Source organism: Chiloscyllium punctatum, chromosome 31, assembly GCF_047496795.1.
Source record: "Chiloscyllium punctatum isolate Juve2018m chromosome 31, sChiPun1.3, whole genome shotgun sequence".
NCBI lineage: Eukaryota > Metazoa > Chordata > Chondrichthyes > Orectolobiformes > Hemiscylliidae > Chiloscyllium > Chiloscyllium punctatum.
Genome location: NC_092769.1, coordinates 3,281,885 through 3,352,319, shown reverse-complemented (window position 1 = coordinate 3,352,319; position 70,435 = coordinate 3,281,885). Strand labels below are relative to the sequence as shown.

The 70,435-nt window shown below is 51.7% G+C and overlaps 1 protein-coding gene across 1 annotated transcript; it reads left to right on the top strand.

Annotated features, from left to right (window-relative positions):
* The first annotated feature begins 41,099 nt into the window (after window positions 1-41,099).
* LOC140456853 (uncharacterized) lies at window positions 41,100-45,839 on the top strand. The gene is made up of 2 exons (XM_072550785.1): window positions 41,100-41,769; window positions 45,037-45,839. The coding sequence occupies exons 1-2, from the start codon at window positions 41,100-41,102 to the stop codon at window positions 45,108-45,110; spliced, it is 744 nt and encodes a 247-aa protein (XP_072406886.1). The 3' UTR covers window positions 45,111-45,839.
* The last annotated feature ends 24,596 nt before the right edge of the window (window positions 45,840-70,435 follow it).

Genomic DNA, 70,435 nt, shown 5'->3' with positions numbered 1-70,435 from the left:
GGGAGAAATGGGTGGGAGAGCCAGGTTGAGATAGTGAGAGGGTGAGAGAGACAGAGGGTGAGAGAGAGAGAGCGGGTGAGAGAAAGAGAGAGAGTGAGAGAGGGGGTGAGAGAGAGAGGGCTTTGTGCGTGAGAGAGAGGGTCAGAAAGAGAGTGGTCAGAGAGTGAGAGGTGTGAGAAAGAATGAGGGATGAGAGGGAGAGACAGATGTGCGAGAGAGGGCTCAGAGAGAGAGGGGTGGGACAGGGAAACGTTAAAAAAGGGAGCTTCGAGAGAGAGAGTGTGAGAGAGGAGGGTGATAGAGAGGGGTGAGATAAAGAAAGAGAGGGTTAGAAAGAGGGGGTGAGAGTGAGAGGGGGAGTTGAGAGAGAGAGAGATGTTTGAGCGAGAGAGGGTGAGAGAGAGGAGTGTGTGAAAGAGAGAATATGGTGAGAGAGTGGGGGAGAGAGACAGAGGGTGTGAGAGAGAGAGAACATGAGAGAGAGGGGATGAGAAACAGAGAGAGGGCTGGGGGAGAGATGGTGAGATAGAGAGACAGTGGTGACAGAGAGGGGCTCAGAGAAAGAGAGAGAGGGTGAGAGAGAGAAAGGGGTGTGAGAGAGGGGTGAGAGATAGAGAGAGAGTGCGAGAGGGGTGAGAAAGAGAGGGCTTTGTGTGTGAGAGAGAGGGGGTGATAGAGAACGGTGTCAGAAAGAGAGGGATCAGAGAGTGAGAGGTGTGAGAGAGAATGAGGGATGAGAGGGAGAGACAGATGTGCGAGAGAGGGCTTCGAGAGAGAGGGGTGGGACAGGGAAACGTTAAAAAAGGGAGCTGCGAGAGAAAGAGTGTGAGAGAGGGGTGAGAGAGGGTTGAGATAAAGAAAGAGAGGGTTAGAAAGAGGGGGTGAGAGTGAGAGTGAGAGTTGAGAGAGAGGTTTGAGAGAGAGGGTGAGAGAGGGGAGTGTGTGAGAGAGAGAATGTGGTGGGAGAGTTGGGGTGAGAGACAGAGAGAGGGCTGGGGGAGAGATGGTGAGATAGAGAGACCGGTCAGATAGAGAGGGGTCAGAGAGTGAGAGGGGTGAGAAAGAATGAGGGGAGAGAGGGAGAGAGAGGTGTGTGAGAGAGAGGTTAGAGAGAAAGAGGGTGTGTGAGAGAGAGTAGGTGAGAGAGATCTGGGCTACCAGAGAGAGCGGGCTGCGAGAGAGAGTGTGTGAAAGAGAGGGAGAGAGAGGTGAGAGCAAAAGATAGAGATGAGAGTGTGAGAGCGGTGAGAGAGAGGGAAGGTGCGAGAGAGACAAGGGGGTGAGAGAGAGGGGTCAGAAAGAGGGGGGTCAGAGAGTGAGAGGTGTGAGAGAAAATGAGGGATGAGAGGGAGAGACAGGTGTGAATGAGAGGGCTTAGAGAGAGAGGGGTGGTACAGGGAAAACGTTAAAAAAAGGGAGCAGAGAGAGAGAGAGAGTGAGAGAGAGCGGTGAGAGAGAGGGGTGAGATAAAGAAAGAGAGGGTTAGAAAGAGAGGGTGAGAGAGAGAGGGGGAGTTGAGAGAGAGAGAGGTTTGAGAGAGGAGAGTGTGTGAGAGAAAGAATGGGGTGAGAGAGTGGGGGTGAGAGACAGAGGGTGTGAGAGAGAGAAAATGAGAGAGAGGGGGTGAGAGACAGAGAGAGGGCTGGGAGAGAGATGGTGAGATAGAGAGAGAGGGTGTGAGTGAGAGAGGGGGTGAGAGAAAGAGAGAGAGGGTGAGAGAGAGAAAGGGGTGTGAGAGAGGGGAGAGAGATAGAGAGGGGGTGAGAGAAAGTGGGTGAGAGAGAGCAGGGCTGCCAGAGAGAGAGGGGCTGTGAGAGAGAGAGGGTGAGAGAGAGAGTAGTGAGAGAGAGAGGGATGAGAGGGTGAGAGGGGTGAGAGAGAATGAGGGTGTGAGAGAGGTGGCTGTGAGAGAAAGTGGTTGTGAGAAAGAGTGGGCGAGAGAGAGCAGGGCTGCCAGACAGCGAGGGTCTATGAGAGAGAGTGGCAGAGAGAGGGGTCAGAGGCAGATAGGGATGAGAGAGAGGGATTGAGAGAGAGAAGAAAATGAGAAAGGGGGTGAGAGACAGAGAGAAATCGGTGGGAGAGAGAGTGTGAGATAGAGAGAGGGTGAGAGCGAAGGGGTGAGAGACAGAGGGTGACAGAGAGAGGGGATGAGCGAAAGAGAGAGAGAGTGAGAGACGGGTGAGAGAGACGGGGTGTGTGTGTGTGAGAGAGAGAGGTCAGAGAGACAGGAGTCAAAGAGTGAGAGGGGTGAGACAGAATGAGGGGTGAGAGGGAGAGAGAGGTGTGTGAGAGACGGGTTAGAGAGTAAGATGGTGCGTAAGAGAGAGTGGGTGAGAGAGATCTGAGCTATCAGAAAGAGAGGGCTGCGAGAGAGAGAGTGTGAAAGAGAGAGAGATAGATGTGAGAGCAAAAGATAGAGATGAGAGTGTGAGAGGTGTGTGAGAGAGAGAGGGTGTGAGAGAGGGAGAGGGGGTGTGAGAGAGAGGGATGAGAGACAGTTGGGGTGAGAGACAGAGGGGGGTGAGAGACAGAAGGTTTGAGAGAGAAAAATATATGAGAGAGGGGTGTTGAGAGACAGAGAAAGAGGTGGGAGAGAGAGGGTAAGAGAGATAGGTGGGGTGAGAGAGGGGTTAGAGAGAGAGGGTTGTGCGTCAGAGAGAGGGGGTTGAGAGAGAGGGGGATGAGAGAGAGAGTTTGTCAGAGAGAGGTGGGTGAGAGAGAGAGGGGTTCCGTGAGGGGCCTGGGGCGGGGGGGGGGGGTTGGTGGAGAGCAAGGTGTTTTTCAGAGCGAGAATGTTGTTAGAGACAGAGGGTGGGAGAGACAGAGAGAGAAAATGAGAGAGAGGGGGTGAGAGACAGAGAGAGGGCTGGGAGAGAGATGGTGAGATAGAGAGAGAGGGTGTGAGTGAGAGAGGGGGTCAGAGAAAGAGAGAGAGGGTGAGAGAGAGAAAGGGGTGTGAGAGAGGGGAGAGAGATAGAGAGGGGGTGAGAGAAAGTGGGTGAGAGAGAGCAGGGCTGCCAGAGAGAGAGGGGCTGTGAGAGAGAGAGGGTGAGAGAGAGAGTAGTGAGAGAGAGAGGGATGAGAGGGTGAGAGGGGTGAGAGAGAATGAGGGTGTGAGAGAGGTGGCTGTGAGAGAAAGTGGTTGTGAGAAAGAGTGGGCGAGAGAGAGCAGGGCTGCCAGACAGCGAGGGTCTATGAGAGAGAGTGGCAGAGAGAGGGGTCAGAGGCAGATAGGGATGAGAGAGAGGGATTGAGAGAGAGAAGAAAATGAGAAAGGGGGTGAGAGACAGAGAGAAATCGGTGGGAGAGAGAGTGTGAGATAGAGAGAGGGTGAGAGCGAAGGGGTGAGAGACAGAGGGTGACAGAGAGAGGGGATGAGCGAAAGAGAGAGAGAGTGAGAGACGGGTGAGAGAGACGGGGTGTGTGTGTGTGAGAGAGAGAGGTCAGAGAGACAGGAGTCAAAGAGTGAGAGGGGTGAGACAGAATGAGGGGTGAGAGGGAGAGAGAGGTGTGTGAGAGACGGGTTAGAGAGAAAGATGGTGCGTAAGAGAGAGTGGGTGAGAGAGATCTGAGCTATCAGAAAGAGAGGGCTGCGAGAGAGAGAGTGTGAAAGAGAGAGAGATAGATGTGAGAGCAAAAGATAGAGATGAGAGTGTGAGAGGTGTGTGAGAGAGAGAGGGTGTGAGAGAGGGAGAGGGGGTGTGAGAGAGAGGGATGAGAGACAGTTGGGGTGAGAGACAGAGGGGGGTGAGAGACAGAAGGTTTGAGAGAGAAAAATATATGAGAGAGGGGTGTTGAGAGACAGAGAAAGAGGTGGGAGAGAGAGGGTAAGAGAGATAGGTGGGGTGAGAGAGGGGTTAGAGAGAGAGGGTTGTGCGTCAGAGAGAGGGGGTTGAGAGAGAGGGGGATGAGAGAGTGAGTTTGTCAGAGAGAGGTGGGTGAGAGAGAGAGGGGTTCCGTGAGGGGCCTGGGGCGGGGGGGGGGGGTTGGTGGAGAGCAAGGTGTTTTTAAGAGCGAGAATGTTGTTAGAGACAGAGGGTGGGAGAGACAGAGAGAGAAAATGAGAGAGGGGGGTTGAGAGACAGAGAGCGAGAGGGGTGGGAGAGTGAGGGTGAGAGAGAGGGGGTAAGAGAGAGAGAGAGGATGAGAGAAAGAGATAGGAAATGTGAGAGAGAGGGTGAGAGAGGGAGGGGTGTGTGAGAGAGAGGGTTGAGAGAGAAGGAGAGGGGTGAGAGAGAGGTGTCAGAGTGAGATGAGTGAGAGAAGAGAAGAATGAGGAGAGGGGCTGAGAGAGAAGGGAGTGAGAGAGGGTGAGAGATGGATGAGAGAGAGTTCGGATGAGAGAGGGGGCCGTGAGAGAGAGGGGTGTGAGAGAGGAGTGAGGGAGAGATGGGGTGAGGGAGAACGAGTGAGAAAGAGGTTTGAAAGAGAGAGAGGGTGAGAGCGGGAGAGGGGGTGAGAAAGGGAGAGCATGGTGAGAATGAGGGGTGGTGAGAGAGGGGGTGTGCAAGAGAGAGAGGGTTATTTGAGAAAGTGGGGTGTGAGAGAAAGGGGGTGTGAGAGACGGGGAGAGAGAGGTTAGTGAGAGAGGCGAGTGAGAGAGAGGAGTGTGAGAGAGAGAAGGGGTTAAAGAGAGAGGGTGAGAGAGAGGGGGTGAGAGCGAGAGTGGGGTGAGGGACAGAGGGACGAGAGAGATGGTTGAGAGAGGGTGTGAGAGAGGGGGTGTGTGGGGGCTGTGAGAGAGAGGTGATTGAGTAGTTAAGGGGTTAAAGAGAGAGGGTGAGAGAGAGTGGTGAGAAAGAGATATGAGTGAGAGAGAGAAGGGGTATAAAAAGAGAGAGAGTGGGAGAGAGGGGGAGAGGGAGAGGGGTTGAGAGACAGAGGGATGAGGGAGAGACGGTTGAGAGAGTGAGGGTGCGAGAGAGGGAGAGGGGGTGAGAATGAGGGCTGTGAGAGATAGGGGTGAGAGAGAGGGTGTGTGAGAGAGAGAGAGGGTGGTGAGAGAGAAAGGGCAGTGAGAGGCAGACGGTTTGAGAGAGAAAAAAATGAGAGAGAGAGGGTGAGAGACAGAGAGAGGGGTGAGAGAGAGGGTGATTCGAGATAGAGGGAGAGAGTTAGAGAGAGAGGGGTGTGTGTGAGAGAGAAGGGTGAGAGAGAGGGAGAGTGGTGAGAGAGAGAGGGATGAGAGGGTGAGAGCGGTGAGAGAGAGAATGAGGGTGTGAGAGAGGTGGCTGTGAGAGAAAGTGGTTGTGAGAAAGCGTGGGTGAGAGAGAGCAGTGCTGCCAGAGAGAGAGGGGCTATGAGAGATAGTGGCAGATAGAGGGGTCAGAGGCAGTTAGGGATGAGAGAGAGGGATTGAGAGAGAGAAAAAAATGAGAAAGGGGGTGAGAGACAGAGAGAAATGGGTGGGAGCGAGAGGGTGAGATAGAGAGAGGGTGAGAGCGAGGGGGTGAGAGACAGAGGGTGAGAGAGAGAGGGGATGAGAGAAAGAGAGAGTGAGTGAGAGACGGGTGAGAGAGACATGGGTGTGTGTGAGAGAGAGAGGGGTCAGAGAGAGAGGAGTCAAAGAGTGAGAGGGGTGAGACAGAATGAGGGGTGAGAGGGAGAGAGAGGTGTATGAGAGAGGGATTAGATTGAAAGAACGTGTGTGAGAGAGAGAGTGGGTGAGAGAGATCGGGGCTGCCAGAGAGAGAGGGGCTGCGAGAGAGAGAGGGTGTGAGAGAGTGTGGGTGAGAGAGATCTGGGCTACCAGAGAGAGAGGGCTGCGAGAGAGAGAGTGCAAAAGAGAGGGAGAGAGAGGTGAGAGCAAAAATCGAGATGAGAGTGTGAGAGGTGTGAGAGAGAGAGAGAAGGTGCGAGAGAGGGTGAGGGGGTGTGAGAGAGAGGGGTTGAGAGAGAGTTGGGGTGAGAGACAGGGGGGGTGAGAGACAGACGGTTTGAGAGAGAGAAAATATATGAGAGAGGGTAGTTGAGGGACAGATAAAGAGGTGGGAGAGAGAGGGTAAGAGAGAGAGGTGGGGTGAGAGAGAGAGCGGTTAGAGAGAGAGGGGGTGCGTCAGAGAGAGGGGTGAGTGAGTGGGGGATGAGAGGGTGGGTTTGTAAGAGAAAGGTGGGTGAGCGAGAGAGGGGTTCCGTGAGGGACCTAGAGAGGTGGGGGGGGGGGGGGGTAGAGCGCGGTGTGTGAGAGCGAGAATGTGGTTAGAGACAGAGGGTGTGAGAGACAGAGAGAGAAAATGGGAGAGAGGGGTTGAGAGACAGAGAGCGAGAGGGGTGGGAGAGTGAGGGTGAGAGAAAGAGATAGAGAGTGTGAGAGAGAGGGTGAGAGAGGGAGGGGTGTGTGAGAGAGAGGTTTGAGAGTGAAGGAGAGGGGTGAGAGAGAGGTGAGAGGGAGAGGTGTCAGAGAGTGAGATGAGTGAGAGAAGAGAAGGATGAGGAGAGGGGCTGAGAGAGCGGGGAGTGAGAGAGGGTGAGAGAGATGGATGAGAGAGAGAGGGTGAGAGAGAGGGTGGTGAGAGAGGGGTGTGAGAGATGGGTGAGGGAGAATGAGTGAGAGAGGGGTAGAAAGAGTTAGAGGGTGAGAGCGGGAGAGGGGTGAGAGAGGGAGAGCATGGTGAGAGTGAGGGGTGGTGAGAGAGGGGGTGTGCAAGAGAGAGTGAGATGTGTGAGAAAGTGGGGTGTGAGAGAAAGGGTGTGAGAGAGAGGTTGTGAGAAGGGTTAGTGAGAGAGGGGTGTGAGGGAGAGGGGTGGGATAGAGAGAAGGGGTTAAAGAGAGAGGGTGAGAGAGAGGGGGTGAGAGCGAGAGTGGGGTGAGAGACAGAGGGATGAGAGAGAGATGGTTGAGAGAGGGGGTGAGGGAGAGGGGGTGTGGGGGCAGTGAGAGCTGTGAGAGAGAGGTGATTGAGTTGAGGAGGGGTTAAAGAGAGAGGGTGAGAGAGAGGGGTGAGAGAGAGGGGGAGAGGGAGAAGGGTTGCGAGACAGAGGGATGAGGGAGAGACAGTTGAGAGAGTTAGGGTGGGAGAGAGGGAGAGGGGGTGAGAGAGAGAGGGGTTGAGAGATAAGGGGTGAGAGAGAGGTTGTGAGAGAGAGATAGGGCAATGAGAGGCAGACGGTTTGAGAGAGAAAAAAAATGAGAGAGAGGGGGTGAGAGACAGAGAGAGGGGTGAGAGAGAGAGAGGGTGAGCGAGAGAGAGGGAGAGAGTTAGAGAGAGAGGGGTGTGTGTGAGAGAGAAGGGTGAGAGAGAGGGAGAGTGGTGAAAGAGAGAGGGTGAGAGAGTGAAGGATGAGAGAGGGGGTCAGAGAGAGAGAGGGTCTGAGGAAGAGAGGGGTGAGAGAGAGAGGCAGTGAGAGAGAGATAGCGAGAAAATGAGAGAGAGGGCGTGAGAGACAGAGAGTGGGGGTTGGAGAATGAGGGTGAGATAGAGCGAGGGTGTGTGTGGGAGAGCGACGGTTGAGAGTCGGAGGGTGAGAGAGAGAGGGGGTGAGAGAAAGAGAGAGAGAGAGAGGTGAGAGAGAGAGGGGTGTGTGTGAGAGAGAGGTGTGAGAGATAGAGAGTGGGGTGAGAGAGAAGGGTGAGAGGGAGAGGGGTCAGAGAGTGAAAGGGGTGAGAGAGAGAGGGGTTAGAGAGAGAGAGAGAGGTGAGCCAGAACTTGTCATGCCCTAGCTAAACTGTTCCAGTATCGTTACAACAACATTTCCCTGATTACATGGAAAATTACCCAAGTATCCCCTACACATAAAAAGCAGAGCAAATCCAATCCAGCCAATTACCACCCATCAGTCTACTCTCGAACGTCAGTAAAGTGATGGAAGGTGTCAGTGCTTTCAAGCAGCACCTGCTCAGCCATACCCTGATCAATTATGGCCAGCTTGGGCTCCACCAGGGCCACTCAGCTCCTGACCTCATCACCTTGGTTCAAACATGGATAAAAGAGCTGAATTCCATAGGTGGGGAGAGAGTGACAGCCCTTTAAATCAAGGCTGCATTCGACCAAGTGTGGCCTCGAGGGGCCTTAGCAACACTGGAATCAATGCGTATCAGGGGCAAACTCCCCGCTGGTTAGAATCATACCTGACACGTAGGAAGATGGTCATGGTTGATAAAGGTCAGTCAACTCAGCTCCAGAACAAGTCTGTAGGAGTTCCTCAGGCAGTAGCCTCAGCCCAAACATCTTCAGGGCTGTTTCATCAATGACCTTCCCTCTATTATAATGTCAGAAGTGGGGATGTTCGCCAATGATTGCACTATGTTCAGCAACATTTGTGGCTCCTCAGATACTGAAGCAGTCCATGTCCAATTGTGACAAGATCTGGACAGTATCCAGGCTGACAAGTGGTAAGTAATATTCACGCCACACAATTGCCAGGCCGTGACCATCATCACTAAAATACAATCTAACAACTGCCCCTTGGCATTCAATGGTGTTACCATCACTAAATCCACAGTGGACTGCAGTGGTTCAACAAGGCAGCTCACCCACCACCTTCTCGAGGGGCAACCAGGGACAGGCAATAAATGCTGGCCCAGCCAGTCACACCCAGATTCAGGAAATAAATAAAAAGAAAAACAACATTTCTTTTAACAGAGGAAGGTTGCTGAGGTATCACAGGGATCGGTGCTCAGGCCCCAGCTGTTCACAATATCCATTAAACATGGGTGGAGATCTCAGTGAGATATATAAAACTCTGACAGGGTGAGCGAGATTGGAAACAGGGATGAGAATTCCCCAGGCTGTAGTGTCTAAAACAAGGGGCCACAGTATTAGGGACAGACAGGCCATTCTGCATGAGATAAGGATAATTATCTGCACTCAGACACTGGTGACCCTGGGGAATTCGCTCACACCTGGTAGCCAAGACACTGAATATAAATAAGGATTTAGAGAGAGTAAAGGGATGGTGGGAGAGCAGGAGAACGGTGTGGAAATAAAGGGCCAGGTATCATTATATTGAATTGGGTAGCAAACTTGACAGACCAAAGGGACGACTGCATTTTCTATTTTATAGCTTCCCACGGTTAATCACATTAGGGGATGTGGACAGCGTGTGGAAAAAAGTGCCTTGTGGAGATATTTGAGCATGAACTGGAATGGGGAAGGCTCAATGTGTTGTATGGCCTACTCCATTCCCAATGTTTCTGTGCAGTCTGTAAATGTTGTCATTTACAGCTGTTCGGAAGGAGGTCTCAACTGTTCGGAAGGAGGTCTCTGCAGGGTCAACAGGACTGTGTTTCTCATTCACTTTTCCAATACTGAGGCTGGGGCCGAGTGTTCTGTCTGGTTTTATCCTTTAGACCTCGGAACAGTTTGATACAATAGATTGTCTTGGTTGGCGGATTCAAAGATCATTAAAAGTTTATCACATGTCTGTGTGTCTGGAGTCACGTTTAGGCCAGACCAGGAAAGCACGGGAGATTCAATTCCTGAAAGTACATTTGTGAAGCAAATTGGTGTTTACAATCAACATTGGCTTGAAGGTAACTATTACGGACACCAGATTTTGCATCTTAATATTTTGCCAGTTGTTTTAAACTTCCACCAGTTGCCAGATTATTTGCCTGGTCTGGATTAGTAATCCAGTGTCATTTCCACAGAAGCACCATCTCCACATGGGGACCTGTCAGAAATCATACTGAGCAGGTTATTTCCGTGCTGCTTGACAGATCTGTCAAAAATACCTCCCACCAATTTGACTGTCGCGGTGGGACTGAGGGGTGGTAATTGTTCAGATGGTAATTATACTCCGCTTAGGAACTGGACATAGTTGAGTAATTTTCCTCATTGCCAGGGAGATGTCAGAGTTGGAGCTGGAATGAAACAGCTTCCCCAGGGACACAGCTTGTTGTGCAGCACAAGTCTTCAGTCCTATTGCAGGAATGGGGTCAGGGACCATTGCCTTTGTCGTATCTCCTGTGTTCAGCTGTTTCTCCATATCACGTGCAGCAAATCGAATTGGTTGAAGACTGGCATCTGTGATTCTGTGGGTATCATGGCGAGGGTGAGGTGGATCATCAAATCAACACATCTGGCTGAGGATAGTGCAGTTACCACATTCTGGTCTTTTACACTGATTAGATTAGATTAGATTAGATTAGATATGCAGAGCAGTTCGATGAATTAGGATTGGGATATTTGTGGATCCCTTTGCTTCAGTCATTTGTTTAATCGTCCATCACCATTTACGTCAGAATGTGGCAGGACTGCGGAGCTTTGATCAGACCTGCTGGTCAAGTGTGGTAGTTTTAATGTGTTCGCGTCAGGTTTAGGTTGACGTGGTTCTGACCCTAACATATTCACCCACAGTCATTACTGAAACATATTGATGGCAATGGCAGACTGAGGAGATTATCCGAGCGAAAATGTTACAGGTTGTGATTGAAAGCTGTTCTGCTTCTCCTGCTGCTGTGGTCTACAGCACTACATGAATACGCAGTTTCGAGCTGCAATATCTGCAATGCAATTCTGCTGTCTGTTCCCCAATTCTCACTGAGACCCATTCACCCATCAGCCCTGTACTCAGTGTCCTAAACTGGTTTCTGGTGTGGTAATACTTCCATTTTCATACTCTCATTCTGCTGATGGTCTAGCCCTGTGTCATGCTTCCACTCTGACACATTCTGCAAAACAAATTAACTGATTTTAATTCAATTGTTTAATTCATCTGAATCTTTTTTTTCCTTCAGTAATACCATCTTCTGTGTTTAAAGTGAATGCCTTTCCCTCTGTTTCTCTCCCTGACCACGATTAAGAGCTCTGTAGTGTCAGTGATACCAGCCTTATGTAGTTTTAGAACCGATGAATTCTCTGGATTCCCAATCATTTTCACCACATTCGATGTTTCCTCTTTTGGTTTGATGCCTTATCGCTCATGGCTGCCTTGTCCTCCCATGAGTATGATTCATCTTCTTTGGGATGATTTTCTGATATTCTCCAAATTATCCACAGAAATTCCTGATTTTGTTGCTCCATTATCTGTTCTGCTCGGCTCCCCTTCCGATTAACTCTGGCCAGCTCCTCACACATTTATTTGTACTTACGTTACTCAATTATAATCACATTGCATCAAGAAGAGAGCAATGGATATAAACTGAAAGAAGGAGTTTTGAGAAGAGATACAAAGAATAATTGGTAAGTTTCTTAACTAGATACAAAGAGTGAAAGAGAGAGACAACATAGATGAGGAAATGTGAAAAATGAGAAAACTAGATAATCGAAAGAAGTAGATATACACCCCTCAATGTTTTGGCAATTCCTGTGTGCTGTGGTGCTTTGTAGAGTGCATGTATAACAGAGTAATGTGTTCAAATGCTGGGTCTGATGCAAGAATTTTTATCTCCCATAATATTGACAGGCACTAGCTTTGAAAAGAACCCAACAGGCCAATATATTTAATTCTGGTAGAAAGGGGATTAACTGAAATAAGTTGGGACACCAGAAGCAAGAATTTATAACACACATCCTGATACGAATGAGAGATTGGAGGAGAGAATTCCAGAAAAGGAGGGAATGTTGAGAGAAGGGGAACATTTCATTTTAGATGAGAATCAAAAGACATTTTAATGTTTTATAAATTTTATACATCATATGAATCAGTTTTCGTTAACTGTCTCCGTTGTTCATTTAGAAAGCGTTGTGTATATATGAAAAATGTTAGATATCTGCACACACACATTCATTAAACAGTGTATATAAAATCATTTTTCCACCATTGAAATGGTCCTGTTGTCGTGTTACCAGGATACATGAACACTAACTGGCCACCAAAAGACATGAAAAAATTATCACTATGTTCTATACATACAGATAAAGAAGGGCACCAATTTGATTGGGACAACGCACACACATACTAAGACACGCAAGGATGTTCTTAAAGGAATGGCATTTTGACCAGACGTCCACCAATAAACACAGCGATTTAAATCCTTAATACCTTCTCTTGTAAAACAAAGGAACCGGAAATGACATCACCCCTCTTAAGAAACCAAGACGTATAAATAGAGAGGCACGACATACAACCAGCACTTCAGCAGAGACTGATAATGTTACCTGGTTATCGTGCCGAAACATCTGAAAACACACCTTCAAGCACAGCGAGATAACTTGCATATATACAAACTGTTATTTTTATTTTCTTCGTGGAATTTGGGAGTTCATTGTTACTCACGTTTTAACAGATTACGAGGGAGGTGAGCTTTTCTGGGTTTGTGGTTTTAATTAACAGAAGGGCTCGACATTGTGGTCTTAAAAGTTTGGGGCCTTGCCATATGGGGCCTTGTACATATGGGATTTGAACAGAGTTCGGGTTCAAAATATCCCAGCAAATTCCAACACGTTGCAATTAGTGATCTAGATCTTCAAATAAAACCGGTGGGAAAAATTGCTAAATTTTGATTACTTGTGGTTGGTCGAATTAAAAGTGAGAGAAATGGTTTTTAACATTAATAAAGAGGTTTTCAAATTTGCCAAGAAAGTTTAGAAAGACAGAATCAGGACATATTTTAGAATTAGGAAATAGTTTGGAATTGGGTTTAAACTCTCTTTACACAGAGAGTAGTGAGAGCATGGAATGCACTGTCAGCAGCAGTTGTGGAAGCAAGGTCACTGGGGACATTTAAGAGACTACTGGACATACATATGGTCACAGAAATTTGAGGGTGCTTACACGAGGATCAATGGTCGGCAGAACATCGTGGGCTGAAGGGCCTGTTCTGTGCTGTACTGTTCCATGTTCTATGTTCAGGGACAAGAGGAAAGATGAAGTTATTATGGAGTTGGTAAATCACTTTGATGTATCAGAGAAACAGACAAGTGCAGTTGAGTTATAAAAAACTTAAACTGCAAATATGGCAACTAAAGTTAGAGGATAAAGAAAGAGATGGAAACAGAAAGAGAAGACAGAGAAAGAGAGGAAAAAAAGAGAGAGAATTTGAAATTCAGAATTTGGAAATTAGACAAGAAAGTTAAATTAACAGGATGGAGATGAAGGGAGAACGTAGGGATGTATACAACAATGTTAATACCTTGCCATATTTCGGTGAGAAAAATGTCAAAACCTATTTTATTTCATTTGAAAACATGGCTAGGCAGATGACGTGTCCAGTGAACTTGTGGGTAATGCTAGTTCAGACTAAGCTGGTGTGCACAGCTGGTGAGGCATGCGAAGCGCTATCAGATGAGGGATCAAGAGATTATCAAGATGTCAAATTGGCTATTTTGATTGGTTATGAATTGGTACTAGAAGCATATAGACAGAGGTTCACAAAAATAGAGACAGCACCAGGTCAGACTTATGTTGAGATTGAAAGAATTAACCACAGTCATTTTGACAGGTTGGTGCTGGCCTTAAAAATGGATAATACCTGTGAGGCTTGAAGAAAGATTATTTTGCTGGAGAATTTGAAACACTCACTTCCAGAGAGGGTAAGAATTCGTGTGAATGAACAGAAAGTTCAAGAAGCGAGAAACGAGGCAGAAATGGCAGGTAAATACGCATTGGTGCATTAGCTGAAAAATGGATACCTGAGTTTGGGTGCTGTTTTGAGAGCTATTCAAATGCAACCAAAGAGTTTAAATAACGCTCAGGATACCAGAAGCAAACGGAATTTGAATATTATTGTCTGGACACCTGGAAAGCAATCAAATTATGAGAATTATTATATCATGGGGAGTATATAAACCCAGCATTTTGGACACTGGAGGGAGAGCTACTGCCATCCTAAAGCAGAGCGACTGCTATAGAGCAGGAGTGCTAACTGGCCATCTCAAACACACTCTATCAAAGACACATGTTCATCTAAACCTACGTACAATAAAAAAAAGACCCAGGGAGATCAGCAGATGAAAGAGTGAACACAGCGGCGAAGATAGAGACTGTATGGTCTTGAGATTGTAATGTTTAATATGTGGGTTGTTGGAACAGCATATGTTTTACAGAGTTGGTGTCAGATAGTAAGTAGTTAAGAAAAGAGGGGCTTGTATTTGCGAATAGCTTTTGTTTAGTGTCCACTATTAAAGTTAAGAAATTAACTTGTTAATTATTGTTAAATTGTGGAATTTAGCAGATCTGTGTCCCTCATATTTTAACAGATTACGAGGTGAGGCGAGCTTTTCTGGGTGTTTGGTTTTAATTAACAGAGAGGTTCGACTCCACCTTGTAAACGTCCATACATGCTAACACTATTTCCCTGCAGTTGGCCCATATCCTTCTATTCCTTTCCTATCCACATTGTTATCCAAATGCTTTTGAAATGTTGTTAATGTACCCCCTCTACCACATCTGCTGACAGCTCATCCACGTAACATCCTCTGTGAAAAGAAGTAATCCCTCAGGTTCCCTTTTATTCCTTCCCCTCTAACCTTAAACGGATCTCCACTAATCCTCGATTCTCTACACTTTGGAAAATGACTGAGAGAATTAACCCTATCCATACCCCTCGTGATTTTATACAGCTCTATAAGAAATCCCTCAGCCTCCTACACTCTAAAGAAAATGTCCTAGCTTTTCCAACCTTTCCCTATAACTCAGTCCATTGGGCCCTGGCAACGTCCTTGTAAATTGCTTCTGTACTCTTTTTAATTTAATAACATCCTCCCTATACCAAACTGAAAACACTACTCCAAGTGCGGCCTTACCAAAGTCCTGTGTAACTGCAACATCAGGTGCCAACTTCTATACTCAATATCCTACCTGATCAAGGCCAGTGTGCCAAAAGCCTTCTTCACTGCCCTGTCTATCTGTGACTCCACTCTTAGAGAACCGTGTACCTGAACACCAGGTGCACATCACGAAACTCCTACCTTGACTTGAGTTTCCAAAATGCAAGACCTCACGCTTCTATATTAAATTCCATTTGCCATTTCTCGGCCCACTTCCCCACCTGATTAAGGTCCTGCTGCAAATTCTGATAATCTTCCTCACTGATCATGCTCCCAATTACTTTAGTGTCATCTGCAAACTTACTAATCATACCTTGTACATTCTCAACCAAATCATAGATAACAAACAGCTATGGACCAAGCATCCGGTCTGACAAAAATCCTTCCACTAAACCCTCTGCTTCCTACCATCAATCCAACTGTGTATCCAATTGGCTAGTTCCCCCAGCGTTTCAAGTGATGAAACCTTCCTGAGCAGCCTGCCATGTGGAAACTTATCAAAGGCCTTACTGAAATCCATAGAGACTACGTCTATCACTCTGCCCTAATCAAACTTCCTGGTCACTTCATCAAAGGACTCTAAGAAATTTGGGAAGCATGATCTCCCACTCACAAGTCTATGCTGACTGCTCCGAATCAAACCCTGTGTAATTAATGGGTGCAGTCAATGGTATGCTGTCCTTCATTGTAAGATGATTCGAGTACATAAGTAAAGCCATCTTCCTGCTGTTGTAGAGCCTTGCTGAGAGAGGATTTGGGGCACTCTGTACAGATTTGATCTCCTTTCTAAGGAATGATCTCCTTACCACAGACATGGTAACATGAGGATAGAGTAAAGAAGCTGAGTGTTTAATCTGTAGAGCTGTGAGAGACGAAGAAATGGTGACGCTGAAACACGAGGAGTGGCAGCGATCACTTATTTCCAAAAGAGACATTGATAGGCAGAGAAATTCCATACTTTACCCAGGATTGATTGGTTTGATTTACTACCACGTGTACCTCAGTACAGGGAAACACTTTGTTTATGAGCACTGGAAGAAGATCATAGTAAAGATGGCCGGACAGATTAGAGGGTGTAAATGGACTTGGACATGCACTAGACAAGATCAACATGAATAATATCATCATTATTTGAACTTAAAGAGTCCATTCATTAGTCTAACGTGACTTTCCTAATAGTTTACTTGCCTAAATTAACTCTCCCCATGTTATTGTGCAGTTGGCGAGTGAACCCGTACTGAATTTCAGGTTATTCACAATCCCCAACAGCAGACACAATACGTTCCGTCTGAAACAGGAAATAATTCCCACCCACTTTCTCCCTTCATAGAAACACCAGGCTGTCTTTTTGGAGATGAAAGGTGCCTTCTTGAGACTTCACATAAGACATATGGCTTCCCTCCTCACCATGTTAAAGTCCCACGTGTGTATCATAAGCAACGGAGTCACCTGGAACAACGTGGAGCAGTCTGTCTGTGCAGCTTCTGCTCCACTTGTTCATCATGTTAGAGCATCAATCTGGAGACCCTTAAGACAGCCGAAGCTGGAGATCAGAGTAGAGCGTCGATTGCTGGAAAAGCACAGCAGGTCAGGCAGCATCCGAGAAGCAGGAGAATAGATGTTTCTGGCATAAGACATTCATCAGGAATCAGCATCAATTACCTCAATCTGCCCCTGTGTAAGTGGATTGAGGTGGGAATGGCCTCCTACTGTTCCTGTATAAGTGCCTCAAGGGACTGACTGGCTTCTTCCTCATCCGATTGGACAGAGCCAAGGGCCTGATTGGGTTACCCGTGGTTCCTGTTTGGCAGCTCGATGTACTGACAAGTGTGATGATGCTGCAGCTTTAAGAGATTATTTTTGTCCTAGTTCCTTTTAAGAGAGAGATTGAACGATTGAAACAAAGCTGGCTAGTTAAGACCACTAGAGTAACAGCTAGGGAGGCCTTTGGTTAATTTAAATGCAGCCTGAATGGGTGTGGCCAGCTCTCACAAATTAGGATCACTGGATTTTGGTTTCTCAGTAACATCAAAAACAATAGTGGTCTCCACAGAGTTGGAAGCTTCAGGGAATGTCTTCTGGCTGCTACTCTCTCGGAATTTTCTCTTGATGCTGTTTTCTATTCCTGAATGTTCCTTTTTGCCAAGGGCTGTATTTATGGGAATTTCCTATGTTGGACTAATTCATTAGTAATAGTTCCTAGATCTATAATTCTGTTTAGTTGCCCAATAGCATTACATTATTCTAATTTCCTCTTTCTTTGGTTTTATTTCATCTTTCGAGTTTAAATAAATGGTATTTTGCTTACCACCGATTAGTTTGACCAGTCACATTGCATCTGGAATAGACACTTTACATTTCCTTTAAAATAAGAAAACATTAGAATTCAAAGTTTGTGAGAAAACATTAGAGTCTAGGCTACTGCATTCAGATACTTTCGAGGGGCTCTGGCGGGGTCCATCACACTAGACTCCTTCTCTTCCTGAGTAATATGCTGGAGGCACTGAATGGGGCTGTCCCTGTTCTTCTCCAACAGTGTCAATGGTCTGAATGACTTCCTCATATTCCTGAGAAACCAGCGTGAGGTGCTGAATGAACTCTTGTTTAACTGTGGCAATGTGCAGTGTCAGGAATTGCTGTTACATGAATGTTATGGACACTTTAACAGCACATGCCTCAATGGAGTTTGGGGCTTGGTACTCATGGACACAGACCAGTTCAGGAACTGACGGGGGATAAAATGTTCTGAACATTGTGGAATCTTCAGTGACAATCCCCATTTCTGATCTTATGCTGGGGAGGGTGGGGGTGGGGTGGTGGCGGGCGGGGAGACATTGGCGAAGCAGCTGAAGATGTTTGTGAAGAGAAAGCTACCCTGAGGTTCTCCCACAGAGCTGACACAGGACTGAGATAATGGACATTTTCCTTTGTGCCATGTTTGATTCCAAATACTGGAGAGTTTTACTCTCATTCCCAATAAGTCCAGTTCTGTTAAGCTTCTTGATGTCAATAAAAGTCAACCACTGCTTTGCTATCAGGGCCATTCATTTTTACCTGAACCCTTGAGTAAACCTCTTTTGTTCATATCAATAGGCCATGATATAGGAGCAGCAAGTGTTTTCTTCAAACAGATGGGATTGAATGTCAGGATTTCTCTTCTCAAGAATGTTGGGGAGTTAGATGACTGAAAGTATTTGAAGAGGATGGAGATGGAAATTGACCTGTCAGAGAGGTGAGGGCTATGAGGAATTGGGCATCAAAGAGGATTTCAGACCGAGAACAGATCAGCCATGATCTTAGTGAAGGGCAAGGCAGGCTTGGGAGTGAATGACCTGCCCCTGATTCTGATCTTCTGTGTTCTGTTACTGAATGTTGCAGTCAGGGAGACCAAAGGATTTTGTGAGCCATCCCTGGTTGAGGTATGGTAGCTGTATTCTCATTGAGTTTGGGTCTACAACATGACCAACAAATGAAGCGCAAGTTGCAGAGAGGGGAAGTTCTGTAACAAGAGATGAGGGGCCTCTTTCATTCCCGTGCCTGGATTTTCCAATTACATTTCCCAAATTACCTCAAAGCATGTGGGACAGTCTTGAAGGGCGTAATGGTCTCCTTTGTTTTTGGGCAACAGATTATAGGAGTAAGTAGCCTCCGACTACTCCTGTCTAGCAGGTTTGAGGGGCTGGATGGAACACAGGAACGTGGGACTGAGGAGGAGGAGTGGGTAATTAGACACTTTGAGCCTTCTCCACCACACACTAAGATTGTGGCTGATCAGTTTGGGGTCTCAGCCTCACTTTCCTGTCGGTATCCCATTGTGCATGACTCACTTCCGTGTCAAATATTTACCGAACGCAGCTTTCAATCAATATGAACATAGAGGCATGATAAACTTCCAGTGAAGAGAATTCTGACTTGAAAGGTCCTTTCAGAATTTTTTCTCATCCCTCAATCAGAGAGTCATACAGAACGGAAAAAGACCCGTTAGTCCAATCTGTTCACTCCGATCAGATATCAAATCTGATTTAATCCCATTTGCCAGCATTTGGCAAATATCCCTCCTCTTTCAGATACTTTTTAAATGTGCGATTGTAACAGCCTTCACCACTTCCTCTGACACATTTTCTGTACACACACCACACTCTGTGTGAAACATTTATCATCGGGTCCTTTCTAAATTAATCGCCCTCTCCCCTTCAACCTATGCCCTCTTGTTCTGGACTCCTCAATCCTCGGGAGCAGAACGTGGCTGTTCAGAACATCCATGCCCCTGATGGTTTAATAAACCTCTATAATGTCACCCCTCAACCTCTTACACTCCAGGAGAAAGCACCTCAAACTAATCAACCTCTCCCTAAAGCTCAAACTTCCAGTCATGGAACATCCGTGTAAGTCATTTCTGCAGAAAACTCAGTTGCACGCAGTATTCTTAAAGTGGCCTCACCAACATCCTGTACAGATACCACATACCACTCCAACTTCTATACTCAATGCTCTGATTGATTAAGGCGAATGTGCCAAATGTGTTCTGCACCACTCTGTCGACCTGTGACTCCACTTTTAAGGAATAATGTACCTGCAGCCCTAGGTCCCTTTGTTCCACAACACTCCCCAGGACCTGACCATCAAGTGTATAATTTCTACCCTGATTTGCCTTCACAAACTGCAATATCTCGCATTTATCTAAATTAGACTTCATCTGTCACTCCTTGCCCCTTTGTCCCATCTATTTGTGGTCTCGTTGTATTCTGAGATAATCTGCTACACAACCTTGTTGATGTTATCTGTAAACTTACTAACTATTGCCCCAATATTCACATCTTAATCCTTTACATAAATGATGAAATGCAGTGAACTGATTCTTGCAACACACTGCTGCTCACAAGCCTCCAGTCTGAAAAATATCCCTCTTCCTTCAAGCCAATTGTGACGAGCTTCTTCTGTATCCCATGTGACCGGAATTTACCAATCTGTCTACCAATCGGAATGAAATACTAGCTATGAAGAGAGGCTGAGTAGGTTATGTTTATTTTCACTAGAAAAAAGGAGAATGAGGGGGAGCTGATTGAGGTTTGCAAAATGATGAAGGGTATAGACAGGGTGGATAGAGACAAGCTTTTTCCCAGGATGAAGGATTCAAAAACGAGAGGCCATGCTTCCAAAGTGAGAGGTGGGATGTTTAAGGGGGATACACGCGGTAAGTACTTCACACAGAGGGTGGTGGGCGTTTGGAACGCGTTGCCAGCTGAGGTTGTAGAGGCAGGCTCGGTAGATTCATTTAAGATGCGTCTGGACAGATGTATGAGTAGGTGGGGAGCAGAGGGATACAGATACTTAGGAATTGGGCGACAGATTTAGACAGTACATTTGGATCGGCTCAGGCTTGGAGGGAGAAGGGCTTGTTCTGGGCTGTAAATTTTATTTGTTCTTTAAATGAACACCTTGCTGAAGTCCACATAGACAATGTCTACCAAACTGCTTTCACCAGTCTTCTTTGTCACCTCTTCAAAAAACTCAACCAACTTAATGAGACATGATTTCCCATGCAGAAAGACACGATGTCGACCCCGATCAGCCCTTGCCTTCCCAAATGTATGTAAATGCTATCCCTCAGAATCCCCTCCAACAACTTACCCACCACTGACATCAGGCTCACCGGTTTATAGTTCCCCGGCTTTTTGGTCAATGTTTCCTTTTCTAGTCCCACTCCTCCACTGCTCACAACAAATGTTAAATGCAACAAAGTTGGTGATATGGCCCACGATATCTGTCTCAGATTGGGTCAGGGTCAGTCTTAGGAACAAGTCAGGCTAGTTTCTTTAATCTGCTAAAACAACATGTTTATGATCCAGAGCAATGTTACTCAAACTATGATGGAAAGATGAATGCCAAACTGTTTGGGTATTGCAAATAATATAATTAATATTTCGGTTTTTAAAAGCGATCACACACACACGCACACACACAGATAAACGAAATCTCTGCAATTTTAACTTGAAATAACGTTGTCCAGATATTATTGGAACCCATGACAAAATGAAAAATTGAGTTATTCTGCTTCTGAGGATATTGGACTCACACAGCTGCTAGCAATGGGTTTTCATCCCGGGAGAACTGGATTTGGCTGAATCCCCTTTGTTTTAGGCAGTGAGTAGATTCCAATGAATTCTGGTCAGGGATCACCCAAAGGGTAGCACAGTGCTTAGCACTGCTGCCTCACAGCACCAGGGACTTGGGGTCGATTCCAGCCTTCGGTGACTGTCTGTGTGGAGTTTGCACATTCTCCCCTTGTCTGTGTGAGCTTCTAATGGGTGATCCAGTTTCCTACCACAAACTGTGTAGGTTCGGTGGATTGGTTATGCTAAATTGTCTGTCGTGTTCAGGGATTTCTAGGTTAGGAGCATTAGTCAGGTGTATAACTAGGTGAATGGTTTGGGAAGGTTGGTATTGATGTGTTGGGCCGAAGGCCTGTTTCAACACTGTAGGGATTTCTATCAGAATGGTAACGATGACTATAGAGATTTTTTTTTAGCTCGAACACATAGTTGTGATGAGGAACAATAAAGGAGTGAGAGTGCAATAGGCCATTCCTTTACGGGCAGATTACACTTTCTCCCTCTCTGAGTTGAATCACACAATAATATCATCCTCTCCCAAACTGGATCATGTGAGGTCTCCTTGTGCATTGTCCAAACTGTGTCTCCATCACATTCCCTGTTCCATGTCGGTGCATCATTGCTGCTGTCGTACACAGAGCTATACCCTGAGCAGCAAATGGTCTCGGTCGATTTTAAATATGTTTACTTGGTCCTGCGTCATTAAAAATAAAATGTTTAATGTATTCAGAATACCTTTGTTAAAATGTATGCATTTTTAAAAGAAATACAGAAATTGCTGGAAGAGCTCAGCAGGTCTGTCAGCTACCAGGTGCATTTTACATGCTGTAGTTCTACGATCTTCCAACACTTCCTCTGGCAGCTCATTCCATACGCACACCACCCTCTGTGTGAAAAGGTGACTTTTAGGTCTCATCAAAATCTTTCCACTCTCACTTTCAAACAATGCCGTCTAGTTTTGGACGCCCCTAACCTGGGAAAAAACCCTGACTATTCATCCTATCCATGACCATTTTGATTTTATAAACTTTTATTGCTGCGAAATGTGACTCCAATCAACACTAATGGCTGTAGTATCAGTCATCCTGGGACTATATTCTGAAATTCAATACTGACATCTCTTCTTTCTCCATCAAGTCACAATTCTGAATCCATTTTAATCAGTGTGTTCAGATGTAGCATGAGACACTTCTGTGGGATTTACACCTAGACCTTTGTGCCCGGAGGTAGGGATACTAGCAGCACTCGGCAATACCCATACGCTGTAACAGTATTCTCCTATGTGTTTGTTCATCAGCCTGTTCCGACACGCTATGACATACTACCACAACAGGCAGGACTTGAATCCAGGCCTTCTAGTCCAGAGCTAGGAAAACTACCACACAAGTTCAGGAATTGGAGTCAAATCCAGAGCTTTGGCTCAGAGACTGGGACACTACCCACTACACAACCATACCCAGATTTTGTGTCATATTTTAGTGCCCGCTTTCAGCTCAGTGTGGATTTATTATAATCAGGTTCCCATTACTTAATTACACAAAACACTTTGTATTGTTAAACAAATGCAAGGTATTTGTCTCAACTGTAGGATGTTGATTGTACATGCTATGCTATCGAAATTAACTATGAACGTATTTAATCGCTATTGTCTGCAGTTTGCAATATTTGGGAAAGAAATCCTCCAGACACACTCTGCCCAATGAATGGTCTCAAATGGATATTTATTACTGAACACCAGAGACGAAGGAAGAGCTTAATTTCTGGTCCCAAAACACTGATCACTCTTACCCACCTCTAACGTGCGACTGCCCTCTTCCTAAAACCATGAAATGTAACCAAGCCGCTGATTAAGGTCCAATCGCTCCTCCCCACTGACTGTGTCTGCAATCCGTCCCTCTTCCCCCGAACCACACAAGGCAACCCAAGCTCAGGGTCTTTGTGAAAATTAATGCCGGAGTGTGTAGGAATCCTGGAGAGGGATTGGCATTTTAAAAATGAAGGTGGAGGGTGAGGTGACGGTAATATCACTCACTGGGCTGAGGGGTGGCTGATGGAGTTTAGTTTGGATTAATGCGAGGTATTGGATTTGGTAAATTAAACAACATCAGGACTATACAATTAAAAGTAGGGTCTCTGGCAGTGTTGTAGTACAGAAACCTAGGCCGTCGGGTATAATTCTTTAAAATTTGCATTTCATATAGATAGTGCGGTTAAGAAGGTGTTTAACACATTTGTCTGCAATGGTCAGAACGTTGAGAATCGGAATTGGGACGTCATTTAGTGGTTGTGCAGGATATTGGTGGGACCTCTTCTCGAATACTGTGTCCTGTCTGGTCACCCTGCTCGCTTATTCCATAGGCACACCACCCTCTAGGTAAAACGGCTGCCCCTTAGGTCAGTTTTAAATGTTTCCCCTCTCACCTTAAGCCTATGTCCTCTAGTTTGGGATTCTCCGTACCCTTAGAAAATACCTTGACTATTCACCCAGATATTACTGACCTTGATATTATAAAGCTGGAGAGGGTTCAGAAGAGATTAACCTGGATGTTGCTGGGAAAGGAGGGAATGAGCTATAAGGAGAGGCTGGGTAGGCTGGGACTTTTTTCACTGGAGAGTATGAGATGGAGGGGTAACTTTACAGAGGCTTATAAAATAATGAGGGTTTACAGATAAGCTGAAGGGCTGATGTCTTTTCTCTAGAATTGTGGATTCAAAACTGAGGAATATTATAACTGCGAGGAAAAAGTTTTACAAAAGTCATGAGAGGTAAATATTTTAATCTGGCTTCTGTGTGGAATGAACTTCCAGAGGAAGTGGTGAAAGCAGAGGCCGTTACAACGTTTAAAGGGCATTTAGATCAGTCCATGGATAAGACATCAGTTTGGATGGTGCGTTGAGCAGCTGCCCTCTCTCTCCCCTTCTCTGAATGAATGGTTTTCACCCTCTGCCAATGCCTGTGCAGTGGCGTGTGGAGGCCAGCCGAGGGTGGACTTGCATCACTTTAATCACCACAGAGACTGCCAGATCTGCCCCACAAAGAGACACACAGATACACACACGGGCATGATTAGGGCACGGCGTGAAGCTCATCTGGTAATTTAAACTAAACATAAAGAAATGCTCAATTCGCCTCGTAAACTATTAAAATATGAGGAAAGATCTGCCAAATTCCACTGTTTAAATATAAAACATCAATTTATTTTTTGACTCTGAAAGTGAACATTTTACATCAACTATTCACAACTCTGGGATCCTCTTTCTCTTAACTGCTTATTACCCGACTCCAGCTCTGTAGCAATATACTGTTTCTGGGTCTGCCATCCTCTCGTTTCACAGGTGCTTGTAAGCTCTCAGTTCAGAACAGCATTCCCTCTCTCTTAATGGTACAGTACACACTTTCAACTTCACCACATTATACCCTGATGAATATCGATAAGTGGGACCTATCCGGATTTCTTTTGCTCTGTGGTTTGTCAATATTTCATCTACTCTGTCTGGTATGTGTCAGGACTTTTGTTACTCCATTGACAGCACGTCATTATTTGACTCTGTCCGTGGGAATATATCAGTATTTCACTTGCTCACACTCGTGAGTGTGGCAGGATTTCAATTGTTTCATGGGGACTTTGACACTACAACAATCTCAATGTTTGTAGATGGCACCGAACCTGGAAGAACTCTGAAGTCTATGGAGAAGAGTGTAGAACTCTAACAGGTCAATCACGCATGGGTACAGTGTTCAGGCTTATGGCAGATGGGGATCACTGCAGAGCAGTGTGAGGTAATGCACTTTGGTAGGAAAGAAAATGAAAGAAGTTTAAAACAGGCTGTACCATTTTAAAGGGGCTGCAGGAGCAGAGGGCTTTGGGTGTATATGAGCACAGATTGTTGAAGATATCAGGACAAGTGGGGAGAGCAGTAACTATCACAGATTAGTTTCAGTGTCTGAGCTGTTTACAGGCGGAAGTATAGGAGGGAGTCTCTGTGCTCCCTTCCTGGGAGGTGGTGGTGATGATGTGTTGTGACCCCACCCTCCTGCCCACTGAGACCGTGGGGATTCCATTTGTACGAGCTCGACACAAAAGGGAAATGGCATCAGGGCCACGGCTTCTAAGTTGTGCCGGGGGGAAACGAAGCTGCCAGTGGGTTTAAAGTGAGAATTGCCCTTCACTGAACATTACTCCTTATTCGGTCGGTGGGATGTGGATGTAACAGAATCTCCAAACGAGGCGTCCCGGTCCTCTCCGGCTCATACCACATGGCGGGGGAGGGAGGGGTGAGGGAACGGATATCGGGCACTCCACCACCCGAGTTGGCCATTTCTGTCCTATTCCAGGCTGTTTCTCTGGTAATGGGACAAAGGGAGGGAGAGAGTGAGGGTGGGAGTTGGTGGCCCTGCTGTTAGTGTTAGTATAGGTGGGGAGAGGGTCATGGTGAGGGGCCGGAGGGATTCAGTCCACAGTGTTGTATCCATGCAGTGTTATTAGTGTGGGGATGAAGTGGAGGGGGGGAGAGAGAGGGAGAGACAGAGACAGAGACAGAGACAGAAAGAGAAGGTTAAGCATGCGGCAGTGAGAGTGGTGGACCATGAGCCTTGTTTGGGGGTTGGTGCTATAACAGATATACAGTGAGTGTGAGGGAGCAGAGAGAATACGGTGACCCTTATCCTGACAGAGCAGGGAAAGTTATTGATGCTTGTCCTGTATTGCTGGACATTTCTTCAGACCTCAAATACTGCACTGAGCTCAGACCAAGCTCGGAGGTTTTGCCCCATCTGGGAAGAGAATGGTCCCCCTCTGTACTAGCCCATTCACCAGGACCACCGTGCCCCTGTCGACAAACCGTGATGCAATTCACCCTTATCTGCCATGCTCAGGGTAAACTGTGCAGGGCAGCTCCTAACAGAGAAAGCTCAAACATGTGCACAATGGCCTTTGAAAGATGGCACCACTGCCAGGGATCAGAGAATATCCAGGGGCACCCGGACGATGGTGAGTTACTCCAGCAATGATGGGTGGAAGAATAGGGCTGGTATTGAATGAGGGGGACACCATGGTGTGGGCTGGGTAGTTAATTAGCTGAGTTCTATAGCACCAGGAAACTATCTCAGCCTCGTGAGGACAATCCCTCTGTCACACTCAAGGAAAATCAAACAAAGATAAATTATTGTTGGAATCTGTCCAATGCGACGTAGATTCTGTTGAAACTAATTCCAGTTACAATGATGCACAACAAATGATCATCTGACTTCACACCAATATCCCTTTTTCCCGTCTTTCCTGGGAAAACAGGTTCATGTTACAGGATGCTATTGAAGTGTCTACATTTCAGCATTCTGCAACCTTGGGAACACATCCTTCCATGACACTGTCTCTCAGTCCCCCCTCTCTGTCTATTTCCCAAACCCCTCCCATGTGGTGATATTTAAACTGATTCCCCCGCCTGGTCTCTCTGGCAGTGATGTTCACACCCACCGCACCACCTTGTCAGGGCATAATGGAGATTATGGAGCTGTAAATGAATGTGAGCTGCACATCCAGTCACTTCCAGCATGGGCTGCAAGTTTCCCCATGCTGTGCAGGGATCTAACACAGTGTTACTGACCAATGCACTAGGGTGGAGTACACAGTCCTACATGCTGGGAGGGTGACTGTTCCTGGTTTACAGATCAATGCACTGGGGTGGTGTACACAGTCTTACATACAGGGAGGTAACTGCTCCTGGTTTACACATCAATGCATTGGGTGGGGTACACAGCGGGGAGGGTAACTGCCCCTGGTTTACAGATCAAGGCACTGGGGTGGTGTACACAGGTCTACATGCTGGGAGGGTAACTGCTCTTGGTTTACAGATCAATGCACTGGGGTGGTGTACACAGTCCTACATGCTGTGAGGGTATCTGCTCCTTGATTACAAATAAATCCTCTGGGGTGTTGTACACACTCCTACATGCTGGGAGGGTAACTGTTCCTGGGTTACAGATCAATGCACTGGGGTGGTGTGCACAGTCCTACATGCTGGGACGGTAACTGCTCCTGGTTTACAGATTAATTCATGGGTGATCACTGCACGTTTCGCTCTGCTGGTCAGACTATCTGGTTGCGGTTTATAGATAATGCAATATTGTTCGTGTAGCTCCTTATGCTGGATGGATATTTGTTTCAGGTTGACACATTAGTGCCCTGCTGTGGTCTGCACGGCTCCCAGTGCTGGACAGATATCTAGTCTGGGTTTATAGATCAATGTCCTGCTGTGGTCTGCACATCTCCTGGTGCTGTAAAGATATCTAGTCTGGGTTTATCGGTCAATGCACTGCTGTGGTGAGCACAGCTCCCATGCTGAACAAATATATATGGTCTGGGTTTATAGATCAATGCCCTGATCTGATCTGTGCAATGGATGAATCTGGACAGATTGCTGGGTTGTACTGAGTAGGACACTGGCCTGGGCTACACAGTGTTCCATGGTGAACAGATATCTCCTCTGGGTGTATGGTGTCAATTTTTCTCACCACTCAGGGGCCAGTGAGAAAAGGCACCATCCCACTGACTGAATCCATCACTTCCATTTGTAAACAATAAAAATGTTGATTAAAGCGTGCCGAGCAGCAGAATGACCGATGCTGGTTCTGTGAGGTGGATTGAGAATGTGGTAAATCCAACCATTTTAGCTGATCTGGCAATGCCTTTCGTTCACATTCCTGTTATTGGACCCTCCGTCTCTCACCCCATTAATGTTACAGTGTGGCCAGGTACAGTACATCATGTTGGTGGGGTGGGTAGGGGGGAAAGGTGATGGACAGGTCAAGGGGTTCCCCGGAACGTTCTGTCCCCAACATTCTATAACTGACATTCCCCGGAACGTTCCGTCCCCAACATTCTATAATTGACATTCCCCGGAACGTTCTGTCCCTGACATTCTATAACTGACATTCCCTGGAACGTTCTGTCCCTGACATTCTATAACTGACATTCCCCGGAACGTTCTGTCCCTGACATTGCTTGTGAACGGCCGGACGTCAGTGAATTAACAAATGATAAGATCCCGAGGGAAGAGATCCCGTTCCAGGGAGAAGGAGACACTGTTCCGAAGGCCCCTCTGCCAGTTAAAGGGGTGAATAGGTTTTCCCTGCGGTTACATTTCTTCACGACACAGGATCGGCCACAGTTTAGACCAAAATACAGGAATTCCCAAACTCCCTTTGTCTTCAGGAAACTGGGAGAGAATCCTTCAGGACAGCAACGTTTCCACCCTCCGTATTAGGAACTGGGAAGGGGTGACCTGTGTCTGCTCTCGAGTGATCGAGTGCGTGGCAATGTTCTGGAAACAAACTGTCCTTACGCATGTATCTCTTTGTGTTTGAGGAGGGAGGGTTTCTTGTGGTTTATGTCACATTTTTGTCAGTAATTCCGACCTTCCCATTTGTTATTCCAGCTCCAATTATTTTAATAAATCCATGAATGCAGGGACACATTTGAAAATCTCACTGTGTCCCCAATCAAACGGGTCACTTTGCCTCCAGGCTGATGGATAATGGATTTATTTTCCTTCCTCACAGTTAACGCAGTGACCATCTACGTACTGCTCTATAAAGATTGTGGATTGTCTCCATGTGTCAGACGTTACCTGGGGGCCATGGCAGCGGCGGATCTCCTGGTCATTATGCTCGACCTGATCCTGAGACACATTCCCATTGTTTATCGGGAACAGTTTTATTTCCTGATGGACTCCGTCCCCGTGTGTAATATCCACGCCGTCCTGCTTTATGCAGCCACTGACTGCTCTGTCTGGTTCACCGTTACTTTCACCTTTGATCGGTTTGTGGCCATTTGTTGCCAGAAGCTGAAAAGTAAATATTGCAGTGAGATAACGGCGGCTACGGTTCTGGGAGCAGTGACTGTACTGAGCTGTTTAAAGAACATTTCCTGGTATTTTATGCTCACGGCTCGGTATTTTCTGGTGAACCTCCCCTGGTTTTGTGAGGTAACAGCCGCTGTTTATTTCTCCAGTGTCTGGGTCACAATCGAGTTCCTCCACCACATTCTAACCCCGTGTGTCCCATTTCTCCTGATTCTGCTGCTCAATGTTCTCACTGTCAGACACATTTTAGTGACGAGCAGAGTTCGCAGGAGACTCCGCACTCACACCAATGGGGACGCTCAGTCTGACACTGAAATGAGAAACCGAAAAAAATCCATCATTTTACTGTTTGTGATCTCGGCCAATTTCATCCTGTTATGGTCAACGTTAATGCTGTATTCTATATGGTACCGGATGTGGTGGATTGGGTATCGGTCTGTGTATCTCGATGCCTTTCTGACGGAATTGGGCTTCATGCTGCAGCTCCTCAGTTGCTGCACAAACACCGCGATTTATGCCGTGACCCAGACTAAGTTCAGGCAGCAGCTGAAGAATGTGCTGAAATATCCCTTCACCCAAATCCATCCATCCATCAAATTCTCACATTCATCACTCCATCCGGGATTTTCTCATTTCAGTTCAGTGTTTCAGCGATGGAGCAGCCTGTCGCTATGATAACAGACTGAGGGTAGCGCTGGTTTGTCCATGCTTATCCCACAGGGGGGTTACAGGGAAATATTTCAATGTTTCTCACAACTCAGGGGCTAGTGAGAAAAGGCACCATCCCACTGACTGTATCCATCACTTCCATTTGTAAACAATAAAAATGTTGATTAAAGCGTGCCAAGCAGCAGAGTGACCGATGTTGTTGTGTGTCTTTGTGTTGGAGAAGCTGAGCTGGAGAGAGACAGACTCAGCCTCAAGTCCTGGTCCTCAGGGAAGGGGAGGGCATCGCGCCATGAGCTCAGAAGCTGGGTTTAACGCCCTCTGTCCCCCCCCCACTCCAACCTGACCTCCCCATTTCCTCTCTCCTACTCTTTCTCCTCATTTCTCTCCCTCTGTCTCTCTGCACACTCCCTCTTTCTCACCACCTCTCCCTTTCACTCTCCCTCGTTCACCCTCTCTCTCTCACACACCCCTAACCCTGATTTCTCCACTTGCCTCCACTCTTTCCTCTCACCCTCCCCTGCACTCACTCTCTCCTGCCATCTGCCTCCCTCCCGCAATTCCGTCTCTACTCCATTTCCCCTCCTCCCACCTCCCGGATCTCTCTATCATCTCACAACTACCACTCCAACCACATGCAGCCAAAGCACCAACCCTCCCCACCCCCCTTCACCCCCGTCTGGATTAGAGGAAGAGTGAGACGTCAGAGAGACAGAGTGCGTCAGAGAGAGAGGGAGGGGCAGGAGGGAGAGGGATTTAGTCAGAGAGAAAGAGAGCGAGTTGGGGAGATAGAGAGACCAAGATAGGGGGATCGAGAGTGGGAGAAGGTGGAGAGAGAGTGAAGGAGCAGAGCGAGAGTGAGAGAGAGAGAGAGAGGCAATGCAGAAATAAGGTGAGGGAGGGAGAGAGAGGGCAATAGGGGAGGACATAATGTGAGAGGGGTCTGAAAGAGGGGGACAGATTAGGGGACAGAGAGAGAGGACAGACAGCGTGGGATAGAGAGAGGGGGACAGAGAGTAGGGGACAGTGAGAGGGGGACAGAGAGAGGAAAACAGAAAGAGGGGCAACAGAGATCGAGGGGGAAAGAGAGAGGGGGAGAGAGAGAGAGGGCCAGAGAGTGGAGGACAGAGATAGGGGGCAGACAGCGGGGGACAGAAAGAGGACGACTGAGAGATGGGGGACAAAGAAAGAGGGGAACAGAGCGGGGGACAAAGAAAGAGGGGAACAGAGCGGGGGACAGAGAGAGGAGATAGAGAGGGAGGACAGAGAGAGAAGGACAGAGAGAGGGGGGGACAGATAGCGGGGGACAGAAAGAGGGCGCAGAGAGAGAGGGGGGACAGAGGGAGGGAGACAGGGAGAGCGGGACAGAGAGATGGGGACAGAGAGAGGGGAACAAAGAGAGGAGGCATAGACAGAGGGCAACAGAGAGCGGGGGACAGAGAGAGGGGGACAGAGAAAGGGAGAAGAGGGAGGGGGACAGAGAGAGGGAACAGAGAGAGGTGGACGGGGGGAACAGAGAGAGGGGGACAGAGAGAGGGGGACAGAGAGTGGTGGAGAGAGAGGGTGTTAGAGAGGGGGGACAGAGAGAGTGGGGGACAGAAAGGGGGGGCTGAGAGAGGGGGACAGAGCGAGGGGGACAGGGAGTGGTGGAGATAGAAGGTGTCAGAGAGAGGTGGTAAGAGAGAGGGTGACAAAGATGGTGTCAGAGAGTGGGGGGAACAGACAGTGTGAGGATAGATAGTGGGGGGAAGTAGAGAAAGGCCGACAAAGGTGAGGATGGGGGAGAGAGAGAGTGGACAGAGAGAGGAGAGACAGAGTGAGGGGAACAGATAGAGCGTGGGGACAGAGAGAGGGGGCACACAGAGAGAGGGGAGATAGAAAGAGTGGACACAGAGAGGGGTACAGACAGAGAAGGAACAGTGAGGGGGACAGAGGGGGGTGAGAGAGACGGGGTCAGAGAGCGAGGGTTCAGAGAGAGGCAGGGCAGAGAGGGAGGCGGATAGAGAGTGGGGTTGGGGGGACAGAGAAGGAAGGGGCTGAGAGGGGGGTGACAGAGATAGCGGGGGAAAGATAGGGGAACAGAGAGTGGAGGACAGAGATAGGGGACAGAGAGCGTGGGACAGAGAGAGGAGGACAGAGCGGGGACAGAGAGAGGGAGACAGAGTGAGGAGAACAGGGAGAGGGGACAGAGAGACGGGGGGAGAGAGAGGGGGGACAGAGAGCGGGGACAGAGATTGGGGACAGAGAGAGGGGGAGAGAGCGAGGCGGGACAGAGAGGTGGTCAGAGAGGTATGGACAGAGAGGGGGCAAGGGAGGGGCACAGAGAGGGGGAAAGAGATAGTGGAACAGAGAGGGGGGAGGTAGAAGAGGTCAGGGAGAGGGGGGACAGAGAGAGGGTGGTCAGAGAGAGGGACGACATAGATACGGTCGACAAAGAGAGGGAGACACAGTGAGAAGGGCGACAGAGACAGGGGAACAGAGAGAGAGGAGAGCAGCGAGAAGGGGAGAGAGAGGGGCGACAGAGAGATGGGGACAGAAATTGGGGACAAAGCGGGCAACAGAGAGGAGGGCGGGGGTCAGAGAGCGAGGGGCGACAAAGAGAGGCAGGGGACAGAGAGAGGGGTGGACAGAGAGAGGGGACAGAGAGAGTGAACAGAGAGAGGGGTACAGAGAGAGAGAGGGACGGTGGATCTAAGAGCGACGGAGTACAGGGAGGGGGAGAGAGAGATGGGAACAGAAAGGGGGGACAGAGAGAGAAGGGGGCAGGTAGACGGGGAGAGAGAGGGGCAAGAGAGTGGGGGACAGAGAGAGGGGACAGAGAGAAAGTGAACAGAGAGAGGGGTATAGAGAGAGAAAGGGGACGGGGATCAGAGAGAGAGGGAGTACAGGGGGGGAGACAGACAGAGGGGGACAGAGAGAGGCGGACAGAAAGGGGGGACAGCGAGAGGGGGGACAGATAGAGGGGAGAGAGATGTGAAAGAGTTTGGGAGACAGATAGAGGGGAACAGAGAGAGGTGGGAGATAGAAGAGGTCAGGGAGTGAGGGGACAGAGCGAGCGTCAGAGAGAGGGGCTACATAGAAACGGGTGACAGAGAGAGGGGGACACAGCGAGAAGGGCGACAGAGGGAGGGGAACAGTGAGAGAGGGGATCAGAGAAAGGGGAAGAGGGAGGGGGAAAGAGAGAGAGATGGGATGGAGATCAGAGAGAGTGGGAGTACAGGGAGGGGGACAGAGAGAGGGGGACAGGCAGAGGGGGACAGAGAGAGAGGGACAGAAAGGGGATACAGAGAGGGGGTTTCAAGATAGAGGGGAGAGAGACGGGAAAGAGAGTGGGGGACAGAGAAAGGGGAACAGAGAGAGGTGGGAGATAGAAGAGGTCAGAGGGGAGCAGAGAAAGGGATGGAAAAAGAGAGAGGGGGACAGAGAGAGAGGGACAGAGAGAGTGTGAACAGAGAGAGGAGTACAGAGAGAGAGGGGGCGGTGGAGAACAGAGAGGGGGAACAGAGAGGGGGTCAGAGAAAGTGGGAAGAGAGATAGGGGACATTGAGATGGGGATGGGAACAGGGGGGGAGAGAGAGGGGGACAGAGAGACGGGGAGAGAGAGGGGGGAGAGAGAGGGGGGACAGAGAGGTGTGGACAGAGGGGGGACAGAGAGAGGGGAACCGAGAGAGGGGGAGATAGAAGAGGTCAGGAAATGGGGAAACTGAGAGAGGGGGCAGAGAGAGGGGCAACATAGAGACGGGCGACAGACAAAGGAACAGACAGAGAGGGGAACAGAGAGATGGGGACAGAGAGGGGAGATAGAGGGGGTGATGGGGGGTGGGGACATAAAGAGGAGCGACAGAGAGAGACAGGGGACAGAGAGAGGGGGGAACAGAGAGAGGGGGACAGAGAGAGGGGACAGAGAGAGTGAACAGAGAGAGGGGTACAGAGAGAGAGAGGGACGGTGGATCTAAGAGCGACGGAGTACAGGGAGGGGGAGAGAGAGATGGGGACAGAAAGGGGGGACAGAGAGAGAAGGGGGCAGGTAGACGGGGAGAGAGAGGGGCAAGAGAGTGGGGGACAGAGAGAGGGGACAGAGAGAAAGTGAACAGAGAGAGGGGTATAGAGAGAGAGAAAGGGGACGGGGATCAGAGAGAGAGGGAGTACAGGGGGGGAGACAGACAGAGGGGGACAGAGAGAGGCGGAGAGAAAGGGGGGACAGAGAGAGGGGTGACAGATAGAGGGGAGAGAGATGGGAAAGAGTTTGGGAGACAGATAGAGGGGAACAGAGAGAAGTGGGAGATAGAAGAGGTCAGGGACTGAGGGGACAGAGCGAGCGTCAGAGAGACGGGCTACATAGAAACGGGTGACAGAGAGAGGGGGACACAGCGAGAAGGGCGACAGAGGGAGGGGAACAGTGAGAGAGGGGATCAGAGAAAGGGGAAGAGGGAGGGGGACAGAGAGAGAGATGGGATGGAGATCAGAGAGAGTGGGAGTACAGGGAGGGGGACAGAGAGAGGGGGACAGGCAGAGGGGGACAGAGAGAGGAGGACAGAAAGGGGATACAGAGAGGGGGTTTCAAGATAGAGGGGAGGGAGACGGGAAAGAGAGTGGGGGACAGAGAGAGGGGAACAGAGAGAGGTGGGAGATAGAAGAGGTCAGAGGGGAGCAGAGAAAGGGATGGAAAAAGAGAGAGGGGGACAGAGAGAGAGGGACAGAGAGAGAGTGAACAGAGAGAGGAGTACAGAGAGAGAGGGGGCGGTGGAGAACAGAGAGGGGGAACAGAGAGGGCGTCAGAGAAAGTGGGAAGAGAGATAGGGGACATTGAGATGGGGATGGGAACAGGGGGGGAGAGAGAGGGGGACAGAGAGACGGGGAGAGAGAGGGGGGACAGAGAGGTGTGGACAGAGGGGGGACAGAGAGAGGGGAACCGAGAGAGGGGGAGATAGAAGAGGTCAGGAAATGGGGAAACAGAGAGAGGGGCAACATAGAGACGGGCGACAGACAGGGGAACAGACAGAGAGGGGAACAGAGAGATCGGGACAGAGAGGGGAGATAGAGGGGGTGATGGGGGGTGGGGACATAAAGAGGAGCGACAGGGAGAGACAGGGGACAGAGAGAGGGGGACAGAGAAAGGGGGACAGAGAAAGGGGTGGACAGAGGTGGTAACAGAAAGAGGGGAGACGGAGAGAGGGGACAGAGAGTGAGGGGGACGAGGAGAACAGAGAGAGGGGAGGTAGTGGGGCAGAGAGAGTGGGACAGAGAGAGCGGGACAGAGAGAGGCGGACAGAAAGGGGGAGACGGGGGAAAGAGAGAGGGGTAGAGAGAGGCGGGACAGAGAGGGGGACAGAGGAGGTGGACAAAGAGGGGAGCACACGGAGAGGGAGAGAGAGGGGGGACAGAGAGAGGGGGAGGTAGAAGAGGACAGGGAGTGGGGGGACAGAAAGAGGGGGGTCAGAGAGAGGGGCGACATAGAGATGGGCGACAGAGAGAGGGGGAAACAGCGAGAAATGCGACAGACAGAGGGGAACTGAGAGAGAGGGGGACAGAGAGACGGAGACAGAGAGTGGGGAACAGAGCGGACGACAGAGAGGGGGCGAGTGTGGCAGAGAGAAGGGGGACAGAGAAAGGAGGGACAGAGAATGGGGGGAGCAGAGAGAGGGGGACAGAAATACAGTGAACAGAGAGACGGGTAGAGAGAGAGAGGAGGGATGGGGGACAGAGAGAGGGGGGACAGAGATGGGGACAGAGAAATGGGGGAGAGAGATAGGGGGACAGAGAGATGGGGACGGGGCAGAGAGCGGAACAGAAAGAGGGGGCAGAGAGAGGGAGAGAGAGGGGGACGGAGAGGGGGACAGAGAAGGGGACAGAGTGGGGGTCAGAGAGAGGGGGCAGAGATAGGGGTACAGAGGGGCGCGACCAAGAGTGGGGACAGAGAATGTGGGACAGAGAAGGGGTAAAGAGTGTGGGGGCAGAGAGAGGTGGTGACAGAGCGAGGGGCGGACAGCGAGAGGGGTACAGAGGGAGGGGGGCAGTTTTGAATGGGGTTGGGCGAGGGGGCGGTGTTGGACGAAGATGGGGAGTGGGGCGGTGTTGGACGGAAATCAGAAAGGGGGCGGTGTTGGATGGGGTTGAGAGGAGTTGTGAAGGACGGGGTTTGGGAGAGGACGGTGTTAGACCGGGTTGAGGGAGGGGGCCATGTTGGATGGGGATGGGGAGTGGGCGGTGTTGGATGGGGTTGTTGGGAGGGGACAGTGTTGGAAGAGATTGGGGAGCGGTGGTGTTGGACAGGGTTGGGGAGGGGGCGGTGTTGGACGAAGTTGGGAATGGGCGATGTTGGAAGGTGTTGGGGTTGGGGGCGGTGTTAGACGGGGTTGAGAAGGGGGCGGTGTTCGACGGGGTTGGGGGAGGGGGCGATGTTGGACAGGGTTGGGGTTGGGGGCTGTGTTGGACGGGGTTGGGGAGGTGTCTGTGTTGGATGAGTATGATGGTGGGGACGGTATTGGACAGGGATGGAGGCGGGGGCGGTGTTGGCCGGGGTTGGGGTGGGGGCAGTGTTGGACGGGGTAGTGTGAGTTGGCGGTGTCGGACGTGCTTAGGGATGGGGCGGTGTTGGATGGGGTGGGGGAGGGGGCGGTGTTGGACGGGTTTGGGGGAGGGGGCCGTGTTGGACGGGGTTGGGGAGAGGTCGGTGTTGAACGTGGTTGGGCGGGGGCGGTGATGGATGGTGTTGGGGAGGGGGCGGTGTTGCACGGGTTTGGTGGAGGGGGCCGTGTTGCCCGGGATTGGGGAGAGGTCGGTGTTAAACGGGGTTGCGAGAGGGGGCGGTTTTGGACAGTGTTGGTAGTATGGACGGGGATGAGGAGGGGGCAGTGTTAGACGGGGTTGGGGGAAGTGCGGTGTTGGACGGGGTTTGGGGAGTTGGTGGTGTTGGACGAGTATGGGGGGCGGTGTTGGACGGGGTTGGGGAGGGGATGGTGTTGGACAGTGTTGGGGAGGGGTCGGTGTCGGACAGGCTTGGAGAGTTGGCGGTGTTGTACGTGGTTGGGGGAGTGTGCCGTGTTGCACGGGGTTGGTGGAGGGGCGGTGTTGGACGGGGTTGGCGAGAGGAGAGTGTTGGACGGGGTTATGGCGGGGGAGATGTTGGACGGGGTTGGGGGAGGTTGCGGTGTTGGACGGTGTTGGGAAGGGGCTGGTGCTTGACGGGGTTGGGGAGGGGGCAGTGATGGACGGGTTTGTGCTAGGCAGCGGTGTTGGATGGGGTTGGGGATGGGGCAGTGTAAGATGTGGTTGAGGGAGGGGGCAGTGTTGGACAGGGTTGGGGGAGTGCGGTGTTCGACGGGGTTGGGGAGGATGCAGTGTTGGATTAGGTTGGGGAGGGGGTGGTTTTGGGCGGTGTTGGGGAGGGCGTGGTGTTGGACTGGGTTGATGAGGCAGCGGTGTTGGATGGTGTTGGGGGAGGGGGCGGTGTTGGACGGGGTTTGTGAGTGGGTGGTTTGGGACACGGTTGAAGGTGGGGAGGTTTTGGATGGTGTTGGGGAGGTTGTGGTGTTGGACGGGATTGGGGAGTAGATGGTGTCGGATGGGGATCTGGAGGCAGCAGTGTTTGGCGGTGTTGGGGGACGCGTTGATGTGGGACGGGTTTAGGATAGGGGGTGTTTTGGGACAGGGTTGGGGAGGAGGCGGTGTTGGACGATGTTGGGGGAGGGGGAGGTGTGGGATGGGGTTGGGGGAGGGGGAGGTGTGGGTTGGGTTTGCGTGGAAGGGGCGGTGTTGGACGAGTTTGGGGAGGGGGCGATTTTGGACCGGATTGGGGAGGGAGTGGTGTCAGACGGTGTTGGGGAGGTGGCGGTGTTGGGCGGTGTTGGGGTGGAGTTAGTGTGGGACAGGTTTGAGGCAGGGGGTGTGGGACGGGTTTGGGGGTGGGGTTGTTATTGGACAGGGTGTAGAGGGGGCGGATTTGGACAGGGTTGAGGTGGGCGGTGTTGGACAGGGATAGGGAGTTGGTGGTGTTGGGTTCGGGTTTGTGTGGGACGGGTTTGGGGGAGGGGGTGGTGTGGGACGGGTTTGGGGGAGGGGGTGTTGTGGTACAGGTTTGGGAAGGGGGCCGTGTCGGACGGGGTTGGGGAGGCAACAGTGTTGGATGGGGTTGGGGAGGGGGCGGTGTTGGAGGGGTTATGGAGGGACCAGTGTTGGACGGGATTGGGGAGGGGGTGGTATTGGACAGGTTTGGGGAGGTTGTGGTGTTTGAGGGGTTTGGTGAGGCAGCGGTGTTGGATGGTGTTGGGGAGGGGGTGGTGTTGGACAGGTTTAGGAAGGGGCGGCGATGGACGGTGTTGGGAGGGCGGTGTTGGATGGGATTGGGAGGGGGCGGTGTTGGGGGGATGGGGCAGTGTTGGATGGGGTTGGGGAGGGGGCAGAGTTGGACGGGGTTGGGGAGGGTGCAGTGTTGGACGGGGTTGAGGGAGGGGGCAGTGATGGATGGGGTTGGGGGAGGCGGCAGTGTTGGGTGGTGTTGCGGGAGGGGTTGGTGTGGGAAGGGTTTGGGGAGGGGGTGTTGTGGTACAGGGTTGATAACGGGGCGGTGTTGTTCGGGGTTGGTGGGTGGGTGGTGTTGGCCGGTCTTGAGGGAGGGGGAGGTGTGGGACAGGTTTGGGGGAGGGAGCGGTGTTGGACGGGTTTCGGGAGGGGGCGGTGTTGGACGGGGTTGGGGGGGCAGTAATGGACCGGGTTGGGGAGGCGACGGTGTTGGATGGTGTTGTGGGAGGGGTTGGTGTGGGAAGGGTTTGGGGAGGGGGTGTTGTGGTACAGGGTTGATAACGGGGCGGTGTTGTTCGGGGTTGGTGGGTGGGTGGTGTTGGCCGGTCTTGAGGGAGGGGGAGGTGTGGGACAGGTTTGGGGGAGGGAGCGGTGTTGGACGGGTTTCGGGAGGGGGCGGTGTTGGACGGGGTTGGGGGGGCAGTAATGGACCGGGTTGGGGAGGCGACGGTGTTGGATGGTGTTGTGGGAGGGGTTGGTGTGGAAAGTGTTTGGGGGAGGGGGTGTTGTGAGACAGGGTTTGGGAGAGGGCGGCGTTGGTCGGGGTTGTGGGATGGGCGGTGTTGGACGGGGTTGGGGAGGCGGCAGTGTAGGGCGGTGTTGGGGTGGGGTTGGCGTGGGAGGGGTTTGGGGAGGGGGTGGTGTAGGACGGGTTTGGGGAGGGGACTTTGAGGTACAGGCTTGGGGAGGGGGTGGTGTCGGTCGGGGTTGGGGACGCGGTGGTGTTGGACGGTGTTGGGGGAGGGGGAGGTGTGGGACGGGTTTGGGGAAGGGGCGGTGTTGGATGGATTTGGGGAGGGGTCGGTGTTGGATGGAGTTGGGGGATGGTGCGCTGTTGGACGGGTTTGGGAGGGGTGGTGTTGGACGGGGTTGGGGAGGGGGAAGCTTTGGACGGGGTTTGCTGGAGTGTATGGTGTAGGACAGTGGTGGGGAGGGGCCAGTGTTTGACGCGTTTGGGGAGGCAGGTGTGTTGGACGGTGTTGCGAAGGGGCGGTGTTGGACGAGTTCGGGGAGGGGGCGATTTTGGACCGGATTGGGGAGGGAGTGGTGTCGGATGGTGTTGGGGAGGTGGCGGTGTTGGGCGGTGTTGGGGGTGGAGTTAGTGTGGGACAGGTTTGAGGCAGGGGGGTGTGGGACGGGTTTGGGGGTGGGGGTGTTGTGGGACAGGGTGTGGAGGGGGCGGTTTTGGACAGGGTTGGGGTGGGGCGGTGTTGGACGGGGTTAGGGAGTTGGTGGTGTTGGGTTCGGGTTGGTGTGGGACGGGTTTGGGGGAGGGGGTGTTGTGGTACAGGTTTGGGAAGTGGGTCGTGTCGGACGGGGTTGGGGATGCAGCAGTGTTGGATGGGGTTCGGGAAGGGGGCGGTGTTGGACGGGGTTATGGAGGGACCAGTGTTCGACGGGGTTGGGGAGGGGCCAGCTTTGAACGGGGCTGGGGGAGTGGGCGGTGTTGGATGGTGTTGGGAATGGGGGCGGTTTTTGATGGGGTTGGGCAAGGGGGGAGGGTTGGACGAGGTTGGGGGAGGGGGCAATGTTAGATCGGGGTTCTGAGTGGGTGGTGTTGGACAGGTTTGGGGGAGAGGGAGGGGAAGTGTTGGATGGGTTTGGTGAGGGGGTGGTGTTGGACGGGTTTTGGGATGGGGCGGTCTCGGATGGGGTTGGGTTGACAGCGGTGTTGGACGTTGCTGGGGAGGGGGCGGTGTTGGACGGTGTTGGGGAGGGGGCGCTGTTCGAACGGGTTGGGGAAGGGTGTGGAGTTGGGCAGGTTTGGGGAGGGGGCGGTGTTTGATGGAGTTGGGGGAGGGGGTGTAGGGGGTAGTGTAATTTTTAAACGGTTAGCTGCCTTTTAGTCTTTTCTACCTCATAGTAAACACAAGCAGACACTCAACTGTTGCCGGACCTCCCCCACGTTTATATGAATGAAACAGTTGTAACAGCTTTCCTCGATAGTTGAGAGGCCGCCCTTAACCACAGTTGTACAACATCATCCATATAAGGGAAGAATGGGAAGCTCAAACACTGATTGGCCAAGTGAATGATAAAAGAATCCCAGGCACCAGAACCCAAATAAGGAAAACAGTGGGGAATCCGAGCACTCGTTGGTCAAGGCAGCAGTAGAAAACCCAGCCCACATATACATGTATATAATGTGTGGAGATTACTATGCTTGTGTGTGTGTACCTTTGGGAACAGCACCCGACTTTGCAAAGTTGAATGAAAAGTTTTGGACTGACTCCTCCGTGTCTTTGTTCCTGGGAAGGGAAATAAAAAGTGCCGTAGATGGGGCTGGATAGCCACTTATCTCGCACAATTGGGGGCTCATCCGGGATGAAATAATTATTGCCGGGGGGGGCAGTCTCTTCGGCTCACGGATCAAGCCTGATTACAACAAAGACGCGTCTAGTATATATTTATACTTCTCACTGATCGGCTTGGTCCGTTGGCCGTCGGCCATAAGACGATGTGACCCCGCTCATTTAAAAATAATTTTGAATCCTGGAAAAGGAACACACGGACGAGTGCTGGGACGACCGGTTAGTGACTATACACGGGGGTACACACATTTTAAAAGGCCAGACAACTCCGTGCACGGATCAAGGTAAGAGATTCTTTTGTTCTTCCTTGTTGGCCGCGTGGTTTTGACGGTCATCTGTGAAAACGCTTTGGGCGTTTAAGACCAGGACTGAAGATAAACCACGGGAAATTGTGGTTTTGACGGTCATCTGTGAAAACGCTTTGAGCGTTTAAGACCAGGACTGAAGATAAACCACGGGAAATTGTGGTTTTGACGGTCATCTGTGAAAACGCTTTGGGCGTTTAAGACCAGGACCGAAGATAAACCATGGGAAATCAGACTTCTAGATTTACTAAGGAAAAGTCAGGGAAGACTGCAAATGGGAAAGAAATACCCCCCGATAGTCCATTAGGTCGGAAGTTAAGTCTATGGACGGACAGTAGTAGAACGAAGGACTTAAAGAAAGAGACCATGATAAAATATTGTTGTTTTATATGGACCAAAGCACCTATCCGCGCCCCCTCGGTAGTTTGGTCCGAGTATGGGTCTGATGAAGACTGGGTGTGTCAAATCCTAAATGTATATGTTAACAGAAAACAACCGTTTGACCCAGAGGAGAGCAAATATGCCGCCGCCTGGTTGGCGGGAGACGGCGAGAGACCCACGCGTCTCTATCCTCTGATTCCCCAAACAGACCCGAGGAAGCCCCAGAAGTCTTGGGACATCCTCACCGACGGTTTGCCACCGTCTTCCCCGCCCCCGTATATACCACCCATGCACGACCAGGCGTCCAGCGCGGACCTCCCTCCTGCGACGGATAATTCCGAGTCCCAGCAGGCTACGACCAGTGAGGAAGGGACTGCTGGGGGGGGTACAGGAGGGGGCACAGAACTCACCCCAGGCACTAGGAAATCAGTCCGACTCGAGATGCGGAGAGGTCGAGAAGAGGGATTGAGAGCTGGGAGGAGTGATAATATTGAACAGCTGAACCCCTTACGAGAGGTGCCGTTTGGGAACGAACGGACCGGGTTCGTAGTACAACCTTTAAATTCTGGGGATATCCGGCAACTCCGTAATGAACGACCCCGTCTACTGGACGACCCCGTCAGTGTGGGAATACAACTGGACCAATTTCTGGGGCCCAGTATATACACATGGGCTGAACTGCAGGCCATGATGAGAATACTATTTAATTACGATGAAATTGTTATGATCCGGAATAGTGCAATGGCCATTTGGGATAGGGAGCATCAGGACGGCCCTCAGCGTGGAGAGCAGAAGTACCCCTTAGAGGACCCCCGGTGGGATCATAACGACGCGGGGGGAAGGGCCAATATGACAGACCTCAGAAGCCTTATAATCAGGGGAATCCAAACCTGCGTGCCCAAACAGCGGAATTTCGCAAAAGCATTTGAAGTTGGACAGAAAAAGGATGAATCCCCGAGTGAGTTTTTAGACCGTTTGCGGGAGTCCATGCAAAAGTATTCAGGTTTAGACCCCGATGGGGAAATAGGCAAGAGCATGCTTAAGGTACACTTTGTGACTAAGTCATGGCCTGACATTCAGAAGAAATTACAGAAAGTGGAGGATTGGGCTGAAAAGGATGTTGCAGAATTATTACGGGAAGCACAGAAGGTGTACGTTCAGAGGGATGTAATAAGGGAGAAACATAAGACAAAATGATGGTGGCAGCCGTACGGGAAGCTTGTAAGTCCACCGGAATGGGGGAGGGAGGTTATGGGGTGGAAAGAGGAACGTCGAAGAAAAGTTGGAGAGGGAGAGAAGCGAGACGGGGCAGAAGTGAGAGAGGAAGAATTAGCCGTTACCATGTCATACCTTAGTGAGTCCCGATTGACAGAGATAGACCCTAGGGTTTGGGTCGCCAAAGGGAACTGGGGGGGACTCGCAATTCGACCTGTGGAGGTAAAATTAAAGCCCCAGAGCCCCGACGTCAGAGTGCGCCAATACCCCATCTCTTGGGAAGGGAGGCAGGGCCTGAAGACAGTTATGGAAGACCTAATAAAAGATGGATTGGTAGAGCCCTGTATGTCACGATACAATTCCCCCATCCTGCCGGTCCGGAAGTCGGATGGGAGCTACCGAATGGTCCAAGACCTAAGGGAGGTAAATAAAATTGTCCAAGTACGGCACCCTGTGGTACCGAACCCATACACTATTCTGGGGCGAATCCCCCCGGACCACGGCTGGTTTAGTGTTATAGACTTAAAGGATGCCTTCTGGGCGTGTCCCCTGGACAAGGACAGTAGGGATCTTTTTGCTTTTGAATGGGAGGATTCTGATACTGGCAGAAAACAACAGTACAGGTGGACCGTACTCCCCCAAGGATTCACTGAGTCCCCGACTCTGTTCGGGCAAATTCTGGAACAATTATTGGAGGGACTAACCTTGTCCCCGGCCCTTAAGCTTATACAATACGTGGACGATCTCCTTTTATCCGGACCGGCGGAGGAGGACGTCCTACTTGGGACTAATGCCCTGTTAAATTACCTAGCTGAGAAGGGGTTAAGAGTGAGTCAGAAGAAGCTCCAATATGTCGAGAAAGAGGTTAAGTACCTGGGACACTTGATAAGCCAGGGACAGAAACGAATAAGTCTGGAAAGAGTGCGGGCAATAATCGAACTAGGCCTCCCAACGACCAAGAGGGAGTTGCGGAAGTTCTTGGGACTCTTAGGCTATTGTCGGTTATGGATAGACGACTATGCCCCCCTTACTAAAGACTTGTACCTAAAACTCATTGAGGAGGCACCCAACAGAATAAAATGGGAGGAGGAGGAGAAAAAGTTAATTGAAATCCTAAAAGGAAAATTGATGGCCGCACCTGTTTTAAGCTTGCCGGATTTTAGTAAGACATTTCGCCTCTTTGTGAACTCCTGAGAGGGAACCGCTCTTGGAGTGTTGACCCAGGACTGGGGGGGTAAAAGGAAGCCCGCGGCTTTCCTGTCAAAAATTCTGGATCCAGTCTCCCGAGGGTGGCCGGAGTGTGTCCAAGTGGTGGCAGCCACGGCAAAGCTGGTAGAGGAAAGCAGGAAGTTGACTTTCGGGGCCCCCTTGACAGTCACTACTCCCCACCAGGTTAGAACTATTCTGAATCAGAAAGCCGGGAGGTGGCTGACTGACTCGAGAATTCTGAAATATGAAGCCATATTGTTAGACCGAGAAGACCTCCGAATAGAAGTCGGGGGCTGCCAGAACCCGGCGGACTTTCTTTGGAAAGGGGAAGGGGAGGAGGAACTGGAACACTGCTGTCCAGACATAATAGAGTCCCAGAGTAAAGTGAGGGAAGATCTGAGGGATACCCCCTTACATGCAGGTAGGCGGTGGTACATTGATGGGTCCTCTCGAGTGATAGATGGGAAGAGACACAACGGTTATGCAGTCATTAGTGAGACTGGTTGGGAATTAGTGGAAAGTGGACGGCTACCGAATGCCTGGTCCGCACAAACGTGCGAATTGTACGCCTTGCACCGGGCTCTGAGGAATTTAAAGGGAATAGCCGGGATAATCTACACTGACTCTAAGTATGCCTTTGGGGTAGTACACACCTTTGGGAAGATCTGGAAAGAAAGGGGAATGATAAATAGTAGAGGAAAGGAGTTGGTCCACGAGGAACTAGTAGCCATGATCTTGGAGGATTTGTTGCTGCCACAAGAGATTGCAGTAGTACATGTGAAAGGACACCAGAAAGACGATAAAATAGAGACCCTGGGGAATCAATTGGCAGATGAACAGGCAAAATTGGCTGGGATGGGGAAGGAAGTAATAAACTGCCTGGTAAGGATTCCACAGATATCCGAAATTACCGAAGTGCCCACGTTTACTGACAAAGAAGAAACTCTTCTCGCGTCTCTGGGGGGTACAAAGGATAGGGAAGGCAAGTGGACCTTACCCGATGGCCGCCAGCTACTAAATCGACCGTTGACGCGGGACATTATTGCCCGTTTACACCAAGGGGGTCACTGGGGCGCCCAGGCACTGTGTGATGCCTTCCTGCGCCGATATGCTCACCCTGGTCTGTACACGGTAGCCAAGCAGGTCACAGGAGATTGTATAACATGTCGAAAGATTAACAAAAGGGGGCTGCGGCAGCATGCAAGACAAGGGGGTAGGAGTCCGGCCTATAGGCCGTTTGAGTATGTTCAGGTAGATTACACTGAGCTCCCCCCCATAGGTCGCCTGAAATATCTATTAGTAGTGGTAGATCACCTGACAGGATGGGTGGAAGCTTTCTCCACTACCACGGCAACGGGCAACTCAGGTTAGCAAGATTCTACTCGAGCAAATCATCCCACGATTTGGGCTACCCCGCGCTATTGACTCTGACCAGGGGAGCCACTTCACCTCGACCGTCCTCCAGAATGTAGTGCAAGCAATGGGGATTGACTGGGATTTGCACACCCCCTGGCATCCCTCCTCCTCGGGCAAGGTCGAAAGAATGAACCAGACCATCAAAAAGCAGCTAACCAAGCTCACTAGTGAAATCGGCCTGCCTTGGACCAAATGCCTACCCCTTGCCCTGTTGCAAATTCGCACCCAGCCAAGGCGGGATTTGGGCGTCTCCCCTTTCGAAATGTTATTTGGCCTCCCGTTCCATGGGCCGAAGGGGGAACCTCCTGTATTTGAGTCTCGGGATATGTTTGTGCAAAAATATGTGGTGGCTCTGGGGTCTGCTCTATCTCGTTTACGCCAACAGGGACTTTTGGCACAGACGCCGCCCCTCGAGTTTGCGGTGCACACCGTCAAGCCGGGTCAGTGGGTCCTGATTAAAAGCTGGAAGCAACGTACCCTCGAACCAACTTGGGACGGTCCCTTCCTGGTACTTTTGACGACCGAAACGGCTGTCCGTACGGCCGAAAAGGGCTGGACACATTACACTCGAGTCAAGGGACCAGTGCCACAACCGACGGAGGACGAACGAACCTCTCTGACAAAGGCATCTAAGGAACAGAGACCCTGAGAACGAACTAATCGGACTTTGGCGAGTCTAAAGGAACTGTGCCCTCGGGCTACGGGTGTCGCGACAAAATGCGGTCAATCGTATTGTTAACTTGCTATGCCATTGTCCTTGGGCTGGGTCATAGTGTGCGTGTTACCCAATTTGGTCTCCGGATGAAACAAATAGAGGACCGTCAGTGGTTCACCATCTCCGTGCTTGCCAACCAATCAACACAGACACTTAGCTTAGACCTATGTGAGTTGGTGCCCTGTAGGACTAAAAGTCAACTGAATCAAACTAAGCAGAATCTAGAGAGAGAAAGGGGATTCCAGGGTCAGACGTTAGTATTACAATTGTATGGTAGGGAAGGCCTAAGTAGGCTTCCAGCCCCCGGGGTCCAGGCTATGGTGTCAGTTGTCCGTGATCCCATCACCCCTGGACGAGATTGTGGGCATAATCGGTGCAATCCGCTTTATCTGACCATAAAGAACTTGGAAAAGAACGAGGCGAGACTTAATAGAACAATAGTGGGTATTAGAGTTGGGGGCCAGGCAGGATGGGGGGGGGGGAATGCAGCTGTGCTGCACGTATATCACGGTCATTGAAGCTGAGTCTGGGGGCTCATCCACCACTGATAAGCAGGAAAAGATTCGAATAATTGAGACAACGGATTTGGAAAAGACCTTTGAAATAGAAACGGGATACGGGGAGGCGAATGCCTGGATGGAATGGGTCAAATATACTGTGAGGAGCATGAAAAAGAGTGATTGCTACGCATGCACGAGTGCCCGCCCTAACCCTCAGGTGGTCCCATTCCCGCTGGGATGGGAGAAACACCCACGAGCCATGGACTGCATGATAAGGCTGTACCAGGACCGAGAGGCCTGGAACGACCCCACTTGTCGACCCTTGAGTTTGAAGTTTCCCCCGTCAGGACTGAGGGGGCGCCCCGCCCGCCATCATTCTCAGGGGTAACGGGTACGCACCAGGCCTGCGTCTCTCGGACGGGTCTACAGTGGGACGACGATGTGGGGACATTTGACAAGTGCAGCGGATCAATTCGGCTGGTCAATGAAACTATCGGGGGCGGGAATTACTCCCACATTCATGTACCTAGGGCAGACCTCTGGTGGTACTGTGGTGGGAGGGTTCTGCGACCGACCCTGCCCCAAAAATGGACGGGCACTTGTGCGATCGTTCAATTGGCCATCCCATTCACCCTGGCATTCGAAAAACAAGAGCGACCCCGTTCTAGTGGAAGAACTGAGAGAGCTTTGGAGACCTCTTTTGATGATAACATATATTTAGATGCCATAGGAGTCCCCAGGGGTGTTCCTGACGAATACAAGGCTAGGAACCAGATAGCGGCGGGTTTTGAGTCGTCACTGTTTTGGTGGGTGACTATCAATAAGAACGTGGATTGGATTAATTATATTTACTACAATCAGCAGAGGTTCATTAATTATACCCGGGATGCAGTGAAAGGAATAGCAGAACAACTGGACGCCACGAGTAAGATGGCGTGGGAAAATAGGTTGGCCTTAGACATGATGTTGGCAGAGAAGGGGGGTGTTTGTGTCATGATAGGCACTCAGTGCTGCACTTTCATCCCCAACAACACAGCCCCTGATGGGTCCATCACCCGCGCCCTGGATGGACTCACCACATTGGCGGACGAACTGGCCGAAAACTCGGGCATCGACTCTGGCCTCACGGACTGGTTGGAAGCTTGGTTCGGTAAATGGACGGGGGTGGTCGTTCCCTTTCTTGTCTCATGTATAGTGGTGGCAGGGGTACTCACTGCCCTTGGGTGTTGCGTTATTCCCTGTGTCCGGGGATTAACTCAACGACTGATCGAAACCGCCCTTACTAAGAAGGATGTTCCCTATGGGCAGGTTGAATGAATAAACCTCGAGATGGAACAACGTGAATCCCTCTTGGGCGGGGGTCGTATTAGAGAAGGGCAGTTTGATGAACAAGCTCGGGAGTTATTAAATGCCCTGGAGAAGAAACTTACGGTTGAAAAATTACAGGCCGTAAGAAAAGACACGGGGGATTTGTAGGGGGTAGTGTAATTTTTAAACGGTTAGCTGCCTTTTAGTCTTTTCTACCTCATAGTAAACACAAGCAGACATTCAACTGTTGCCGGACCTCCCCCACGTTTATATGAATGAAACAGTTGTAACAGCTTTCCTCGATAGTTGAGAGGCCGCCCTTAACCACAGTTGTACAACATCATCCATATAAGGGAAGAATGGGAAGCTCAAACACTGATTGGCCAAGTGAATGATAAAAGAATCCCAGGCACCAGAACCCAAATAAGGAAAACAGTGGGGAATCCGAGCACTCGTTGGTCAAGGCAGCAGTAGAAAACCCAGCCCACATATACATGTATATAATGTGTGGAGATTACTATGCTTGTGTGTGTGTACCTTTGGGAACAGCACCCGACTTTGCAAAGTTGAATGAAAAGTTTTGGACTGACTCCTCCGTGTCTTTGTTCCTGGGAAGGGAAATAAAAAGTGCCGTAGATGGGGCTGGATAGCCACTTATCTCGCACAGGGGCATTGATGGAAGGGGTAGGGTAGGGGGCGGTGATGGACTGGGTTGAGGAAGGGGCAGGGTTAGGAAGGGGGTGGTGTTGGACGGGGTTAGGGAGGGTGTGGTGTTTGACGGGTTTGGTGAGGCAGCGGTGTTGGATGGTGTTGGGGAGGGGGCGGTGTTGGACAGGTTTGGGGAGGCGGCGGTGTGGGACGGTTTTTGGGGAGGGGGTGGTGTTTGATGGGGTTGGGGGAGGGGGCGGTGTTGAATGGGGCTGGGAGCGGGCAGTGTTGGATGGGGTTAGTTAAGGGGGCGGTGTTGGGCGGAGTTGTGGGAGTGAGCGGTGTTGAACAGGGTTAGTGGGAGTGGGCCTGTTTGACGGGTTTCGGGAGGGGGCAGTGTTCGACGGGGTTGTGGAGGTTTCGGTTTTGAAAGCGGTGATGGAGGGGGTTGGGAGAGGGGCAGTGGAAGACGGGGTTGGGGAGGATCAGTGTTAGACGGGGCTGGGGAGGGAGCAGTGATGGACAGGTTTGGGGGAGTGGGTGGTGTTGGACGGGGATGGGGAGAGTTCAGTTTTGAACGGTGCTGGGGGAGTGGACGGTGTTGGATGGTGTTGGTGGAGGGGGCGGTGTTGGAAGGAGTTGGGGGAGTGGGCGGTGTTGGACAGGGTTGGGGAGGAGGCGGTGTTGGATCGTGCTGGGGATGGGGGCACTGTCTGACGGGTTTGGGGAGGGGGCAGTGTTGGATGGGGTTGGGGAGGGTTCGGTTTTGAACGGGGCTGGGGCAGTGGGCGGTGTTGGATGTGGTTGGTGGAGGCAGCGGTGTTGGATGGAGTTGTGGGAGTGGTCGATGTTGGACAGGTTTAGGGGGAGTGGGACATGATAGACGGGTTTGGGGTGGGGCCAGTGTTAGACGGGGTTGGGGAAGGTTCGGTTTTGAACGCGGCTGTGGGAGCGGGCAGTGAATGATTAGGTTGATGGAATGAGCCGTGTTGAACGGAGTTGGGGCAGGGGCGGTGTTGGACGGGGTTGGGGTATGGGGTGGTGTTGGATGGGGTTGGGGGATGGGGCGGTGTTGGATGGTGTTGGGTGGGAGCAGTTTTGGACAGGGTTGGAGAGAGGGAGCAGTGTTTGACAGGGCTGGGTTTGGGGGCGTTGCTGGACGGAGTGGGGGGGCGGTTTTGAACGGGGCTTGGTGAGTGAGCGGTGTGGGATGGTGTTGGGGGAGAGGGCGGTGTTGGACAGGGTTGGGGGCTGGGCCGGTTTTGGGTAGCTTTGGGGGAGGGAGCGGTGTTGGACGGGATTGAGGAGGGGGCGGTATCGGACTGGGTTGGGGAGGCGGCAGTGTTGAACAGTTTTGGGGAGGGTGCGGTGTTGGACACGATTGGGGAGGGGGCGGTGTCGAACGGGGTTAGGGAGGGGGCTGTGTTGGACCGTGTTGGGGCAATGGGCAGTGTTGGACGGAGTTGGGGGAGGGGGCGCTTTTGGACAGCTTTGGGGGAGGGTGCGGTGTTGGATAGCATTGTGGAAGGGTTGGTATCTGACGGGATTGGGGAGGGAGCGGTATTGGACGGGGTTGGGGGAGTGGCGGTGTTGGACGGGGTTGGTGGAGGGGGCGGTGTTAGACGTGATTGGAGAGGGGAGGTGTCGGACGGGGTTGGGGAGTGTGCGGTGTTGGACCGTGTTGGGGGAGGGGACGGTGTTGGATAGGCTTGGGGGAGCGGGCAGTTTTGGACAGCTTTGGGGGAGGGAGCGGTGTTGGACGGGATTGGGGAGGGGGCGGTGTCGGACAGGGTTGGGGAGTGTGTGGTGTTGGACCATGTTGGGGGAGGGCGAGGTGTTGGACAGGGTTGGGGGAGCGGGCAGTTTTGGACAGCTTTTGGGGATGGAGTGGTGTTGGACCTGATTGGGGAGGGGGCGGTATCGGACGGTGTTGGAGAGGCGGCGGTGTTGAACAGTGTTGGGGGAGAGGGTGGTGTTTGATGGGGTTGTGGGTAGGTGGCAGTGTTGGGAGGTTGGGGGTAGGGGGTGGTGATGGATGTTTTGGGAGGGGGCGGTGTTGGACGGGTTTGGGGGAGGGGAGGTGTTGGACGGTGTTCGGTAGTGGGATGTGTTGGAAGGTTTTGGGGAGGGGGAAATGTTATACGTTGTTGGTGAGGGTTCGTTTTTGAACGGGGCTGGGAGAGGGGGCGGTGTTGGATGGGTTTGGTGGAGGGTCGGTGTTGGACGGAGTTGGGGGAGGTGGCGGTGTTGGACGGGGTTGGGGAGGGGGCGGTGTTGGATCGTGCTGGGGATGGGGGCATTGTTTAACGGTGTTGGGCAAGTGGGCAGTGTTGGACGGGTTTGGGCGGCCAATGATATATCGGGTTTGGGAGGGGGCACTGTTGCACGGGATTGGGGAGAGGGCGGTGTCAGATGGGGTAGGGGAGGGGGGCGATTTTGGACAGGGTAGGGGAGGGGGCAATGTTGGGGGAGGGCGTGGTGTTGGACAGGGTTGGGGGAGAGGCCGGTGTTGGACGAGATTGGGGAGGGGGCGGTGTCAGATGGGGTTGGGTGGGGGCACTGTTGGACTATGTTGGGGGAGTGGGAGGTGTTGGACAGGGTTTGGGGAGGAGGCTGTTTTGGACAGCTTTAGGGGAGGGAGAGGTGTTGGACGGGATTGGGAAGGCGGCGGTATCGGACGGGTTTGGGGAGGCGGCAGTGTTGTACAGTTTTGGGGGACGGGGTGGTGATTGATGGGGTTTGGGGGGAGAGGACGGTGATGGAGGGGTTTGGGGGGAGTGGGCAGTGTTAGACGGGGTTTGGGAGGGGGCAGTGTTGGACGGGGTTGGGGGAAGGGGTGGTGTTGGTTAGGGCTGGGGAGGGGGCCATGTTTGACGGGGTTGGGGGAGGGGACGGTGTTGGATGGGGTTGGGGAGGGTTCAGTTTTGAACGGGGCTGGGGAGTGTGTGGTGTTGGAAGGTGTTGGTGGAGGGGGCGGTGTTGGACGGGGTTGGGGAGGATTCGGTTTGAATGGGGCTGGGGATTGGGCGGTATTGGCAGGGGCTAATGGAGGGGGGGTGTTGATGGAGTTGGGGGAGTGGGCGGTGCTGGAAGGGTTTGGGGGAGGGGGAGGTGTTGGACGGGGTTGGGGGAGGGTGCCGTGTTTGACCGGTTAGAGGAAGGGGCAGTGTTGGACGGTGTTGGGGAAGAGGCAGTGTTGGACGGGGTTGGGAGGGTATGGTTTTGAACGTGGCTGGGGGAGTGGGCGGTGTTGGATGGGGTTGGTGGAGGGGGCGGTGTTGGACTGGGTTGGAGGATGGGGCGGTGTTGGACAGTGGTGGGGTAGGGGCAGTGTTGGACAGGGTTGGGGAAAGGGAGCAGTGTTTGACCAGGTTGGGGTGAGGGCAGTGTTGGACCGTGTTGGGGAGGGGGATTTTTGGACAGGGTTGGGGTGGGGCAGTTTTGGACAGAGTTGGGTGAGGGGGCGATTTTGGACAGCTTTGGGGGAGGGAGCAGTGTTGGACGGGATTGGGGGATGGGGCGGTGTTGGACGGGTTTGGGGGAGGGGGCGGTGTTGGACGGAGTTGGGCGAGGGGGCGTTGTTGGGCAGGGTTGGGGATGGGGCGGTGTTGGACGGGGTTGGGGGAGGGGGCGGTATTGGACAATGTTGGGGGAGTGGGAGGTGTTGGACAGGGTTTGGGGAGGGGGGCGGTTTTGGAAAGCTTTGGCGGAGGGAGCGGTGTTTTACGGGATTGGGAAGGCTGCGGAATTGGATGGCGTTTGGGAGGCGGCGGTTTTGTACAGTTTTGGGGGAGGGGGTGGTGATTGATGGGGTTCGGTGGGGGAGGGGGCGGTGATGGAGGTGTTTGGGTGGAGGGGGCAGTGTTAGTCGGGATTTGGGAGGGGGCAGTGTTGGACGGGGTTGGGGAAGCGGGTAGTGCTAGTTAGGGCTGGGGAGGGGCCCGTGTTGGACGGGGTTGGGAGAAGGGGTGGTGTTGGACGGTGTTGGGGAGGGCGCGGTTTTGAATGGGGCTGGCGTGTGGGCGGTGTTGGATGGTGTTGGGGGAGGGGGCGGTATTGGACAGGGTTGTGGAGGAGGCGGTTTTGGACAGCTTTGGGGGAGGGAGCGGTGTTGGACGGGATTGGGCAGGGGACAGAGTCAGACGGGGTTGGAGAGGGGGCTGTGTTGGACCGCGTTGGGGGAGGGGGTGATTTTGGACAGCCTTGGGGGAGGGACCGGTGTTGGACGTGTATGGGGAGGGAGCGGTGTTGGACGGGTTTGGGGAAAGGGCGATGTTGGATAGGGCTGAGGGAGGCGGCAGTGTTGGACGGGGTTGAGGGAGCGGGCAGTGTTACTCAGGACTGGGGTGAGGGGGTGGTGATGGACGGGTTTGGGGAGGGGGCGCTGTTTGACGGCGTTGGGGTTGGGGCGGTGTTAGACAGGTTTGGGGAAGGGTGGTGTTTGACGGGTGTGGGGGATGGGGCGGTGTTGGACGGGTTTGGGGAGGGGGCGCTGTTTGACGGCGTTGGGGTTGGGGCGGTGTTAGACGGGTTTGGGGAAGGGCGGTGTTTGACGGGTTTGGGGGATGGGGCGGTGTTGGATGGGGTTGGGGAGGGGGCGGTGTTTGACGGTATTGGGGAGGGGGCAGTGATGGACAGGGCAAGTGGGACGGGGCGGTGTTGGATGTGATTGTGGGAGGAGCCGGTGTTGGATGTGTTGGGTATGGGGGCGGTGTTGGACAGTTTGGAGGAAGGGGCGGCGGTGAGGGTCAGGCTGGGGGCGGTGTGTGAATGGTTATGATGGTCAGGTTATGGGCGATGTTGTCCGGCGATGAGGATCAGGCTGGTGACGGTGTGTGGTCAGCAGTGAGGATCAGGCATTGGCTGGTGCATGGACCGTGGTGAGGGTCCGGCTGAGGGCTGTTTGTGGACAGTAGTGAGGGTCAGGCTGGGGTGGTAAGTACCAGGCATGGCTGCTGAGGGTCAGGCTGGAGGCGGTGTGTGGATGGCGGTGAGGGTCAGGCTGGGGGCAGTGAGTGTCAGGCTGGGGCGGTGAGGGTCAGGCTGGGGGCAGTGAGTGTCAGGCTGGGGTCAGTGAGGGTCAGGCTGAGGGCGGTGTGTAGACGGCGGTGAGGGTCAGGCTGGGGGCAGTGAGTGTCAGGCTGGGGCGGGGAGGGTCAGGGCGGTGAGGGTCAGTCTGGGGGCTGTGTGTGGACAGTGGTGAGGGTGGGCTGGGGATGTTGTTAAACGGTGGTGAGGGTCAGGCTTGGGGCAGAGAGGTTCAGGCTGGGGGCGGTGTGGCAGGGTGGTGAGGGTCAGTCTGGGTGCGATGTGTGGACGGTGGTGAGGGTGAGCTGGGGATGGTGTTAAACGGACGTGAGGGTCAGGCTGGGGTGCGGTGTGTGGGTGGTTGTGAAGGTCAGGCTGGTGGCGGTGTGTGGATGGCGGTGAGGTTCAGGCAGGGGTCGGTGTGTGGACAGCGGTGAGGGTCAGGCTGGGGGCAGTGTGTGGGCGGTTGTGAGGGCCAGGCCTGGGGAGGTGTGTTGGGGTGGTGAAGGTGAGGCTACGGGCGGTGAGTGGACGGCTTTGTGGTTCGGGCTGGGGATGATTTTGGAGGGCGGTGAGGGTCCGGCTGTTGGGGTTTTTTTGGGGAGTGATGAGTGTCAGACTGTGGGTAGTGTGTCGGGGGCAGTGAGTGTGAGGCTGGAGGTGGTGTGTGGAGGTCCGGGATAGTCAGGCTGGGGTTTGGTGTGTGGGCAGGTGGTGAGTGTCAGGTTGGGGGAGTTGTGTCGGTGCGGTGAAGGTCAGGCTGGGGGCGATGTGTGGATGGCAGTGAGGGTCAGACTGGGGGTGATGTGTCGGTGTGGTGAGGGTCAGAATGGCGGCGGTGTGTGGACGGCAGTGAGGGACAGGCTGGGGGCAGTATGTGTGGGGTGGTGAGGGTCTGGCTGAGGGTGGTGTGTTGGGGTGGTATGGGTTAGGCTGGGGGAGGTGTGTCAGGGGCAGCAAGGGTCAGGCTGGTGGCAGTGTGTGAACGGCAGTGATGGTCAGACTTGGAATGGTGTGTGTGTGGTTGAGGGTCAGGCTGGGGGCGGTGCACCGGAGCTTTGAGGGTCAGGCTGGGGGTGTTGTGTCAGGACGAGGAGGCTCAGACTGGGGCGATGTGTGGATGGAAGTGAGGGTCAGGCTGGGGGCGGTGTGTGGGTGGTGGAGTTGGTCAGGCTGGGGCCGGTGTGTGGGCAGCCATGAGGGTCATGCTGGGAGCCACGTTGGACGGCAGTGAGGGTCAGGCTGGGGGCGGTGTGTGGATGGCGGAGGGGGTCAGTCTGGGGGCAGTGTGTGGATGGCAGTGAGGGTCAGGCTGGGGGCAGTACATGGAAGGTAGCGTGGGTCAGTCTGGGATGATGTGTCGATGGTGGTGAGGGTCAGGCTGTGGGCGGTGTGTGGATGGTGGTGTGGGACGATGTTGGACAGTGGTGAGGGTTAGTCTGGGGCGGTGATGGTCAGGCTGAGGGTCGTGTGAGTGGGGCGGTGAGGGCCAGGCTGAGGGCGGTGTGTTGGGATGGTACGGGTCAGGCTGGGGTCGGTGATTCAGGGGCAGCAAGGGTCAGGCTGGTGGCAGTTTGTGGACGGCAGTGATGGTCAGGCTGGGGGCGGTGTGTGGGCAGCCATGAGGGTCATGCTGGGAGCCATGTTGGATGGCAGTGAGGGTCAGGCTGGGAACGGTGTGTGGGCGGGGTTGAGAGTTAGGTTGGGGGTGGTGTATCAGGGCTTTGAGGGTCAGGCTGGGGGTGTTGTGTCAGGATGGTTAGGGTCAGGCTGAGGGCGGTGTGCGGATGCAAGTGATGGTCAGGCTGGGGGCAGTGTGTGGATGGAAATGACGGTCAGGCTGGGGCAGTCTGAGGACGGCAGTGAGTGTCAGCCAGGGGGCAGTTTTTGGATGGTGTTGAGGGTCAGTCTATTGGCGGTGTATGGACGGCTGTGAGGGTCCGGCTGGAAACAGTGTGTGGACGGCGGTGAGGGTCAGGTGGGGTGGGTGTGGACGGCATTGAGGGTCAAGCTGGGAAAGTTGTGTTAATGGCAATGAGGGTCAGGCAGGTGGCGGTTTGTGGACAGCAGTGAGGATCAGGCAGTTGGCGTTGTGTGGAGAGTGGTGAGGATCAGGCTGGGGCGGTGTTTCGGCTGCCGTGAGGGTCAGGCTCAAGGTGATGTGTGGATGGCACTGAGGGCCAGTCACAGGCGGTGTGTGGACAGAAATGGGTGTCAGGCTGGGGGCGGTTTTGGACAGCGATGAGGGACAGGCTGGGTGCGGTGTTGAATGGTGGTGAGGGTCAGACTAGGGACACTATGGACATTGGTGAGGGTCAGGCTGGGGGTGGTGTGTGGATGTTGGTGACAGTCAGGCTGGAGACAGTGTGTGGACCGAGTGGAGAGTCAGGCTGTGTGCGTTGTGTGGATGCTGGTGAGGATCAGGCTGAGGATGTTGTGTGGACAGCAGTGAAGTTCAGGCTGGGGGCAGCGTGTGGACAGAGGTGAGCGTCAGGCTGGGGGTGGCGTGTGGGCAGCAGTGAGGATCAAGCTGGGGGTAGTGTGTGGACAGCGGTGAGCGTCATTTGGGCGTGGAGTGTAGATGGCGGTGAGGGTCAGGTTGGGGGCGGTGTGTGGATGGTGGAAAGGATCAGATTGGAGATGCTGTTTGCATGGTGGTGAGGGTCAGACTGGGGACTGTGCGTGGGCAGCAGCGAGGGTCAGACTGGGGGCGGTGTGTGAATGGCGCTGAGGGTCAGTCTAGGAGTGGTGTGTGGGTGACAGCGATGGTCATGCTTGGGGTAGTGTGTAGATGGTGGTGAGGGTCAAGCTAGGGGCAGGGTGTGGATGGTGGTGAGGGTCAGGCTGGGGACAGTGTGTAGACAGTGCTGAGGGTCAGGCTGAGGGTGGTGTGTGGGCGGCAGTGAGGACCAGACTGGGGGCGGGGTGTGGATGGTGGTGAGCTTCAAGCTGGTGGCGGTGTGTGAATGGTGCTGAGGGTCAGGGTGGGTGCGGTGTGTGGGCGGCAGTGGGGGTCAGGCCGGGGGATGGTGAGTGGGCGGCAGTGAGGGTCAGGCTGGGATGGTGCTGAACGGTGGTGAGGGTCAGGCTGGTGGCAATGTTGGACAGCGGTGAGGGTCAGGCTGGGGGCAGTAAGGTCAGGCTGGGTGCAGTGATGGTCCGGCTGGGGGCAGTGCGTCCGGGGCGGTGAGGGTCAGGCTGGGGGGTGGTGTGTGGATGATGGTGAGGGTTAGTTTGGAGACGGTGTGTGGGCTGCAGTAAGGGCCAATCTGGAGGTGGTGTGTGGATGGCGGTGAGGATCAAACTGGGGACGGTGTCTGGGCAGCAGTGAGGGTCAGGCTGGGGCGGTGTGTGAAAGGCATTGAGGGTCAGTCTGGGGGTGCTGTGTGGGTGGCAGTGAGGGTCAGCTGGGGGCTGTGTGTGGATGGCACTGAGGGTCAGGCTGGGGGAAGTGTTGGGCGGCGGTGAGGGTCAGGATGAGGGCGGTGTGTGGGCGTCAGTGAGGGCCAGGCTGGGGGCAGTGTGTGGATGGTGGTGAGGGTCAGTCTGGGGGCGGTGACTGGACGGCGGTGAGTGTCAGGCTGTGGGGCAATGTGTGGGCGACATTGAGGGTCAGGTTGGGAGCGGTGTTGGATGATGGTGAAGGTCAGGCTGGGGGTGGTGTGTGGGTGGCAGTGAGGGTCAGGTTGGGTGAAGTGTTGGACGGCGGTGAGGGTCAGGCTTGGGGCGGCAGTGAGAGTCAGGCTGGGGGTGGTGTTGAACAGCGGTAAGGGTCAGGCTGGGGGCAATGTTGGATGGCGGTCAGGGTCAGGCTGGGTGCGGTAACGTCAGGCTGGGGGTGGTGGGGGTCCCGCTAGGGACAGTGAGACGGGGCAGTGAGGGTCAGGCTGGGGGGTGGTTTGTGTTGGATCGGTGAGGGTCAGCCTGGGGGGTGTTGTGTGGACGGCAGTATGGTCTGACTGGGGTCGGTGTTGAACGTTGGTGAGGGTCAGGCGAAGGGCGGTGTGTGGATGGCAGGGAGGGATAAGTTGGGAGCGGTGTGTGGACGGTGGTGAGGGTCAGGCTGGGGGCAGTGTGTGCACGGCAGTGAGGGTCAGGCTGGGGGCGGTGTGTGGACGGCAGTGAGGGACAGGCTAGGGGTGATGTGTGGATGATGGTGAGGTTTAGTTCGCGGCAGTGTGTGGGCGGTTGTGAGGGCCAGGCTGGGGGCAGTGTGTAAATAATTAGACTTTTTTAGATTAGATTACATTACATTACATTATATTACAGTATGGAAACTGACCCTTCGGCCCAACAAGTCCACACCGACCCTCCAAAGCGCAACCCACCCATGCCCCTACATCTACATATACCCCTTACCTAACACTACGGGCAATTTAGCATGGCCAATTCACCTGGCCTGCACATCTTTGGACTGTGGGAGGAAAGCCGATCACCCGGAGGAAACCCACACGGACATGGGGAGACCGAGCAAACTCCACACAGTCAGTCACCTGAGGTGGGAATTGAACCCGGGTCTCAGGCGCTGTGAGCAGCAGTGCTAATGGTGGTGAGGGTCAAACTGGGCACGGCGTGTGGGCAGTGGTGAGGGTCAGGTTGGGGTCTGTGTATAAATGGTGATGAGGGTTAGTCTGGGGGCGGTGTGTGGGTGGCAGTGAGGGTCAGGCAGGGGGCAATTTGTGGACAGTGGTGTGGGTCAGGCTGGGGACGGTGTGTGGATGGCAGTGAGGGTCAGACTCGGGGACAGCGTGTCGGTGGTGGTATCAGTCTGGGGGCAGTTTGTGGACAGTGGTGAGGGTCAGGCTGGGGGCAGTGTGTGGATGGTGCTGAAGGTCAAGCTGTTAGTGGTGTGTGGATGGCGCTGAGGGTCAGGCTGGGGTGGTGTGGGCGGCAGTGAGGGTCAGGCTGGAGGCAGAGTTGGACGGCGGTGAGGGTCAGGATGGGGTGGTTTGTGGGCAGCAGTAAGGGTCAGGCTGAGGGTGGTGTGTGGGCATCAGTGAGGGCCAGGCTGGGGGCGGTCTTTGGAAGGTGGTGAGGGTATGGCCTGGGGCGGTGTGTGGATGGTGCTGAGGGTCAGTCTGGGGGCGTTGTGTGGGTGGCAGCAAGGGTCAGGCTGGGTCGGTGTGTGGATGGCAGTGACGGTCAGCCTGGTTGTCGTGTGTGGATGCTGGGGAAGGTCAGGCTGAGGGTGATGTGTGGATGGCGGAGAAGGTCAGGTTCGGGGCGGTGTGTGGATGGCAGTGAGGGTCAGGCTGGGGGCAGTGTGGATTCTGGTGAGAGTCAGACTGGGCTGGTGTGCGGACGATGGTAAGGGTCAGGCTCGGGGTGGAGTGTAGATGCTGGTGATGGTTAGGCTGGGGGCGGTGAGTGTCAGGCTGCGGAAACAATGTGTGGGCGGCATTGAGGGTCAGGCTGGGAGCGGTGTTGGATGATGTTGAGGGTCAGACTGGGGGCAGTGAGTGGACGGTGGTGAGTGTCAGGCTGTGGGGCAATGTGTGGGCGGCATTGAGGGTCAGGCTGGGAGCGGTGTTCGACGATGCTGAGGTTCAGGATGGGGGTGTTGTGTGAGTGGCAGTGAGGGTCAGGCTGGAGGTGGTGAGTTGACGGCGGTGAGTGCCAGGCTGTGGGGCAATGTGTGGGTGGCAGTGAGGGTCAGGCTGGAGGCGGTATGTGGTCGGCAGTGAGTGTCAGCCTTGGAGCGGTGTTCGACGATGGTGAGGGTCAGGCTGGGGTTGGTGTGTGGGTGGCAGTGAGGGTCAGCCTGGGGGCGGTGTGGGATGGCGGTGAGGGACAGGCTGGGGACGGTGTGTGGACGGCAGTGAGGGTCAGGCTGGGGACGGTGTGTGCGCGGTTGATCGTGCTGTGTCCTGCTGCAATCTCCTGAATGGGGAGCAGACTTTAAAAATTCCGAGCCCCAGAGGAAAGGCATTTAATCAATTCACCGAATCATTGATTGTCCGATTGAATTAGTGCCCACCCAACTCGTTCACATAATTGAGGTTCCTCTGTCGGTGGGAACATGAATTGGAAGGGTTTAGAGGGATATGGGCCAGGTGCTGGCAGGTGGAACTAGAATGGGTTGGGATACCTGGTCAGCATGGACGGGTTGGACCGAAGGGTCCGTTCCTGTGCTGTATATCTCTATGACTCTATGACCTTCCAGCCAATTTTGTATCCAAATCTCCCCATCTCCTTGTATTCTATGGTGATGAACTTGCTAACCCATGTGTTACGTGGACCCTTGCTGAACGTCTGTCTGAAGTCCAAGTTAGTGATTTCCATGCACAAAGCTGTGCTGACTATCCCTAATCATTGTTGTCTTTCCAATTACATGTAAATCCTCCCCCTTATAAGCTCTTCCAACAACGTGCCTTCGACTGACTTCAGGCTCACCGGTATATAGTTTGCTGGCTTTTCCTTACCACCTTTCTCAAATAATAGCACCAGTCTTCCAGCAACTAGTCCACAACGAGAGGGCATAGGTTTAGGGTGACAGGGTAAAGATATAGAAGAGACTGAAGGGGCAACTTTTTCACGCAGAGAGTGGTACGTGCATGGAATGAGCTGCCAGAGGAAGTGATGCAGGCAGGGACAATTGCAACATTTAAGAGGCATTTGGATGGATATATGAATAGCAAGGGTTTTGAGGGATATGGTCTGGGTGCTGGCAGGTGGGACTAGATTGGCTTGGGATATCTGGTCAGCATGGATGTGTTGGACGGAAGGGTCTGTTTCCATGATGTACATCTCAATGACTTTGACTCTAAATGGCCAGTTTCCACACCACAGTGATTCTACGAGAAAGTCATTTGGACAGGTACCTAATAGGAAATGTTTGGATACATGTGGACCAAGGGGAGGCAGGTGAGATTAACTCAGTTTGGAATTATGTTTGACATGGATCGATTGGATCACAGGGTCTGTTTCCATGCGACATAACACTGCGACTCTAATTCTTGCTATTTCTGCATTCCCCCCTCTTCACATCTCTCCCAATCTCTGTCACATCACCCAGCTCCCAACTCTTCCTTATCTTCAACGTTTGTGAGAAGATTTGTAGCTCGGGTGCTCGTTGTTGTGGTTCTGTTCGCCGAGCTGGGAATTTGTGTTGCAGACGTTTCGTCCCCTGTCTTGGTGACATCCTCAGTGCTTGGGAGCCTCCTGTGAAGCGCTTCTGTGATGTTTCCTCTGGCATTTATTCTGGTATGTATCTGTCGCTTCCGGTTGTCAGTTCCAGTTGCAACGGACAGCTGGAACTGACAACCGGAAGCAGCAGATACAAATCTGTATAAATGCCGGAGGAAACATCACAGAAGCGCTTCACAGGAGGCTCCCAAGCACTGAGGATGTAACGTCGACAGGAGACGAAACTTCTGCAACACAAATTCCCAGCTCGGCGAACATCTTCCTTATCTCTAATAATTCTTCTCCAGCCTCAGACCCCTCCCTAACTCTGATCCCCTCCAGCCTCTCAAAGCTGTTGCTATATGTGCCTTTCTTTGATTTCAGCCTTGAGGACCCCATTTTTATTTCTCACCTGATGACGGCCCTTTCAGATTCCTGCATCGAGCTCCAGAATTTCCTCCTAAACCTCTCCATCTCACTTTCCTCCTAAACGCATTGACCAATCATGTGTCATCTATTCTACTAGCATTTTTTATGACCTGGTTTCAAAGTTGGCCTGTCATATTCCTATATTAAGTGTCTTGAGGTTTAGAGCACAGAAAAAGGTTCTGTGGGCCATTGAGTCTGTGCCAGTAAAGAAAACTATCACCAAACTATCCTGATCCATTTTCCAATAAACAGTCATTTGCATCATCTGTATTGATATCACAAGTGTGCACCTAAATATGTCTTAAACGCTATTGGGAATTCTGTGTCTCCCACCCTTCCAGACAGACAGGTTTAGTGCAACTGTTGCTCGACGATGGCATCACCCAAAGGAACACAAAGCAGCTGGGTCTGTACCAACCAGAGATCGCCCACACATTGGGAAGGATGGCAGGGTACCGGACAGGGGCACAGGAGATTTACCAGGATGGTTTAAGGAATGGTGGATTGTAGTGGCATGTTTTGGATATTCTTTTACATTATTCATTGGTAAGATATAGTTGTTGCTGATACATTGGATAGATAATATCGATCTACAACAGATGGACTCTCCTTCTCAACCTCTCCCCTTGCCTGGGCTGGGGTAACCTTCAGGTTAAACCACGACCAATCATCTCTCCCTAATGAGAGAGCAACCCTATGGTCTGGTAGGACAATACTGACTTTGCCTCTTAAACAGTGATGTCACTGTACCTCGGGGTGGAGAGTGGGAATACTGAGGGTGATGGATGGGACTCCACTCAGGGACAGTGCTTTGTCCTGGAGGATATCCATGTTCTTTAGCATTGCTGGGAGCTGCACTGACGCAGGCAAGTGGACACTGTTCCAACACAATCCTGATGTGTTCCTTATAGAGAGCAAACAGACATTGGGGAATCAGCGGTTTGGGAAAACCGAGATTGTTCTCCTTGTAGTAAAGGAAATTGAGGGGAGCTGTGACAGAGGGGTTTAAAAAAGTTGCCCGTTATAATAATAAACTTTAAACCCATCAGCTCATTATACAAGGATTACAGGACACATTGAAGTTGTGAGGAGAAATATTGAGAGAATGGGATGACTTAAAGGAGAACTTTTATGCAGTAAATGGGATTGAGCTGGAACACAATACTCACGCACAATGTAAATATCCAGGTCCTGTTTAACTGAGTAATTCTGTCAGAGTTTGGCAATACAGTTACTGAGGTTACCATCTGAATGTCCACCTGTAGTATCCTCTCACACAAGTTATAAAATCTGTCACTGTCAGTTCAGGTTAGAAACTCACACCATCCCCTCCTCCTGGGCCAGGATGACTGTACACATTACCCCTTGTGGAGACCAGCAGTCAGTTCAGGGGGAAATCTATGTGGGTTTCTATGAGTTTCCACCTTGGGACTTCATGTGACTGAACAGGGAAGATCTTTGACACATGGGACATAACGCTCCAAGAGTCAGTGAGATGTGGAGAGCAGGATTTCATTCATTTTCTTTCCTTCCATGCTGCCGCTGTGCCTCATCAATAAGACATGGGGAGTGAAAGGCTCATGCAGCTTGATAGGCAAGTTGTCTCCATTCTGACCAATAGGCAGCAAGCTCCTCCCAGTCATCCCACAGAGTCTCACGAAAAACAGAGCAACACTGCACGCTTCCCACTGCCCAGGATTCCCTGTAAACGTTGAGAAGAATTGGGGTGTGGGGGCGGGGGCGGGTGGGGGGATTGGGAATCTGTCAGAAAAGGCATAACTGTAAAGTTCTAAGAGGATTGTGAAGAGAGAGATGCACAGGAGAAGGGGGCAACAAGTTGTCAGATGGAGTATAATTTGGGAAAATGGGAAGTTGGTCATTTTGGAGGAGATAATAAAAGAACAGAGTGCTATTTAGATGGTGGAAACTGAAGAAAGCTGCACCACAAAGGGACCAGGTGTAATTGTGCAGGAAACACAGAAAGCTAGCAGATTCAGGTTCATTCACGGAATCAAGAGTTCTGCTTCAGATTCGTCGAGTTTAAGGCAACACCGACACGGGTAAGGGGTTTCAGTAGCAATGGGGCTGGGGTGAGAGGGAGACAAGCAACATTTTATAGAATGGAATTCCTGGTGTTTGTGACTGTGTGGATGTCTGATCACAAAGTCACCTTGGGGTCAGATATAACAGCAATATTGTAAAGAATGTAGATCTACCTCAGATATTTCCCAGTGGGAGGGAGGGGATCAGCAGAAAGTGAAAGTAATTTGTAATAGCAACTGATGGCAATGGTTTTAACCTTTACAATGTTTCATTGGAGAAAATTGCAGCGAATTGAGTAGTGGGAGCGTGGTCAGCAGTTTGATAACTGAGTAACAGTGGAGTAATGAAGAGGGATGATGGGGAGGGAGAGCTGGGCATTGTCAGTGTACATGTGAAACCTAGTACGGGGCTTTTGGACAATGTCACCTCCTGGCAGTATGTAGGTGAGATAAAGGAGCGGCCAAGGATAGATCCTTAGATTCCCTACAGTGTGGAAACAGGCCCTTCGGCCCAACAAGTCCACGCCGACCATCCGAAGATGAAACCACCCATACCCATTCCCGTACATTTACCCCTGATTAATGCACCTAACACTACGGACAATTTAGCATGGCTATTTCATCTAATCTGCACATCTTTGGACTGTGGGAAGAAACCGGAGCACGTGGAGGAAACCCACGTAGACACTGAGAGAATGTGCAAACTCCACACAGACAGTCGCCCAAGTCTGGAATCGAACCTGTGTCCCTGGTGCTGTGAGTCAGCAGTGCTCACCACTGAGCCACCGTGTTGCCCAACCCTTGAGGAACACCACATGCAATGAATTCAGAAAGGAAATCAGAGAGATTATCACAGCTATAGAAGGTATTATTGTCGAGGAGGGTCTGCCTACTGAGTCAATATGGGTGGAAAGTAGGAACAGTAAGAGAGCAGTTGCCTCATTAGGAGTTTACTACAGGCCCCCCAATAGCAGCAGGGAAATTGAAGAAGGCATAGGTCGGCAGGTTTTGGTAAAGTGTGAATGTAATAGGGTTGTTGTAATGGGTGACTTTAACTTTCCCAATATTGATGGGAACCTCCTCCGAGCAGATGGTTTGGAAGGAGCTATTTTTGTACGGTGTGTTCATGAGGATTTCCTAACTCAGCACATTGAAGCGGCGGGCGAGGGGAGAGGCCATTGTGATTTTGGTGCTCAGCAATGAGCTGGGCCAGGTGTCAGAGCTCGCGGTAGCAGACCATTTTTGTGACAGTCACCTCAACTGTTTCACATTCTACATAGCTATGGAGAAGGAGAGAAGCAGGCACAATGGGAGGATAATTAATTGGGGAAAAGGAAACTATAATACTATCAGACGTGAGTTGAGAACCATGGACTGGGAGCAATTGCTCCATGGAAAGGTCACAATAGACATGTGGTGACTGTTTAAGGAACAGTTGTTGCGAGTGATGCATAAATGTTTTCCTCTGCGACAGGCAAGAAGGGTAAGATAGAGGAACCTTGGATGAAGAGAGCGGAGGAGCTTCTTTTCAAAAGAAAGAAGGCAGCTAATGTAAGATGGAGGAAGCAAGGGTCTTGCTCAGCTCTAGAGAAATACAGGCAGGCGAGGAAGGAGCTCAAAAATGGCCTGAGGAGAGCCAGGAGGGCGCAGGAAAAAGGCTTTACAGGAAGGATTAGGGAGAATCCAAAGACATTTTACACGTATGTGAGGAATAAGAGAATGATCAAAGAAAGAGTAGGGCCGATCAGGGCTAGCATAGGGAACTTGTGTATAGAGTCTGAGGATGTAGGGGAAGCCCTGAATGAGTTTTTTGCTTCTATCTTTACTGAAGAAAAGGACCTTGTAGTGAATGAAACTATTGAGCAGCAGATAAGCATGCTGGAAAGGATAGATATTGAGGAAGCTGATGTGCTGAATATTTTGACAAATATTAAGATTGACCAGGGCCAGACCATATTTGTCCTCGGCAGCTTTGGGAAGTGATTAATGTGATTGCTTCGCTGCTTGCGAAGATCCTTTCATCCTCGCTCTACATTGGGGTCGTACCTGAGGACTGGAGGGAGACAAATGTAGTTCCTCTCTTCAAGAAAGGAAATAGGGTAATCCCAGGCAATGACAGACCCGACACTCTCACGTCTGTCGTCTGCAAGTAATTAGAAAAGATTCTGAGGGACTGGATTTATGACCATCTGGAAGAGCATGGCTTGATTAAATGCAATCAACACGGCTTGGTGAGGGGTAGGTCAAGCCTCACAAACCTTACTAAGTTCTTTGAGGATGTTACTAGGCAGGTTGATGAGGGTCGAGCTGTGGATGGTGTGTATGTGGACTTCACCAAGGCATTTGATAAGGTTCCCCATGGTACGCTCATTCAGAATGTCAGGAGGAATGGGATACAGGGAAACTTAGCTGTCTGGATACAGAATTGGCTGGCCAACAGAAGACAGCGAGTGGTAGTAGAAGGAAAATATTCTGGCTGGAAATCTGTGGTGTGGGTTGTTCCACAGGGCTCTGTCCTTGGGCCTCTACTGTTTGTAATTTTTATTAATGACTTGGATGAGGGGATTGAAGGACGGGTCAGCAAGTTTGCATACAACACAAAGGTTGGAGGTGTTGGTGACAGTATAGAGGGCTGTTGTTGGCTGCAGCGGGACATTGACAGGATGCAGAGATGGGCTGAGAGGTGGCAGATGGAGTTCAACCTGGATAAATGCGAGGTGATGCATTTTGGAAGGTCAAGTTTGAAAGCTGAGTTCAGGATTAATGACAGGATTCTTAGCAGTGTGGAGGAACAGAGGGATCTTGGTGTGCAAGTACATAGCACCCTTAAAATAGCTACCCAAGTGGACAGGGTTGTTAAGAAAGCATATGGTGTTTTGGCTTTCATTAACAGGAGGATTGTGTTTAAGAGTCGTGAGATCTTGATGCAGCTCTATAAAACATTGGTTAGAACGCACTTGGAAAACTGTGTCCAGTTCTGGTCGCCCTATTATAGGAAAGATGCGGATACTTTGGAGAGGGTTCAGAGGAGGTTTGCCAGGATGCCTGGAATGGAGGGCTTATCTAATAAAGAGAGGTTGACTGAGCTTCTTTCAGTGGAAAAAAGAAGGAAGACAGGGGACCTAATTGAGGTGTACAAGATAATGAGAGGCATAGATCGATTTGATAACCATAGACTTTTTTCCCAGGGCAGAAATTGTTAACACGAGGGGTCATAGTTTTAAGCTGTTTGGCGGAAAGTATCGAGGGGATGTCAGAGGCGGGTTCTTTACGCAGAGAGTTGCGATAGCATGGAATGCGTTGCCAGCAGCAGTTGTGGAAGCGAGGTCATTGGGGATATTTAAGAGACTGCTGGACATGCGTATGGTCACAGACATTTTAGGGTTTATACATTAGGTTTACCTTACATGAGGATCAATGGTAAGCACAACATCGTGGGCTGACGGGCCTGTTCTGTGCTGTACTGTTCCATGTTCTATTTTCTATGTTCTATGAAATGTATCTGTACCTTTCGACCATCTGCACCCTGTACTGACAGATAGTGCTCCCTCAATACCTTAGAAACAATCCCCTCAGTATGTTTATCCCCAAAACACCTAGACAGAACATTCATGCCCTCAACACCTCAGAAAGCAAACCTGTTGCTCCCTTGTGCCGTGTTCATCCCCAAACCTGTTCTCACTGTGATCACCCACAGCGACCCCCAAGATTGGAGCCCAGGGCCCAGAACATTATTTGAGTCTCTGGATTGATCATAGATTCCCTAAGATGTGGAAGCAGGCCATTCGGCCTATCAGGTTCACACTGACCCTGGGCAGAGCATCCCACCTACCTTCTCTATCCCTGGATCCCTTCATTTCCTCTGGCTAATCCACCTAGCCTGCACATCTTTGGACAGTGGGAGGGAACTGGAGCACCCGAAGGATGACACGGGGAGAATGTGCCATCTCCACACAGACAGTCGCCCGGGGCTGGAATCGAACCCGGGTGGGATTAGGAAACACTGAGCCACCGTGACGTGCCCAACATCTCCTCCCCGTTGATGACGGTTTGATGTCAATACCCGGGGACTATCTAACTTGTCTAGCATTTATTTAAGAAAGATTAGGGAAAAAGGCAATGCCTCCACAAGCTCAAGATGCTTGATCCCCCTCGAAAAAATCCCAAAAAGAGACTTTATTCACAAAAAAACTTTATGTACAAACATAGTCACTAAAGTTCGGTTCTGTACCGTCTTTTCAACAAGTCTTTGTCATAACATATATACTCCCCTTGGCTGATTAACTGAAATGTTAGGTCTGAGATGTTCCTTCTGAATTAATATCACAAAGTTAAATTGAGAAGGATCTTTGTGAAGTGCCTGTGTTCTGTATCTGTTCTCCCATGTACCCCGCCCTCCAAATACAATACCTTACACAGCCTTAAACATGTTTGTCAACTTTCAGCAGAAGCAGCCTCAGGGCATTGAACACAGACTGAATTACTCAGTGACGCTAGGATCAGGTCAGATCAAATTCTCAAGCAAACAGATGGCTGGGGAAATTCAGTAGCAACGGTGAAGAGAGAGAGGAACAATTCACATTTCAAGTGACCATTCCTCAAAACGATCTGTTCTGAAGGAACTTTCCCGCAGAAACCACCAGATTGAAAGGTGAACTCTGTCTGTATCTTTCTCCTTCTCCCTTCAGAGATGCTGCCGACCATGTTTAGCTTCTTCAGCAACCTCTGTATTGAGGTTTCAGGTCTCCAGCGTGTCCGTACCGATTGATTTTAGTGTTGAATTCTCAAGCTTGCTCTGTTCAAGGGATTGCATCCCTCTGCTCCAAAGGAGGGTCAGTTACCACAGCTAACAGGTTCGTGATACCAACATTGTTGGCTCAATATCTATCATGTCTGAAATTACCATGAAGCCCCCAGCTTCTCAACCTCGCCCCTCACCGAAGGTGTGTGACCCACCAGGCCTCTCTCTCTGACAATACCGCAGCTCTCGGGTCCTCCTGGTCTATAATAACTTCTCAACTTGAAAAACGCACTCCAGTAAGAGAGCTCTTTACATGGTTCAGGTCAAAATCCTGGAGTTACCTCCCTAACATCATTGTGGGACACCCAAGGACTGCAGCAGGAGAGTACAGCTCACCCCCATCTTCAAGGCAACTATTAGAGGGTGTGGTAATCACATACAAGTCACATTTGAAAATAAGTTTTATAACAGGGTCACGGTGGATGGTCACTAACTCTGTTTCTTTACCTGTGATGAAATCAGCGTAATGAAGAAGCTAAGGGTCGGTTGAAAATGACAATGATAGCATTTCGTAGGTTGGTGTTTATTAGAGTTTGTGTCGACACTATGAATGTTTGAGCACTTATTCAAGTGCATGCAGGTCGCTGCCAGAGGAAGTGATGGGGGCTGGTCTAATTGCGACATTTAAAAGGCATCAGGATGAGTATGTGAATAGGAAGGATTTAGAGGGATCTCCCCACCCCCACCCTCCTCTCGCTTATCTCTCCACGCTTCAGGCTCACTGCCTTTATTCCTGATGAAGGGCTTTTGCCCGAAACGTCGATTTCGAAGCTACTCGGATGCTGCCTGAACTGCTGTGCTCTTCCAGCACCACTAATCCAGAATCTGGTTTCCAGCATCTGCAGTCATTTTTTTACCTCTGAGAGGGAGATCAGCCAAGTGCAAACAAATGGAATGAAATGAGATGAGAATATCTGGTTGGTATGGACGAGTTGGACAGGAGGGACTGGTTCCAAGCTGTGCATCTCTATGACACTGTGCCTCTGAATAGTCTATTGCAGAGATTTTCAGACAGGGCTTGGTTTGTGTGTCTCTTTCATGCTTCCTCAGAATCTGCAAACCTTATGTCTCCAAATTTCCACAAGACCCTATGAAATAGAAAAAAGTGTGTCAGTGCTGAGGGAGTGCTGCACTGTCAGAGGGTCAGTACTGAGGGAGTGCTGCACTGTCAGAGGGTCAGTACTGAGGGAGTGTAGCCCTGTCAGAGGGTCAGTTTTGAGGGAGTGCTGCACTGTCAGAGGGTCAGCACTGAGGGAATGCTGCACTGTCAGAGGGACAGTACTGAGGGTGTGCTGCACTGTCAGAGGGTCAGTACTGAGGGAGTGCTGCACTGTGAGAGTGTCAGTACTGAGGGAGTGCTGCACTGTTGGAGGGTCAACACTGAGGGAGTGTTGCACTGTCAGAGTGTCAGTACTGAGGGAGTGCTGCACTGTCAAAGGGGCAGTACTGAGGGAGTGCAGCACGGTCAGAGGGTCAGTACTGAGGGATGCTGTACTGTCAGAGGGTTAGTACTGTGGGAGTGTTGCACTGTAAGATGGTCAGTACTGAGGAGTGTTGCACTGTCAGAGGGTCAGTACTGAGGGAGTGCAGCACTGTCAGAGGGTCAGTACTGAGGGTGTGCTGCACTGTCAGAGGGTCAGTACTGAGGGAGTGCAGCACTGTCAGAGGGTCAGTACTGAGGGTGTGCTGCACTGTCAGAGGGTCAGTACTGAGGGTGTGCTGCACTGTCAAAGGGTCAGTACTGAGGAAGTGCTGCACTGTCAGAGTGTCAGGACTGAGGGAGTGTTGCACTGTCAGAGGATCAGTACTGTTGGAGTGTTGCACTGTCAGATGGTCAGTACTGAGGGTGTGCTGCACTGTCAAAGGGTCAGTACTGAGGAAGTGCTGCACTGTCAGAGTGTCAGGACTGAGGGAGTGTTGCACTGTCAGAGGATCAGTACTGCGGGAGTGCTGCATTGTCAAACAGTCAGTACTGAGGGAGCGGTGCATTCTCAGAGGGTTAGTACTGAGGGAGCACTACACTGTAAGAATATCAGAAATAAAGTAGCGCTGCACTGTCAAATAGCTGCACTGCCAGAGGTCAGTACTGTGGATGTACCACACTGTCACACGGTCGGTATGGGGGCACTGTCACACTGTCAGATGGTCAGTACTGAGGGAGTGCCACACTGTCAGAGGGTCAGTGATGAGGGATCACTGCACTGTCAGAGGGTCAGTACTAGGGGATCACTGCGCTTTCACAGGGTCAGTACTGAGGGACTGCTGCTTTGCCAGAGGGTGAGTACTGAGGGATCACCGCACTATCGGACAGTCAGTAGTGAGGAACTGCTGCATTACGAGAGGGCCATTTCTGAGGAGTACTACACTGTCAAAGGGCCATTACTGAGGGAGCACCACACTGTCAGAGGTTCACTTCCAGAGGGAATGGCGCACTGTCTGAGGCTCTGTACTCTGAGAGCATTGCACCATCAGAGGGTCAGTACTGAACGAGCACGACACTGTCAGACTGTCAGCACTGAGGGAGCATGCACTGTCAAAAGGTCAGTCCTGAGGGAGCGCTACACAGTAAGAGTGTCAGTTCTGAGTGAGTGCTATTTCAGAGGGTCAGTACAGAGAGAGTGTTGCACTGTCAGAGGGTCAGTACTGAGGGAGTGATGCACTGTCAGAGAGTCAGTACCGAGAGAGTGCTGTACTGTCAGAGGGTCAGTATTGAGGGAGTGCTGCACAGTCAGAGGGTCAGTACTGAGGGAATGCTGCACTGTCAGATAGTCAGTACTGAGTGAGCACCACTGTCAGAGTTTCAGGCCAGACAGCAAGCCTCACTATCAGAGGATCTGCACTGAGAGAGCACTGCACCATCAGGGAGTCAGTACTGAGGGAGTGCCTCATTGCCAGAGGGTCAGTACTAATGGAGTGCTGCACTGTCAGAGGGTTAGTACAGAGAGAGTGCGATTCTGTCAGACAGTACTGACGCACTGCTGGATTGTCAGAGGTGCAGGACCGAGGCAGAGGGTCAGGACTGAGGGAGTGATACACTGTCAATGGGTCAGTACTGAGGGAGTGCTGCACTGTCAGAGTGTCAGTTATAATGGAGTGCTGTACTGTCAGAGGTTTTGTCCTGAGTTTGGGCCACACGGTCGTAGGGTCAGTATAGGACCACTTCCACACAGTCAGAGAGTCAGTACTGA

Bases quoted from the DNA above. Each gene is read 5' to 3' on its own strand.
- LOC140456853 (XM_072550785.1), top strand. From the start codon at position 41,100: ATGCACGACCAGGCGTCCAGCGCGGACCTCCCTCCTGCGACGGATAAT. The intron at 41,770-45,036 runs GTGAGTTTTTAG...TTACGCCAACAG, and splicing joins GAAAAAGGATGAATCCCCGA to GGACTTTTGGCACAGACGCC.